The sequence below is a fragment of the Triticum urartu genome, chromosome 1A (genome assembly GCF_056163025.1).
Source record: "Triticum urartu cultivar PI428250 chromosome 1A, HENAU_Tu73, whole genome shotgun sequence".
NCBI lineage: Eukaryota > Viridiplantae > Streptophyta > Magnoliopsida > Poales > Poaceae > Triticum > Triticum urartu.
This window is the reverse complement of record NC_141873.1, coordinates 549678573-549741472: the sequence shown is the minus strand read 5'-3', so window position 1 is coordinate 549741472 and position 62900 is coordinate 549678573. Positions and strand designations below refer to the sequence as shown.

Sequence of the window (62900 nt, the reverse complement as noted above, 5' to 3'; positions counted from 1 at the left end):
TGCATAATGAATGCCTTACCCGCCGCTATCTTCTTGACCGCCTGAATCTCGTGGAGGGCATTTTGAGCTTCAGCCTTGGCATTTTGTGCGTTCTCGAGGGCCTTCGCAAGCTCGGGCCCCTGCTTCTTAGAGACACGCTCCAAGGACTCGTATTTTTTGACGAAATCCTGGAGCTCTTGATGAACCTCGCCAACTCAGGATTCTTGCTTCTCGCGCTCGATGCGCTCCTTTGCCACTCTGTCTTCGGCCTCGGACAACGCCTTCTTCAGGGCCGCCACTTCGGTCGTGGCCCCTAGCAAAACCATGATGATCATATGATCTAATAACCACTTTTTCCTTTATCAATATACAGACGGGGTATCACTTACCTTTGTTCTCTTCGAGCTTCCTCTTGGTAAAGTCGAGCTCTTCCTCGGACCGCTCAAGGTCCCGCTTCAGTCCGGAGACCTCCGCAGTACGAGCGGCAGCGGCCAGCAGTGAAGCCTGCTTATTCACATAGACATATTCTGATTAGACTCCTCTGATTGCTATTTGATCCTATGTTCGGCCTTTCTTTGCGAACACCAAACAGAGCATCATGGGCTACTTTCTATGCTGTGATATTTTCTCATAATTCGATTACTTACCTCAAAGCCTGTTAGGAGGCTGGCACAGGTTTCGGTCAATCCGCTATTGGCGGACCGAACCTTCTGGACCACCGCACTCATGATGGTGCGGTGCTCTTCGTCAATGGAAGCGCCGCGAAGCGCTTCCAGCAAGTTCTCTGATGCCTCTGGATGGACAAAGGCCACCGGCACAGACGGCTCGCCCCCTTGGCGAGGGGTTGCCTAACAGAATCCGGAACCACTGGAGGTTCCAGCGCAGTATCCGGCTGGGGGCCGAACTTGTTGCGGCCCCCTTCATTAGAACCCATGGGAGTCTTACCCCCCATGCGCCCGGCATCTGGGATGTCGCCTTGGGGCGCCTCCAGAATTATCTCCCCTTGGTCCAGTGCCCTTTGAGACAACATCTCGATGTCGTCCGTGGGCCGGGGGGGGGAGGTGGCTGTCGGGAGTGAATCGCTGTTCATCGCCAACTGGCCCAAAGACTCATCCGAAGAGGATACATCGATATGCGCTTTGGATGGACTGCATGATCATGTTTGACATGATAAGAAGCAATAAAATGAAACATACCAGAACTATTATAGTATCCGGATACTTACGACTTCACCAGGGGCTTGTCCCTGGGCAACCACTCATCGTCGTTGTAAGCGGCTGTTGTGGAGGGGTCCGGAAGGAGGGTCCTTCCCTTCTTGGACCCTTCGGCCTCCCCAGATGGGGCGGCCTTCCTTTTCTTGCCCCCCCGGTTGGGGGGGGGGAAGAACTTTCCTCTTCCGCCTCCTCGTTTTCTTGGGAGGAATGCGCCTCGGTGTTTTCGGACGATGAGTCCGATACAACCTTGCGCCAGAGACCTTTCCTGGTCCCCGCGGCCTTCTTCTTGGCCTTCTTCTCCGGCGCCTCATAGGGCGCCTGTCGTGGTTCTAAGTCTAACAGTAATGTAGGGGGGTAGGTATGGGGAGGCAAGATCTTAGCTATGGAGTAGTTGTAAGCACACGAGGTTTACGAGTTCAGGACCTTCTCGGAGGAAGTAATAGCCCTATGTCTCGGAGCCCGGAGGCGGTCGACAGGATTATGCGTGTATGAATTACAGGGGTGCGAACCCTTTACACTGAGGAGGGGGTGGCTTATATAGAGTTCGTCGGACCCCTCCGGCCCTCAGTTATGCAGGGTTTTAAATACATTAAGGTCGGGCGTTACTGGTAACGCCCCTAATAAAGTTCTATGATGACCATAAAAGCTACTTAATGGCCGACCGTTAGCGTGCGGAGTGACTTTAGGTCTCCTGGTCGTCGAGTGGTTGGATCTTGGTCGAGTGATTGCTTCTTGGTCGAGTGTCTTTGAGTCTGTCGAGTGGAACACCTCCAAGTAGATTGAAAGGTGATTTCTTCTAGAGATGTCCTTGGGTAGGGCAGTTCGGACAGGTCCATGACCCTACCCTAGGTACATAGCTTCATCATTAGTCCCCGAATGGATCGAGGTTTGAGTGGGGAAGGAGTTGAGAACTTCTCCGACTCATTTTTCATGCCATGAGCATATCTTGTTTCGGATCAATGAACCTGAGTGATGACAGCAACTTCCTTTTCAGTCGCCTTGATCCATTCTTAGTTTTTTTCGAGTGAGTTTCTTTGCTTGAAAATCTCCGAGTGACGGTGTGGAGGAGATCTTTCATCTGACAAGTTGTTCTGTTGCCCGCAGATTTCACGGGATTCGAATTTTGGGAAGCGCGCGGGACGGGGGAGGCCGCAGTAATCGGATGGGATAGGGCGGAGCCGCCTCGATCTCCGCGCCACCTTTTTTGCCACGTATCGCGCGCGCGATTGTTACGGGATTTGACAGGACCGTCCGGGCCTACCAGTCAGCCACTCGGAAGCGACCTCATATAAGGCGTCGGACCGGGGTTTCTTGAACAGTGTGTTCCCATTTCCTCTTCTCCTCTTCAGGCTTCTTCGTCGCGCTCGCTCTCGCCCCAGCGCCGCCGCTCCGTACGCGTCTCGCTGGCGACGATGGGGAAGGAGAAGACGGCGGCTCTGGAGCGGGCGAAGAAGGCGACGGCAAAGGCGAAGGGGAAGGCGACCAGTCGGGGTGGATCTTCCTCGTGAGCCGGCCTGCCAAAGGGCTAGATCCAGGGTGACTGGATCCGCTCGGCGATCGGCCAAGAAGACCTCGACGACCTAGCCGACGGAGGGCTGATCCCCTATGGATCGGCGCGGCTTCCGGGGAAGGAATCCGAGCCGCAACCTCGGGAGGGTGAGCGCGTTCTCCTTGCCACCCACGTCAACCGTGGATTTTCCTTGCCTCCTCACCCTTTCTTTCGGGGATTTCTGAATTTCTTTGGGGCACAACTCCACCACTTCACTCCCAACACAATCGTGTATCTCGCTACTTTCGTGTCTTTGTGCGAGAATTTCTTGGGTTGTCGGCCTCACTGGGGTCTTTTCAAGCACATTTTCACATGTCGTTCTCAGACGGTGAAAAAGGCCAATCCGAGTGACGAGAGAACACAAGTGATTCAGATGTGCGGGGGTCTTGGTGTTCAGATGAGAGGGAAAAGTTCCTTTCTAGCCATGATTCTTCCCGACTTGGTTCGCGGATGGCAGTCGACCTGGTTTTACTGCAAAGACCAGCCGACGCCAGGGTAGTCGACTGGCCTCCCTCCTTTTACCATGGACTGAGTGAGGAAACCCTCCTCTTTGAAGGTGCTCCTGGACCTCAAAGCGTCCTCGGACCTCTTCACCAACCCCAACTGAAAAAGCGTCAAAGCATTCCAAAGTTGCAGAGCAGAAGCCTCGGAAGGCGTTGCCGAAGATTAAGATTGACATCCCCGTCGCTTCTGCGTGAGTGTCTCCCTTTGTATTCACTCGACGCCCCGTGCTGTTTGTTTTTTCTTGATTTAACCAGACGAACTTTGGAACTGGCAGCGCTGCTACTTCCGGGACCTCAGTTTACAGGGATGAGGATGAGGTAATGGAGGATGCGGTCACTTCCAATCTGGGTATGATTTCTGACATTCTGTCTTTATTTGGTCGACTCAACTGCAATGTGTACCATTGGTTGATGTGATTTTGGTGATTGACTTTGAACAGCTCCTAACATTATTGACCTCCCCGATGATGATGATGAAGAGCCTGAGAGGCCTTTGACGAGGAAAAATAGGCAAGCTCCTGCAAGCAAGGTGCCACAGTCGACGCCGAGGGCGGAACCAGTCGTTCAGGACGCTGGTGATGCCAATTGGGGTTCTGTTACCTTTGTCGTACCATTGTCGAGTGCCTTGCCTTCTTCGTCGACTGCTCAGGCCCCTACCGACCCACCTTCAGTTTTTGCGACCCATCATGTCCTGGAGGACGAAGTGAATGCTGCCAAGGAAGCCATACGCCAAGCGGGCATTATGATGGAGAAGATGAAGACGGTGCGGGATGCCAGTCAGGCCGCCTATGTCACCGGCTCGGCTCTTCAAAGCAACGTTCAGGTTAGTTGGTCACCGCTTGTTCTGTTAGGATATGCTATCTGAAGATTCTCTTTCCGAAAATCTATGCATCTGTACACCCAGTGGGTGCGTCGATTGAATTTTTGAACTAGTGGGGGCACGCTGAGTGCACCCACTGGGTGTAGTCCCCGAGACTACGGTGGACTGCTGGCAGTCGACTGTAGTCTTTGTATTTTGATTCTTTCGCTCGATCTGGTCTGGCCGCGTCGAGTGTAAACCGAACCGGTAGTTTGTCTCTTCTACTTGGTCTAGGCGAGTGGGATCAGAACCGGTGGGGGCACGCCAAGTGCACCCACTGGGTGTAGTCCCCGAGACCACGGTCGACTGCTGGCAGTCGACTGTGGTCTGAGTTCTTCTTTTTCTCTTTTTTTACTCCCTGCACTCGACTCCGGCGGGCCGGTCGAGTGGGATCAGAACCGGTGGGGGCACGCAAAGTGCACCCACTGGGTGTAGTCCCCGAGACTATGGTGGACTGCGGGCAGTCGACCGTAGTCTTAGTATTTATTATCTTTGTTGTTTTTCACTGTAAAATAACTTCTCCTCCCTGATTGCAGAAATCTTGTGATCTTGGAGCTCGCTTTGCTGACTTGGAGAAATAGAAGATCCAACTAAACCTTGACTTGGAATTGGCCAAGACAGAGCTACAAAAGGCCAAGGACGACTCCAATGGTAAGACGAGCTTGTCGACTGGTTTGTCTTAGGCTTGAGTACCCTTCTGCTCTTTCTGAATCAAGCACCATTTCTTTGCAGAAAAACTGAGAGAAGCTCTAGCGAAGAAGGATCAGGATTTGGCTGCTGCTCAAAAGGAAGCTGACGACAGAACCGCTCTGGCTGAAGAGAAACTGGCTTCAGTCGGCCAATTGGAAGAAGAGAACACCAAGATGAAATATGCTCTGAACAAAGCCAACAAGGAGTGCACGCGCTTGAAGAAGGACAATCTCAACCTGTACGAGAAGATAGAAGGCATCGCTCGCAGGAGGGACGATCTGGAGAGCTATCTGAGGAGCCTTGCCAAGAAGTTGTTCATCAAGCTTGAAGGTATACATTTTTTTGTTCTGTCGACTCAGCATACGAAAACTGACTTAACCTTGGATCGTGAATGCAGAGTTTTGCCAGAACTTCGAGGAGGAGACTGGGCGGATTGAGCCTTTGTACCCCATCAACTCTCCCGTGAAAGACGATACTGCCATGAATCTGCTCCGACTGGAATCCCGCATCGACGGTGTTGTGGACTACTTGGCTCGACTGAAGGTCGCCACGTCACGGATTGACACGGCACTTTGGCCGGGGGCCACGCTCCAGAGTGATCTCGAGTCCCTGATCACTCGACTTAACGAGATCCCTGGTCGAGTGCAGGAGTGGAAGAAATCTTCTGCCCGGTGTGGTGCTGATGTGGCTCTGTCTTTGGTTCATGTCCACTGCAAGGAGGTGCGACAAGATAAGCTGGCAGCAATCAAGGTCACCAACACCCATAGGCATGACTTCCGATCTTTTATGGAGACTTTTATTGCTGCAGCCACCCGGATCGCCGACGGCGTCGACCTGGACGAGTTCGTCGAGCCTGCCAGTCCTCCTCCTGCGGAGTGAACAAACTTTTATGCCCCACCTTAAATTTGCCTCGGTATGCCGAGTGGTTTTTGTAACCGTTAAACTCTTTCGGGTTGAATGCCCGAGCCTGCCAGTCCTCCTCCTGCGGAGTGAACAAACTTTTATGCCCCACCTTAAATTTGCCTCGGAATGCCGAGTGGTTTTTGTAACCATTAAACTCTTTCGGGTTGAATGCCCGAGCACTTCGATCTGTGGTCTGGACCCTTTAGGATTTTATCTGAACTTGGTTTATCGTTGAATATCTTCATGAATTCTCCGTCGAGTGGAACTCGTTCTTCACTCGAGACAACTTTTTGTATTCGCGGCGCAGCTCCGAAGGAGAAGGTAGCAGTCGACCTGCACCTCGTCGTCCTTGCGGAGTAGGATTGAGCGCACGTTGTATTTGTGGCGAAGCTCCCAAGGAGAAGGTGGCAGTCGAGCTGCACCTCGTCGTCCTTGCGGAGTAGGATGGAGCGCATGTTGTATTTGTGGCGAAGCTCCCAAGGAGAAGGTGGCAGTCGACCTGCACCTCGTCGTCCTTGCGGAGTAGGATGTGTTTCGTACATAGGCGACTACTGGACTGCAACTAAGCCTCCGAGTGGGAGGGTCGCTCTCCACTCGGTAGGATTTTTCAAACTTAGGCGAGTACTGGACTGCAGCTAAGCCCCCGAGTGGGAGGGTCGCTCTCCACTCGGTAGGATTTTTCAAACTTAGGCGAGTACTGGACTGCAGCTAAGCCCCCGAGTGGGAGGGTCGCTCTCCACTCGGTAGGATGTTTCAAACTTAGGCGAGTACTGGACTACAGCTAAGCCCCCGAGTGGGAGGGTCGCTCTCCACTCGGTAGGATTTTTCAAACTTAGGAGAGTACTGGACTGCAGCTAAGCCCCCGAGTGGGAGGGTCGCTCTCCATTCGGTAGGATTTTTCAAACTTAGGCGAGTTCTGGACTGCAGCTAAGCCCCCAAGTGAGAGGCTGGCTCACCACTCGGTAGGATTTTCAAATACTTAGGCGGGTACTGGACTACAGCTAAGCCCCCGAGTGAGAGGCTGGCTCACCACTCGGTAGGATTTTTCAAACTTAGGCGAGTACTGGACTGCAGCTAAGCCCCCGAGTGGGAGGGTCGCTCTCCACTCGGTAGGATTTTTCAAACTTAGGCGAGTTCTGGACTGCAGCTAAGCCCCCCGAGTGAGAGGCTGGCTCACCACTCGGTAGGATTTTCAAATACTTAGGCGAGTACTAGACTGCAGCTAAGCCCCCGAGTGAGAGGCTGGCTCACCACTCGGTAGGATTTTCAAATACTTAGGCGAGTACTGGACTGCAGCTAAGCCCCCGAGTAAGAGGCTGGCTCGCCACTCGGTAGGATTTTCAAATACTTAGGCGAGTACTGGACTGTAGCTAAGCCCCCGAGTGAGAGGCTGGCTTGCCACTCGGTAGGATTTTCAAATACTTAGGCGAAACGGGTTCGCAGCTAAGCCCCCGAGTGGGAGGCTGGATCTCCACTCGGTAGGAAATTATTTTACAAACTTAGGCGAAACGGATTCGCAGCTAAGCCACCCACTGGGGGATTTCTCACGCAAACAAAAACGATAACAATCACTGGGAAAGTTACAATGCTCTTGTCTTTGATAAATAAACTACAGGAGTTTTTCTTATTACATCTCATCCGAGTGATAATTCAAGTATAAAAGGGGCGGAGCAGCTCCGCATTCCAGGCTCGTGGCTCATCAATCTGGCGATCGACATTATAAAGGTGATACGCTCCATCGTGGAGGACTCTGGTGACTATGAAGGGACCTTCCCAAGTAGGAGCGAGTTTGTGTGGTTTCTGCTGATCCACTCGGAGGACCAAGTCTCCTTCTTGGAAGGCTCGACTCTTCACATTTCTGGCATGGAATTGACGCAAGTCTTGCTGATAGATGGTCGATCGGATCATGGCCATTTCTCTTTCTTCTTCTAGGAGGTCGACTGCGTCCTGCCGGGCTTGTTCTGCTTCATCTTCAGAGTAGAGCTCGACTCGGGGTGCGTTGTGAAGCAGGTCACTCGGCAAAACTACTTCGGCTCCGTAGACCAGAAAGAATGGGGTTCTTCCAGTCGATCGGTTCGGGGTTGTCCTCAATCCCCAAAGAACTGATGGAAGCTCGTCGACCCATGCACCTGCTGCGTGCTTGAGATCGCGCATCAGTCGGGGTTTCAGTCCTTTGAGAATTAAGCCGTTTGATCTTTCCGCTTGTCCATTTGACTGGGGGTGAGCGACTAAAGCGTAGTCGACTCGTGTGCCTTGAGAGGCGCAAAAGGCTCTGAATTTGTCAGAATCGAAGTTTGACCCATTGTCAGTGATGATGCCGTGAGGAACTCCATATCTGAATATCAACTCTCTGAAGAAACTGATAGCAGTGCAAGCATCAAGATTCTTGATAGGCTTAGCTTCGATCCATTTGGTGAACTTGTCGACTGCCACTAGCACATGAGTGAAACCGCTTCTGCCCGTTCTCAGTGGTCCAACCATGTCCAGTCCCCAAACAGCGAAGGGCCAGACGAGTGGAATGGTTTTCAGGGTTGACGCGGGTTTGTGCGACATATTGGAGTAAAACTGACATCCTTCACATTTGTTGACTATCTCTTTCGCCATTTCATTCGCCCTTGGCCAGTAGAATCTCGCTCGGTATGCTTTAGCCACAATGGTCCGAGAGGACGCATGATGACCACAGGTCCCCGAGTGGATATCATCAAGGATTATCTGACCTTCTTCTGGTGTTATACACTTCTGACTGACTCCAGTCGCACTTTCTCTATACAATTGTCCCTTTATGACTGTAAAGGCCTTGGATCGACGGATGATCTTTCGAGCCTCTTCTTCGTCTTCTGGGAGTCCTTTCCTTAGGATGTATGCGATGTACGGTACCGTCCAGTCGGGAGTGATGACCAAAACTTCCATGATCAGGTCGACCACAGCTGGAACTTCAACTTCAATCGGATCCGTGGCACTTTTTGGCTGCGGGGCTTCTTCAGTGAAGGGATCCTCCTGAACTGATGGTGTGTGGATGTGTTCCAAAAACACATTGCTGGGGATGGCTTCTCTTTTGGAACCTATTTTCGCCAAATCATCAGCTGCTTGATTTTTCAGTCGGGGTATGTGATGAAGTTCTAACCCCTCAAATTTCTTCTCCAGCTTTCTCACTGCATTGCAATAACCAGTCATGGCCGGACTTCTTACGTCCCACTCCTTCATCACTTGATTAACCACCAAATCTGAGTCGCCATAGACCATGAGGCGACGGACGCCAAGTGAAATGGCCATGCGCAACCCATATAAAAGTGCTTCATATTCTGCTTCGTTATTGGAGGAATCAAAGTGGATTTGAAGAACATATCTGAGCTTATCTCCTCGGGGGGAGACCAATACTACCCCGGCACCGGAACCATTCAGCATTTTGGAACCGTCGAAGAACATGGTCCAATGCTCCGAGTAAACCTGAGTCGGCAATTGTTGTTCAATCCACTCGGCAATGAAATCTGCTATTGCTTGGGACTTGATAGCTTTCTTTGCCTCAAACTTGATATCTAGAGGAAGGAGTTCAATTGCCCATTTTGCCACTCGACCAGTTGCATCTCTGTTGTGCAGAATCTCTGACAATGGAGCGTCGCTGACGACTGTAATGGAATGGTCAGAGAAGTAATGTGCAACCTTCTTCATGGTCAGATAAATCCCATATACAAGCTTCTGATAATGAGGATATCTTTGCTTCGACGGGGTCAAGACTTCAGAAATATAATATACTGGGCGCTGAACTTTGAAGGCTTTTCCTTCTTCTTCCCGCTCGACTGTAAGTACTGTACTGACGACTTGTCAAGTGGCTGCGATGTAAAGTAGCAAAGGCTCTTTGCTGATCGGGGCAGCAAGCACCGGCTGGGTGGAGAGCAGAGCTTTGAGCTCTGCAAATGCTGCATCAGCTTCAGGAGTCCACTCGAACTTGTCTGACTTCTTCATCAATCGGTAAAGAGGCAATGCCTTTTCACCGAGACGAGAGATGAATCGACTTAAAGCGGCCAAGCAACCAATAAGCTTCTGGACATCGTGCACTCGCACAGGACTTTTCATTCAGAGTATAGTACCGACTTTTTCTGGATTGGCGTCGATTCCCCGTTCAGAAATGAGAAAACCGAGTAACTTTCCGCCAGGAACTCCGAATGTGCACTTTGATGGATTAAGCTTGATATCATACCTCCTGAGGTTGGCGAAGGTTTCAGCAAGGTCAGTCAGCAGGTCGGAACCTTTCCGTGACTTGACCACAGTATCATCCATGTATGCTTCCACATTCCGACTGATTTGAGTGAGCAAACACTTCTGAATCATCCTCATGAATGTGGCTCCGGCATTCTTGAGGCCGAACGGCATGGTAACATAACAGAAGCACCCGAATGGAGTGATGAAAGCTGTTTTGATCTCGTCAGGTCCATACAGACGGATCTGATGGTACCCGGAATAGGCGTCTAAAAAAGACAGTCGCTCACATCCCGCAGTCGAGTCGACTATCTAGTCGATGCGGGGGAGAGGAAAATGATCTTTTGGGCAGGCCCGATTGATATGTTTAAAGTCAATGCACATGTGAAGTGACTTGTCCTTCTTGGGGACCATGACAACGTTGGCGAGCCACTCGGAGTGGTAGATCTCTCGGATGAACTCCGCTGCTAAGAGCCGAGCCACCTCCTCACCAATAGCCTTTCTCTTCTGGATGGCGGACCGTCGGAGATGTTCTTTGATAGGTTTTACTTTTGAGTCGACTCATAGGCGGTGCTCAGCCAGCCCCTGGGAACACCCGGCATGTCAGAAGGCTTCCATGCGAAAATGTCCCAGTTCTCACGGAGGAACTGGATGAGCGCTTCTTCCTATTTGGAGTCGAGTGTTGTTGAGATATGAGTCGGAGCAGCACTGGGATCGGTCGGGTGAATGTGAGCCGGCTTCGTTTTGCCAGACGACTGAAAAGCTGATTCTGTAGCGGGCTTTTTGGCTCGCAACAAATCACTCGGGTCTGCAGTCTTCTGGTATTCCTGTAGCTCCACCACTGCCATCTGAGCATCAGCGATCTTTGAACCTTTCTGAAAACACTCTTCTGCTTTCTTCCGATTGCCCGTAACAGTGATCACACCTTTGGGACCAGGCATCTTCAATTTGAGATACACATAACATGGTCGAGCCATGAAGCGTGCATAAGCCGGCCTGCCCAAAATAGCGTGATAAGCACTCTGGAAATCCACAACCTCGAACGTCAACTTTTCTTTGCGGTAATTCTTGGAATCACCGAAAACCACATCAAGAGCAATTTGGCCGAGCGATTCAGCCTTCTTCCCAGGAATGACTCCATGGAAACTCATGTTGCTGGTACTGAGTCTGGACATTGGAATGCCCATCCTTTTCAGCGTCTCAGCATATAGTATGTTCAAACCACTGCCACCGTCCATCAAGACTTTGGTCAGTCGAGTGCCTTCAACAACTGGGTCGACCACCAAAGCTTGCCTCCCAGGGGTGGCAATGTGCGTTGGGTGATCGGACTGGTCGAATGTGATGGCAGTCTGAGACCACTTCAGATAACTGGGTGTCGCCGGAGCAACCATATTCACCTCACGGTTGATAACTTTCAATCGACTTTTGCTTTCAACATCAGCAAAGATCATCAAGGTGGAATTGGCCTGGGGGTATCCATCATCACTGTCTTCCTTGTCCTCAACTTTGTCCGACTCCTTTTCCTTATCTTTGGGCTGTTTGCCCTGGAACTGTTGGATCAAGAGCCGACACTGTCGAGTGGTATGTTTTGGGTAAATGAACTTACCATCTTCATCTTTCTTGGTGTGGATGTGACATGGCAAATCCAACACATCATTTCCGTCTTGGCCTTTAACTTTCTTGGGCTTCCAAGGCCCTTTGGGTTTCCCCTTAAAATTTCCTTGAGTCACAGCTAAGGCCTTCCCAGGAGCACCTGGCTCGGCTTTCCGCTTCTGTTTCCGATTAGAATTTCCTCCTCCTGTTTCTTGGGCGACTGACTTGTGTTTGCCACTCTGGAGTCGATCCTCATCTTCATCATTAGCGTACTTGGTGGCAATCTCCATCATCCGATTCAGAGACATGTCTCCGGTTCGACCGAATTTCAGATTCAGTTCTCTGTACTTGACGCCTTCTTTGAAGGCACAGATTGCTTGGTGATCAGGTACATTCTCTACCGTGTGATGTAACGTGATCCATCTCTGGATGTAATCCCTCAAAGTTTCATTCGGCTTCTGCACGCAAGACCGCAGTTCCGTCAGCCCTGCCGGTCGCTTGCATGTTCCTTCAAACGTGGTGACAAACACTCGGGCGAGATCTTCCCAAGTGTAAGTGCTGTTGGGTGCTAACTGATTCAACCACGCTCTGGCCGAACCCTCCAACATGAGAGGCAGGTGCTTCATGGCCACTTCATCATTGCCACCGCCAATCTGGACAGCCACTCGGTAGTCTTCAAGCCAAGTATCGGGCTTGGACTCACTAGTGAACTTACTGACTCCAGTCGCCAACCTGAAGTTGGGAGGAATCACAGCGGCCCTGATGGCTCTACTAAAGCACTCTGGCCCCGAAACATGTACTCTGCTGCTGGTAGGTGCATCTCTGTCGTGACCTTCTCGGTGAGCTCTGTTCCTGTCGACCAAACCTTGAACGAGAATGGATCTCGCATCAAAGCCTGGTTCCCTAGGGTCGTCTGGAAACCTTCGCCCAACACTATGAGGGCGCCTGTCATCCTGCTGTCGAGGCACATACGATCCACTCCTCGGGGGAGGGGTGGGCACTCGACATCGATCATCACGATCGAATCGGTGATCATACTGCTCGCGGTTCCCGTACTGATCACGCCGGTCCCCACGTCCCTCACGCCTCAGGGGCGATCTTGGGCTATGAGCCGACTGGACTGTGTCTGTAGCAATGGATCTGCTATGAATCCTGTTTCGCGACTGAGAAACAGCGGAATTCTGGTCTCCTGCTGCCCGGAGTAATGCTCTGATCTGCATCAAGCCTCTGCCAGCCTCTGACTGGGAAGGCTGAATCGACTCTGCTATACGGGCTGCAGCTGCTAAATTCTGAATCGGAGTTCGATATACCTGCGGGGGTGGAAAGAGCTGACGTCGACTGGATTCTGGAACCCGTTGTCGCGCACGCTCGTCGAGTGCTCGCTGGAGGTTCTCCAGTCGAGTGCGCTCGGCCAAGTTTGCCAGGTGCACGTCCTCCAAGGCACGAGCCTCGGGGGTTTCTCCAACGATAGGAGTGTGCAGTGCATCCATGTCCCAGCGACGAAGTTCTTCTCTCTGCAGCGACGTGAGAGGCTCGGGGAGATATTCCTCATGGGGACGCGACGGGTCGCCTCCACCTGCGCCTCCGTCGGTGCGGGGAAAACCGGGAGGACTGGGCGGTCCATCGACCATTAGAACCTCCGCTGCCGGATCACTGCTGTCGCACTCGGATGCGGTCTCTGCGGAGCCAGTCGAACAGGCCATAGAGGGATTCGTCGGGCTCGATCGCCGCAACTTGAGGGGTGGCCGACTGGCGTGCCACCGCGTGTCTCACCCACTGCTGAAGTCTCGACCGACCGGAGCGCTTGCGCCGGCGGGAAACAGGGAGGGAGGACAACACAGGGGCCGACCGATAATGGGTCGACGGTTGCTGCAAGAGGACGCCGCGGACGCACGCGCGAAAGTGCGTTACCCCGCGGACAGGGAGTGCGTCCACGTCGAGCGGAGCCTCCTGAAGCCAAGCGGAGTCGTTGGCGATGAACGTGAGCGCGCCGAGACGGATCTCGCGGCCCTCCACCAAAACTCCATCAGAAACCATGATGATTTGGATCGGAAAAGATCACAACTCCTCCAACAAATCGCTAAAACACCTGCCCCACGGTGGGCGCCAACTGTCGTGGTTCTAAGTCTGACAGTAATGTAGGGGGGTAGGTATGGGGAGGCAAGATCTTAGCTATGGAGTAGTTGTAAGCACACGAGGTTTACGAGTTCAGGCCCTTCTTGGAGGAAGTAATAGCCCTACGTCTCGGAGCCCGGAGGCGGTCGACTGGATTATGCGTGTATGAATTACAGGGGTGCGAACCCTTTACACTGAGGAGGGCGGTGCTTATATAGAGTTCGCCGGACCTCTCCGGCCCTCAGTTATGCAGGGTTTTAAATACATTAAGGTAGGGCGTTACTGGTAACGCCCCTAATAAAGTGCTATGATGACCATAAAAGCTACTTAATGACCGACCGTTAGCGTGCGGAGTGACTTTAGGTCTCCTGGCCGTCGAGTGGTTGGATCTTGGTCGAGTGATTGCTTCTTGGTCGAGTGTCTTCGAGTCTGTCGAGTGGAACACCTCCAAGTCGATTGAAAGGTGATTTCTTCTAGAGATGTCCTTGGGTAGGGCAGTTGGGACAGGTCCATGACCCTACCCTAGGTACATAGTTTCATCAGCGCCGAAACCAGCATCTCCGTTAAGAGAGCCTTCGCTGGTTCTTCGGGCAGTGAGGCCGGACAATCGATCCGCTCCGCCGTCGCTACCCAGTCCTGTTAAAATGGCATGGAGGCTCAGATCCCTCACATTATTATACTAGGGAAAGGAACATCTTGTGATATATAAAGAGCTTACCGGATTGGCAGGGCGCTTTGCGCTGAGTCCGCGATCCTCGGTAAGGGGAGGAGGAACCTCGGCGGCCTTGAATAGCACCTTCTAGACGTCTTTGTGCGTCGTGTCGAAAAGCTCTCGCAGCGTCTGGTGCTCGGCCAGGTCGAACTTCCACATATTGAATGCTCGTCTTTGACACGGAAGGATCCGGCGGAAGAGCATGACCTGGACCACGTTGACAAGCTTGATTTTCTTGCTTATCATATTTTAAACACAGCTCTGGAGTCCGGTCAGCTCCACCGATGAACCCCAGGATAGGCCCTTCTCTTTCCAGGAGGTGAGCCGCGTGGGGATGCCGGATCGAAATTCGGGGGCCGCCACCCAGTTGGTGTCACGCGGCTCGGTGATGTAGAACCACCCCGATTGCCACCCCTTCACGGTCTCCACATAGGAGCCTTCGAGCCAGGTGACGTTGGGCATTTTGCCCACCATGGCGCCTCCGCACTCCGCTTGCTGGCCTACCACCACCTTCGGTTTCACGTTGAAGGTCTTCAGCCACAGGCCAAAGTGGGGCTTGATGCGGAGGAAGGCCTCGCACACGACGATTAACGCTGAGATGTTGAGGATGAAATTGGGGGCCAGATCATAGAAGTCCAGCCCGTAGTAGAACATGAGCTCACGGACAAATGGGTGGAGGGGAAATCCCAGTCCGCGGACGAAGTGGGTGAGGAATACAACCCTCTCATGGGGTTCTGGAGTAGGGACGATCTGCCCCACGTCTGGGAGCCAGTGCGCGATGTCTACGGCCAGGTATCCGGCTTCCCGGAGCTTCATAATGTTATCCTCCGTAACGGAGGAGACCATCCACTTGCCTCCCGCTCCGGACATGTTCAGAATGGCTTTGTGGAGAAGAGGAGAACTTGGGCGCTGGAGCTCGAGTGCGCGAGAATGGATGGGCAGGGGAAGAAGAAGGCGTGGGTGAAAAAGATAAATCCTTGTCCCTTTATAAAGGCGGTAGAAACTATGCGCCTCCCTACTTGCCCCATAAAATCGCTTATTCCCCAAGCGCCGCGATTGATGGCACGGTTGGGTTACCCATATCCGTATTGATGAGAATCCCGTGATAAGGGGAACACGATCTCTGCTTCGACAAGACGTGCCAATAAAACCGCCTCGCAACACGTGTAGTGGCAGGCAGGGAAAAACGGTTCGTAATGACCGGGCCACGGCAGGACGTCACGTTATGAAAAGTTGTCAGCAGATTAGATTTGTGGAATAATATACTCTCTACGGTGGTATGTGGAATTTGTTTTGCAGAGCCGGACACGATCCCTGTGTTCAAAATCTTCTATGGAGTATTCGGAGAAGGAACCTGCCTTACAATGCCGAAGACAATCTACGCGCCGGACTCATCGTCATTGAAGCCTGGTTCAGGGGCTACTGAGGGAGTCCTGGATTAGGGGGTCCTCGGACAGCCGGACTATATACTTTGGCCGGACTGTTGGACTATGAAGATACAAGATTGAAGGCCTCGTCCCGTGTCCGGGTGGGACTCTCCTTTGCGTGGAAGGCAATCTTGGCGATTCGGATATGTAGATCTCCTTCTCTGTAACCGACTCTGTGTAACCCTAGCCCCCTCCGGTGTCTATATAAACCGGAGGGTTTAGTCCGTATGACAACAACAATCATAATCATAGGCTAGCTTCTAGGGTTTAGCCTCTACGGTCTCGTGGTAGATCAACTCTTGTAATACTCATATCATCAATATCAATCAAGCAGGAAGTATGGTATTACCTCCATCGAGAGGGCCTGAACCTGGGTAAACATTTTGTCCCCCGCCTCCTGTTACCATCAGCCTTAGACGCACAGTTCGGCACCCCCCTACCCAAGATCCGCCGATTTTGACACCGACAAACCTCACATCGCCTCCGTCGAGAAGCAGCCAACGGTGAAGGAGGAGAAGTAGCAGCCAGAGCCCAAAGGGGAGCCTAAGAAACAGCAGCAGCCGCAGCGTCAGGAGTCGATCAAGGCGACAGAGGAACAGAAAGGGAAGGCGCCCATGGTGGAGGTGACACCCTACGTCGAGGAGACGGAGGAGAAGGCGGCCATAGCGGCGAGGCCGGTGGTGCCGCGGGTCGTCACGCAGCTGACGCATGAGGAGAAAGAGGAGGACTGGCTGGCCATGACAGGCACCAAGCGGCTACGGTTCCCACACAGGCGCCCCGAGATAGTCCAGAAGCAAGTCAACATATGCATGCATGCCCAAAGCTTTTATTATTATTATTATTATTATTATTATTATTATTATTATTATTATTATTATTATTTCCTTTGTTTCATGCATTCATCACTGACACGATCTGTTCGTGCGTGCAGAACATCTGCCCAGGGGAGTGGCTCTGGCTAGCCAACGGGACCAGATACAAAGTCAAGGAGATGAAGTCTGAGAAGGTACTGACTGGCTTGCCCACTGCTATTTGCACTTCACTTTGTCACCATGGTTTTATTATTCTTGATCATTATATATTTGATTGTGATTCACCTCGTTAGGATTATAATTATATTTAAATGATTAGTTGTTTAGATCCAACTGTGTATGTTATTTCTAAATTTCGCATTTAGATTTCTAGAGATTTTTTAGCGGAATTAGTGCCCATGAAAGTTCCTGCTCGATGCTCGTGAGCGTAAAAAACAAGCAGCCTTCGCTAAAGGTTGCGCACAAATTTGGCCAGCCCAGTTCGCAGGCGGCGAGCCAATTGCAAAAAGAAATGCGACTCCCGAACTTGCGATGCTTACCAGCAGTGCTATCCAGCCGAGCTAGGGACTGAGTATGGCTGATATGGAGCACTATATATAAAAGTACTTTGTATTGAGGAAGTACTTTGTATTGGAGACAGTTAATTTTCCCAGTACCGTGTTGGGCCATAATCATAGCCAAACCCATTGAATGTTTTACTTTCAGTCTTTTTGGCTTTCAGTTTCTCTCTTTTCACGAGGCAGTGACTTGGCATGTAGCCAAAATGGATGATCACCTTTTTGAGCTTTGTGTTATTTTGTAGCGCGTGGGGGCCTAAAGGGCATGGCGATGGATGACTCCGACTGAGTTCGAAGAGGAGCTCGGGCGTGACTCAAACAACGGCACGACGGGAGAAAGGATATTCTGGCGTTGCCGGTGAGGAGAAGCGTTAGAAAAATAGGTAGCAAGAGAAAGAGAGGTTGAAGATAGTGATCATGGATGGGCAATCCATGAGTTTGAGTCAAATCAAACAATCGGAAACTAACTTATGAGGTTGATTTTGTGCTACTCGATAATGGTTTAGGAATGTTGCATCTCTGCTACCAACTGCCACCATGCATCTCAAGTTCCTATTTTGGAGGAACTATTTGTTGCTTTGCTTCTCGGGTTTCTCTTTACAATAACTATTTGTTGCTTCACGTTGGCAAAAACACCAAGGGATCAGCTATTGATGTTATGTCTACCCTACTCAATGTAAACTTTCTGTTGACTTAGCGACCGCTTTAACTAGGGCTAGTGCTAGTTAGTCGATATCAGTTTCGTTAAATTTCACGAGGCCCTAAACATGCGGATGCGGGAGCGGTGTAAGTTGGGGAGAAGGGCCTTTCTCTAAATATGCTCTAATCCGCTCGGCATTAACTTTAGTTTAGACCAGCCTCCCATTTAGGGGTATTCTTTGGGACTCTTCAGCCAACCGTTTGAAGCTGGGGCTACCGAGGGCCTATCATATTTTGGACCTACCAGATAAGTATGTTAGACACTCAAATATCAAATTTGGGACACAATCCCCATAACCTTTTTCTAAGGTATAGTTCACCCCCTAACCTAATTTAACCACAAGCTTTTTGTCTAGTTCTCCTAACCAGGGTTTTCGACCGGTTCTCCCGGCCTATTTCGCTGATTATTACTGACCATTTGCGATGTTGAGATTGGCTATGTTCAAGTCGAATCATGCGATCCGAAGATCTCGACATACCCTTCTCTCGAACTCCATCTCCTCAATAGCGATAGTGCTCCGTTATCATGGTGACTATGGTGTTGAGGCATTGGTCTCGGTGGAAAATCTGAACATGCAACTGGTGAAGTTTGATGGGGAACACATCACTTAAAGGTTTCTTTGTGGTAGAAGCGTTTACTTACTCATGGAGGGAATGATGGGTGATGGCTTTTCTACTGCTAATGCTAATGTAGACATGAGACATAGCGGTCTTAGTAGAAGAAAAAAGGCGTATCCTAAATTACTTAAATCTCGAGCCCCAATTCAAGTTAAATCATGAACCATGGCTACGAAGGAAATATGCCCTAGAGGCAATAATAAAGTTATTATTTATTTCCTTATTTCATGATAAATGTTTATTATTCATGCTAGAATTGTATTAACCGGAAACATAATACATGTGTGAATACATAGACAAACAAAGTGTCACTAGTATGCCTCTACTTGACTAGCTCGTTAATCAAAGATGGTTATGTTTCCTAACCATAGACAAAGAGTTGTTATTTGATTAACGGGATCACATCATTAGGAGAATGATGTGATTGACTTGACCCATTCCGTTAGCTTAGCACTCGATCGTTTAGTATGTTGCTATTGCTTTCTTCATGACTTATACATGTTCCTATGACTATGAGATTATGCAACTCCCGTTTACCGGAGGAACACTTTGTGTGCTACCAAACGTCACAACGTAACTGGGTGATTATAAAGGAGCTCTACAGGTGTCTCCAAAGGTACATGTTGGGTTGGCGTATTTCGAGATTAGGATTTGTCACTCCGATTGTCGGAGAGGTATCTCTGGGCCCTCTCGGTAATGCACATCACATAAGCCTTGCAAGCATTGCAACTAATGAGTTAGTTGCGAGATGATGTATTACGAAACGAGTAAAGAGACTTGCCGGTAACGAGATTGAACTAGGTATTGAGATACCGACGATCGAATCTCGGGCAAGTAACATACCGATGACAAAGGGAACAACGTATGTTGTTATGCGGTCTGACCGATAAAGATCTTCGTAGAATATGTGGGAGCCAATATGAGCATCCAGGTTCCGCTATTGGTTATTGACTGGAGACGTGTCTCGGTCATGTCTACATTGTTCTCGAACCCGTAGGGTCCGCACGCTTAAGGTTTCAATGACAGTTATATTATGAGTTTATGAGTTTTGATGTACCGAAGGAGTTCGGAGTCCCGGATGAGATCGGGGACATGACGAGGAGTCTCGAAATGGTCGAGACGTAAAGATCGATATATTGGACGACTATATTCGGACATCGGAAAGGTTCCGAGTGATTCGGGTATTTTTCGGAGTACCGGAGAGTTACGGGAATACGTATTGGGCCTTATTGGGCCATACGGGAAAGAAGAAAAAGGGCCTCAAGGGTGGCCGCACCCCTCCCCTTGGTCTGGTCCGAATTGGACTAGGGAAGGGGGGCGCCCCCTTCCTTCCTTCTCCTTTTCCCTTCCTCTTTTCCTATTCCATATGGGAGGTGGAATCCTACTAGGACTAGGGAGTCCTAGTAGGACTCCACACTTGGCGCGCCCCCTCCTAGGGCCGGCCTCCTCCTCCCTTGCTCCTTTATATACGGGGGCAGGGGGGCACCTCTAGACAAGTTGATCCACGTGATCATATTCTTAGCCGTGTGCGGTGCCCCCTTCCACCATAATTCTCGATAATATTGTAGCGGTGCTTAGGCGAAGCCCTGCGACGGTAGTACATCAAGATCGTCACCATGCCGTCGTGCTAATGGAACTCTTCCCCGACACTTTGCTGGATCGGAGTCCGGGGATCGTCATCGAGCTGAACGTGTGCTAGAACTCGGAGGTGCCGTAGTTTCAGTGCTTGATCGGTCGGACCGTGAAGACGTACGACTACATCAACCGCGTTGTGCTAACGCTTCCGCTGTCGGTCTACAAGGGTATGTAGATCACACTCTCCCCTCTCGTTGCTATACATCACCATGATCTTGCGTGTGCGTAGATTTTTTTTTGTAATTACTATGTTGCCCAACAGGCTATCACCCGGGAACATGAAGAGTTGCATTTGCATCAAATCCTAGACCATGTTGTACATCTATAGGGAGCCACCGCGGCCTCGCCTTCCCGAGATGGACACAAATGCAATACAAACTTAAAAAGTTCCTAAAAATGGAGCAGGAGTCATACTGCCGCCAAAGGCCGAGATCCAGCACGCCTCCATGGCCTTAAGGCCAAAAGAGACAAAGCAGATTGGTGCCGGCGGGAGGCAGTAAATCCGACACCCGAGGAGTCACTCATGGAGGAGGAGTTGGAAATTGTTTCGTTGAATCAGAGTCACATAATCTAATATATCAGTTCTTTTTAATTTGTACATCGAAACTTGGGCCATCCAAGTAAGAATTTAACAAGAAAAATTGGACATAATTTCCAGGCTAGCCTTTCCACTTTGCAAGAGATAAAATTGTTCTACCGTACCAGACCGTGTTAGAAAGTTATGTTTGTAGCCCAACAGAGCAATGACCCATTAAGTACTCACGGAAAAAGCGGTAATACATTGTAGGTTAAATTCTGGATTACTTAATTGTTTGATACTAGCTATTCCATGCGCTTGTTTATTCGGTATTTTCCAGAGCAACCAAATCCTGTTAGCAAAGTGGGAAACTATTTTCTGGAAAACTAGAGGTGCCATTGTTTGTATCTCCTAAAGCTGGCTAGTTTTCTTGTATTGTTTTGCCTTTGCTTACAAATGAACATTTTGGTAGGCATTTGGATGGATCTGTTCAGTTAAGAGGTTGTTGTGCTTTTGCCATATTCTCTACTAAGTCATTAAATTAATCCTTACTTGTAGTATCATACAATAATTGTATGACATATTCATAACAGAAAGGGTGATCCTTTGGTAGCTTAGAAAGCGAAGCTTTCATGCACTCCAGTAGAAATAAAAAGAAACTTTTTATTGGAGCATGTGAAATGCCCCAAATATATGCTAGTTTCCGAATATATGCACTTCAATAAGAGTATCATTTAGTGAAGTGGAAGGCATTTTTACTTCTATATGAAAAGATTGACAATAGTATATTACTCTCTTCGTCCCATAATATAAGAGCATTTACACTACGCTTACACTAGCGTAGTGTAAAAAAATGCTCTTATATTATGGGACGGAGGGAGTAAATCGTAACACCTGCCATTTTATGTCACAAAAAGAAAATCAATTTTCTAATTTATAGGCATACCGATACCTATATTCGAACCTATACAGAAGTGAAAGGCATATATATCCATTTTAGATGTAGTAAGAACGATGGTACTTTTAGCATAAAAATCAATCTTAATGGCTACCAACATTAGAGATGCTATTACATGTTTGCCTTTTTGGCTGGAAGCACATGTATAGATAGATGAGCATTTGTTTTTTGCTGGTATATAGATAGATAAGCATGCATTAATTAGTCTAAAACCAACGGCGCTTATCCACCCAGTGCGACGTCAAGTGTTGAACTGTTGATGGGTCACGTGAGCCCGGGGATCGTCACGCTCACGCCTCAGGAGAAGCATTGTGTTGGTGCGCATTAGCATTCCATTAATCACATATCTGCAGAGACTAGGGAGCACGAGGACAAGGCGGAGAGTGGGAGAGAAAGAGAGTGTGTGTGTGGTGATCGGAGTGAAATGGCAGCCAAGGAAACAAGGAGGAGGCTGAAACGCTGCTCCGATGCGAGGGTCCTCCTCAGTCGCGTCTTCGCCCAGCCCCGCCCAAACGGACGTGAATAGCATGACGAGGTAATCAAAATCCCCTTCTTGCCGCCGCAATTTTGCTCATGGAGTTCTTCCGGTGCGGTGTTCTGGGTTGTTCTTTCCTTCCTGCCGTGTTGTGGGTTTTGTTCTGTTCTAGGACTTCTGATCGTTGGTCTGTCTCTGCGGAGGCGAAGGATCTTGGCGGAAGATTCATTCTCTCGCCCGATTGTTTCTATGTTGTCGCTGCAGACAGTTCTGTGTGCTCTTTTGTGCGGATTTTCATCGAACAGATCTTCGGATGCTCGGGGTTCGCACTTCAGTTTTGCAGTTTGTAAACAAGTTTCTTTTCCTTGTATACTGATTTTGGTTTCCAAATCCTGGCCTCGCGTTTTCTTGCTCGGGGAACAAGTTCTTTTTGCTGTTCGTTTCGTGCTGCATCCAAATATTGGATAGTTCATTTGATTTTGTTTCGTGTGCAGGTCCCAGAGAATCAACCCGGATTCCCTCGCTGATGGCGGCAGCAGCGGCGCAAGCAAGAACCCAGCGGCGCCGGCGCCGGCCCCCAAACCGAGCAAGGAGGAGCGCGCCCCGGACGTCGTCGTCGACACCTCACGCCTCGCGCCCTACTTCCCCCGCACCTTGCTGGAGAATCGTCCGGCGTCCTCATCCGCTGCCCTCCTGAGCCACCTTCGCTACAACGTCGCCATGGACACGTCCCACTCCCAGGGACCCAACCTCGGCAGTGGCGGTGGCAGCGGCATCGCCTTGTCGGACTATCCCTTGCCGCTCCAGTGGTGGGGCCACGGGAAGCGCTCGCGCAGCCGTCGCCAGGCGCCGGTGCCCGAACCCAAGCTGACGCGCGCCGAGGTGCGCCGTTGGAAATCCCTCAAGTACAGGAGCCGCAAGGCGGCGAAGGCGCAGGCGCGAGCGGCGATGGCGCCGCCGCGCGCCCGCGGTCCCAACCTCAGAGCATCCCCATCGCCTCCTCCTCGCGCCGGCACCCTCTGGCTCCACGGGTACGACGCACTTCCCTCCCCTTGGCTATACTATCTGTTTTGTCGCCGTTCTATCTGGTTCGTGTTGCATGCAGTTCTATCTTTCTTTACAGCATCACTCTATTGCACTTTTCTAGACTCATCCAACACCATGTTTTGTTTCCATGCTAGCACTGGCATCCATCACATTAATCATCCATGCATCACATTAAACAATAACATTAATAGTTTTCGTTGTCCTTGTTTGTGTCTACTCAGGATAGCCAGATACATGTACACTAACCCGCAAAAAAAAGATAGATACATGTACACATACATATATGATCTTCACTGCTATCTACTGGGGGCATGCATGCTAGATACTTACAAATATATTGTTCGGTTGCTAGTAACCCACAAAGAGGGGAAGTAGGTTTTTTTTATGTTCATTTCATGCTGTATCCAAATGTTTCACTTGGTTCTGTTGTGATCCAATAGCTCGCTAACATCGTCTCTCGAACGTTTGTTTGATTTTGTTTTCTGTGCAGGTACCCGGGAATCAACTCGGATTCCCTCCCTCTCGCTGATGACGGCAGTGGCAGCGTGATCCTTAGGCCAGTGGCACCGATGGCGGGCCCCACACAGAGCAAGGTCGAGCGCACCCCGCTCGTACTCGCTGACACCTCATGCCTCGTGCCGTACTTTCCCCGCACCTCGCTGGAGCACCACATGATACGTGGGCGCATGACATCCTCATCCGCTGCCGTCGCGAGCCACCATCCCTACAATATCAACATGCACACATATCAGGGACCCAACGTTGGTTGTGGCGGCGCCAGCGACATTGCCCGCACCTCACTTGAGCAGCACATATTGTGGGGTCATGCTCCGCACCCGCCTCAACCGACGTACTCACCAATTGCGCCCATGAGCCACCATCTCTTGAACAACGCCATGCACACCTCCCCGGGATCCAACTTCAGTGGCGGTGGCGGCAACGACATCGCCTCACCGAATGCCCATGTGCCGCTTCGGTGGGGCCAAAGGAAGCGCCCGCGTAGCCGCCGCGCGGCGCCTGCACCCACTCCCGCGCCTAAACCGGAGTTGACCCCCGCCAAGGCGCAGACGCAGGCGGTGAAGCCGATGGTGTCGTCAGGCGCTCGCGAGCCCAACCTCATCACCAACCTATCGCTCCCTCCTCGCGCTCTCACCCTCTCTCTCCGCAGGTACGCAAATCCCTCCGCCTCGCTATATTGTCCATACCCATCATCACTACTGGCATGTTTGTGGCAGTTCCCTACTCGTTTGTGTCGCATGCAGTTGTATCTTTCTTTACAACTTCACTCTGTTATACTTTTTTGGACTCATCGAGCACATTAAAATGGAGCCCGCGTGTAAGAGAGAGATAGAGAGAGAGATAGAGAGAGAGAGAGAGAGAGTCACTCAGTTACAATTTTTTGGACTCATCCAGCACATTGAGCATATTTTGTTTTCATGCTAGTAGCACTTAATCCATCACATTAAAGCATCAACCCATCATAGAGGTATCTCGCAACGAAAAAAAAGCATTAGTGACCCATTCACACCAATGCCATTAATAGTTACCATTGTTTGTGTGTACGCGGTGCTGGACGGATGAACCGGTGACATCATTGCTAAATTACTACTCTACTCAGGAAAGATAGATACACACACACAAATATGATCCTCGTAACCATCTTATAGTATTTACTGGCTGGGCAGTCTACCCTTTCAACACAACCAACGCGTAGTAATTGATGGATTGAATGAAGAGAAACATTTTCTAGCTGGTCGTGTGGTACTTATTGCGTCATAATACTATTTGTTGCTAATATGATGACAATGATGAGCAGCTCCGCGGAGGAGCTTCACAACACCGTTGGCGAGGAACAGCCAACGTTGAAGGAGAAGAAGGTGATGCCGCCGCTGAGCGCCCTTGGTCCCATCCTCTCGACCATCTCTCCTCATGCTGCCACCCTCTCGCTCCACAGGTATGCACTCCCCGCCCAATAAGCGCATACTGTACTCGACATTCTCTGTAGACGCAGGCAGCACCCATGGGTCATCGACGACAGCTTCGCGTCTATTCTTCATTTGTTTGTGTTGTGTCATCTCGGTCGGGTTTGAGCCGCTGGTCCATGGGATCGGGTTAGGTCCGGCCTAGTTTTTTTTTCTATTATTATGGGTTCACGTCCGCTCTGGTCTATTTTTTTCGTTTTGTTTTGAGGGGTAAAGCATTTATTCAATCAAAGGAAATCAAACAAAGTCTGAAATCTCATCTGCTACAGCCTGCAGAATACAGTCTGGTGGCACCTCAAGCCATTCTTTATTCATACGAATGCTAACCCTTTCCTTTGCTAACCTATGCGCCACTTCATTAGCCGATCTACGCACCCAGCTCACCTTAAACTCTTGCCGAGTCTGTACGTAGTAGCTGCTTGATCTCCTCCACCAACGGACCTACAGCCGACAGGTTCTTGCCCTTATCATTGATCATCGCCACCACTCCCTTGCTGTCCAGCTCAAGATGGATCCTCTCTACGTTTTGCTGCATTGCCAGTTTGACTGCTTGCCTGCTTGCCAAAACCTCAAGCATCTCCGGGTCGGAAGTGCTTGGGAGGAACGAGCACGCTCCTCCTCTATATGCACCACTCCTCCTCCACCGTAAACCAGCAGTTTTGAGGTTGCCCCGTCCGCGTTCACCATGATCCAGCCAGCATCGGGTGGCTTCCATCTCTCCATGGTCCTGGCTGTTCTTTGGTGAACCTCAGTCGTCCACTGCCTCATATGATCATGAACCCGCTCCGCCACAGCTTTCGCGTCCGCAATTCTCTTCCCATCGCGATCGCGTGCCTCATTCCGAGCAAGCCACAGCCCGTAGAGGCCCTGCACCATTGTCTCACGTTCAGCGTCACTAGCACCGGCGGACCACTCCTGCAGCCACTGTGAAACGGCGGTGCGGGAACCATTTAACTCCGGCGGTGTGACTACAGGCGCAGCCTTCTCCTGTCGGAGCACTTTCCAGAACTGTTTCGAGTGTGGACTGCCCCAAAAGCGGTGAAAAATAGATTCCTCTCTCCCACAGGCAGCACAAAATACTCCGCCTTTGATGTGCCTCCGGTGAAGCTCTGGTCTCCTTTGTTTTGTTTGTGTTATTATGGGTTCATTCAAGCTCAGTCCGATCTAGTTAAGAGGGTGCTTGGATCCAAGGACTTATTTTAGTCTGACTAAAAATAGTCTCTTTAAGAGGCTAAAGTTCCAAGCACCCCTAACTAAAGAGGGGCTTAAACTAGTCTTGAGACTACCTCTACTAAGGCTAGTCATAGTGAAAGTAACTTAGGTAGTAACATATCGCACTTCAAGAATTTTTTGCTTATGTGACATATATTTAATGAGGAGAGAGATGTTTAGAGTAACATAATATGTTACTGTAACATAGCGCTTCCCGAGAAAGAATGAGTCTATAAGCTAATAAATGAAGTCATCTATGACACTACTATTATGTTACTTTGCACTATGGAGATAGTAACTTAGACTGGTGTCATATGCATGACACTAGTATAAGTTACTCCCCACTATGACCAGCCTAAAATGTGAATTTGTCCTCTCTCTCCTCATTTAACTTCTCTCCTTTAACACATGCGAGTTCTGGATTGGAGGGCTTGAAGGATAATAAATGCTCATTAACTTGATTTTAGTCTCTTTAGTATTTGGATCCAAGCATGGATGAGGCTAGCAAGTTTTAGTCCCACTACTTTAGTCATGAGACTAAAATGTATCCAGGCACCCTCTAAGGCCGTCGGCGTAGGGGGTCACTTCGTTGGTGCTCCATATTTAGGACCTGTGGTTCATTTATTTACTCATTTATGTCTCAGTTTTTTTCTCATTTATACACCTTCTGTAGCCTTCCCATTTACAACATGCTTCGTTTCCATATAATATGCTAGCAGTACCAATGTTACATTAAGGATCATAATAGTATGTCCGGCAACAAATGAAAACTCAAGAAATATATCCATCCATCACCCCGCTGGGCTCGTCCCGGATCCACTCCAGATTCCTGGGTAGAAAATCATCACCTCCTCCACGTCGGGATAAATCTCTCTCTCTCTCTCTCTCTCTCTCTCTCTCTCTCTCGCTCTCGCGCGCGCGCGTGGCGGCGCGGGGGGGGGGGGGGGGGGGGGGCAGGGGTGGATCTAGGATTCTGAAGCAGGGTGGTCCAGCCTAATAATTTTTTTACATTTTTACAACAGACATGACATGCCAATGTACTAATTAATTTACCAATAGCAGAATAGAAATTGACCTTTTTTTCTCAAACAAGTCTTCGTTTTGCATTAAAAAAGGCTACATACCTTGAAAAGTTCAAAGAAGACAATCTGCATGCGTTCATTCTTCCAAATTTGACACATTTACGTAATCCTGTGATCATGGTACACATTTTGTTCTTCAATGTGACAATGACATGTACTGACTCAAAAAAATGAGAACCATTTATTAATTGTTTGACCCAAACTGAAAAAATTCGGTAGTACTCCCTCCGTTCCTAAATACTTGACTTTCTAAAGATTTCAAAAAGTGACTAGATACGAAGCAAAATGAGTGAATCTACACTCTAAAATATGTCTATATACATCCGTATGTGGTAGTTCATTTGCAATTTTAAAAAAAACAAATATTTAGGAACGGAGGAAGTAATTAGTAACATTCCTGCAAATTACAGCTCAAGATGCCACATAGATTAAAAATCTGACCCAGACTGAAACTGTTCAGTAACAAGCAGTAACATTCCTGGACAGCAGTACTACATTACGATTTACACAGGAGCACAACAAACCTAAACTCGTAATGAGCAGTTCTATCAGGTAGCAGCACGACGAGCAATCAGTAAGAGTAGACAAAAATTGGTAAACGAGCAGAAATCTCATCAAAGGATGGCTCAAGCTTAGCCACCGCCCTCGTCCTTGGCATCTGTCTCGCAAGCTCAGCCACATCGTGACCACAACTGCCGCCGCTCTCTGTCGTGTGTCCGCATGGTAGAAGCTTGGCAAAACAAGTCTCCTTCTCAGTCCTCACCACCGGACACCTTTTCCATCTCTACTCCATGTGACTCACCATCCATGCAGAACTCCAGGAGCCCATTCTACTATGCCACACCGATGCTTGCATCCATGATCAGCCTCTCCTTCCAAATATTGATGTGTGCCTTGAGCCCCTGGTTAAGAAAAGCCAGACCGCCAGTTTCTTCCAGCGACGGCGGCCTCCACAATGGAAACAGCTCCCGAGAAGTCAAAGTCAGGATCATGATGGCGTTCAGATGCACTCATTCTTCCACACACGAGCGAGATCCTCATTTTTCCACTTCTTCTCCGCATCCCTCTCCAACCTTTCACCATGGATCTCGCCGGAGCAGCCGCAGTCGGCGTGCGGCAACCCAGCAGCCGTCGACCCGCTGCACCTGCGTCGTCTTGCAGCATCTGTGTCTTCCGTCATTGTGGTCTATGTTGCCGAGCATCATTGGCGCAGTAGGCCGCTGTTGTGGTCGATGTTGCCGAGCACGTTGGTACAGCGCTCCGGCGTTGCAGGTGAACGGATCTCGCCGGCCTATAGGGATGCTTCCGTGCAGCGCGCACGGTGTCGCGCCCTTGCAGATCTTGTCGGGGACGGCAGAGTTGATGTGCAACACGCGGCGCTGCGACCGGCGGGGAGGAGTTGCAATACAATGTTCATGGTGTTGTAGCCGTCTCATCGGCGGCACGATGGAGCTGGAATGCAACAAATGGTGCTATGACCGGTGGACCTCGCAGGTGAGGGGGTGTGGTTACTCCAGTGCAACGTTCATTGTGTTGGGACTGTCTTCCTTGGCAGTGCGGCGGAGCTGCAGTGCACTATGTGGTGCTGCGACTAGCGGACCTCACTGGTTGCGGGAAGCTGCAGTGTAGCGTCATGGCGCGGTGCTTGTCTAGCACATCCGCTCATCCCGTGATGGCCATGCGTTGGCTTCTAGGACAACCGTCGACAGCCCTCCCTCGTGTGCCTGCACGACTTAGTGGGCAAGACTGTCTCGGCCCTACCTCCCACGCCCTATGGTCAAAGGGTGCATCCTAGGCCATGGTGGGGGCTGGTTTCAGTCAGCTACTGCACAACACTCTCAATGCTTCATCAACGGTGGGCCTGCTTCTCTGATGCCACAAGCTCTTATGTGGCGCATGGTACGCCACCGTGTGGGAAGCTATTATGTGCTTACCACTCACACATATGCATGACCCTACTGCACCTACTCCGCTCCTGGGAACACCGCCGCCACTAGTGGCCTCTGCATCACCACTGATGGCTGAGTCCATGTCGGATCTCATGTACGAGCATGGGAACCCAGCCCCTAGACCCCACAATGTTGAGACCCCATCGGCCACGTTGTTCGTCATCCGACACTAGCCTCCGCTACTTCTCACTCTTCATTGCTATAGGCCGAGGCATCGACTTTGCAGCCCGACGTTGTGTCACTTCTTTGCAACAACGCTTGCCTCCAATCCAAGATAAGGTCCACCCTAGTGACGTGAATGCCAAGAAGATCCCGTACTGGCATATGGAGATTATCGTCGAGGGCGAGGATGTTACTCAGCTTCTATCTCCAAGTTTGATAGACTGTTTCAAGGGAAGCTTTCGTCGGTCGCCGTCAGCGCGCTCCATGCTTGGGCTCTTTAGGCAGGACTGCGACCTGGCTACCACGATGGAGGATGTTCTGATCCTGCATGGGGGAGAGGAGAGCCTCGACTAGTAAATACAGGAATCGATCAAAACCATGATTGTGGTCTAACTTTGTGTAAAAGTTGTTGCTTGAGTTCTTTTAGTCCCAGATGCTAGCAAGCCTTTTGTTGTCTGTATTTAGGGGAGGGCATTCTCCCGAACCTTGTTGTTCCTCTTTCTAGCATAATGTTGTGGTTAGAGATGGTCTGAACTTGTTTGTAGTCCATTGTTTCTTAAAGTGCAAGTGTTCCTTTGTGTGCTATGCTTGATTACCCTTTCTTACCAATGTTAGAACACACCCTTAGCATCATTAGTTGTAATGTCATGGGACTAAACTATCTTGATAGAATATCAATTTTCCTTGAGATGATTGTGACCTCCTCTCATAAACTCGTGCACATTCAAGAACCCAAGTCGGGAACGACTTACGCTGCTACTATCATTTATTTTGGCGACGTCAAGCTGAGGAACTTTCCAGTCACACCGGCCCTTGGTACTAGGGGTGGTATTTTGCTTTTCTTGAACAACGACATGCTCGATGCTTCTGGCATCACCAGCGAGGTGTTCCTTCTGTCAGCTATGATCGAGATCAAGCTGACTACGGCCTATGGACCCATGACCTATCTTCGGAAATATGGTTCTTTTGCGGAGCTCCACGTCCACAAACTTTGTCTTGGTGTCATGTGGTTAGTCACAAGTGAATTTAACCAAATTTACAGAGCATGATGCAGAAACAGGAGGCACACTAATATTCTGCTCGTCACTCGCTTATGTGGTACTCTTGATCCATGCGAGCTTAAAGAGATCCACCTGCAGAATAGGAAGTTCACTTGGTGTAATGAGCGGCGGGATCCGACCCTATGCAAGCCGGATAGCTATTTCCGCAACATCTATTGGGATCTTCATTTTGAAAATCATGTGCTCGCTGCCTCCTCGTCCGCCCTGTCTGATCATCGTCCCTTGTTTCTTGCTAGTGACCATGGTCTGAAGTAGCTACATGCATTCAAGTTCGGGAACTTTTGGGTCAAGCTTCTGGTTTTTGGAATTTTGTTGTGGAGGCTTGGGGGAAGCCCTCGCCACACAAGGAGCCGTCTAGGGTGCTCTTTGAAAAATTAAATTGCACTAACATCCATCTTCGGTGATGGAGCAATGCCGTTTTCTCTACCTCAATATTCGGTTGTACATGGCGCTTGAGGTCATCCTTAGATTCTATACAGACATAGATTCCCTACCGATTTCACTAGAGGAGAGTGATTTGAGATAAAGGATAAAGTGGAGGGTCGTCGATCTAACGAGTCTGGAAAGATCATTTAAAACCTTAAGGAGGGTGATGCAAATGCAAAAAATTTACCTCTGCATCAATGCTTGAAGGCACAATAACTTCATCGACAAGATTCGGCAGGGAGCCGGCTAGCTTACTTTCAACAATGATAAAGCAAGGGTGGTGCAAGACCATTTTTCCACCATGTCGCATAAAGCACAGGGGTGTCAAAGAGACTTTAATTGGGAAATTCTATATTTCTCTGCGACCTCTCTGGCATCGGAGACCCTTTCACAGAGAAGGAAATGATTGACGTCATTGCACAAATGCCTAAGGATAAGTCTCCATCTCCAGATATTGCTTTGTCAGGCCTTTTTCCAAGGCTTTTTGTGCTACAATTAAGCATGGCATCATGGCTATGATCAATAATTTTTCCAGACTCATTATTGAGCACATTAAGCGGCTTAATTCGGCCAACATTGCGATCCTCCCAAAGAAGAATGGTGATGAATGCATCGCTGACTTTACGTGGATTAACCTTATTCGCATGGAGTACTAATGCATGTTAATATCGCCTCATATATGATGAAGATGCTAATTGAGACACTCATTCATATCTATGGTGAATTATTTTGTACTGGCCTTTATTAATCATGCTTACCAGTGACAAACTTGTGTTGTTACCTTGTTGAAGGTGTTGTCTACTTCTTGTGGTGCTGGTCTCGGCAACCATGATACAAATCATGTCTCGTCCATCTTTGATAGGATGTGGCGACAACAAGCGAGGACGTCTATCCCTTCTTGAAGACGTTGTTCCGGAAGAAGTTGATTTAGTCCTAGGTGTTTTTTCACAACCTGTAATGTTTCGGCTCGAGATGCGTTTGTTCAGTACTCCGCTTGACAATTAATATAAATGGTTTTGTGCATCACAATGATGCAGAGGCCGAGGGTCTCAACCATACTTGTTGAACAAAGGTATCGCTTTTGTTGAAAAAAATCCTTTTGAGAAGTCATGTGCCACATGTTCCCTATATAGATGGTTTCATGTCACTTGTTGTTGGGAGATACATGGTACAAGGAGCACCGTGCTAAATATAATAGTCGCACCAACACATATCACATTAATGAGGGTCAGAAATATGGCTTAGTGCACGTGCAGGATGAGCCTTTTATTGCTTGGAGGAAAGAACACCTCGAGAAGATAAAAGATCACAAAGAAGCAGAAAAGAAGAAGGTCAAAGCTATTGAAATTCTATGGTCTCTCATCAATCTACAAGTTAAATATATCTGAAGGGACTTACTCAAAACCAAGGTCAGTTTCGTATCAAGGTCTAGAGGATGATACGACCATACATGTTCATGATATTCTTAGCGTTATTCCAGTCTATGATGATAAAAGCGCCAATGTACACATTGTACATAAGTCGTAGCCATGCATCTACTTTGCATGGGTTGGACATGAGAAATAATGTATTTGTCCCGGACTAGACAAAAATAACTTCAATTGGGAGCAAAGAAGAAGCCAGGTATTGATGCATGTGGGCGAGCTGAGGAGAAGAGAAGTACATGCTTCTATTTTGTCATTTCAGAGCCACCATATCAATCATATGAGTAAAAGGAAACAACAACTTAGTTATAATTTAAGAGTTGGAGATGACAAAATAGAGATTAGTTTCCTACTTTGAAGAAGACGTGGTCGAATTATTTATGGGACATGGTAGAAAGTGAAAGGTGTATGACAAAAACAAAGAGATTGGCTTCCTACTTTGAAGAAGATATGGACGGATTATTTAAGGGCCGCGGTATAAAGAGAAAGGTGCATGAACTTGCTATTTTTATTCGTTCCAATCAAGGAGAGATTTAGCTCAGAGGTTCACATGCATGGAATATATTGTGTTGGAAGAGTGCCGTTGGGGTCTACAATGCATAGTATACCATAGTGATGCACCAATTTAAAAGAAGTCGTATTTATTTACGATAGAAATCTAAGGTGTTTGATTTGGGTTGTAAGATTGTCTTGCTAACCTATAAACTAAGAAATCTAATAGTTGGTAGATTTTAGGTAATTTTTGAGCATGTAAAGGAGATTTCGTTGGGCAATCAACTTTCTTTCCAAGCTAAGTTAGTTGGTTCATGTATTAAAGCCTATGTTGTGTGCCATGTAACAACAAGTTATTTTGAGGAAATAGACATATATTGCAGAAAAATACCCATATCGAGTTTTGAGGGAAGCTGTCTGAAAATCCTATGTTTTGGAGGAATCTTTGAAGACCTGTATATTGTGATTTCTGCATAGAAATTGTCTTGTGCATGAGTTTCCATCTTCTAGATTGGTTATATTGTGTTCAACCGCAATGTTCAAACCCTCTACTTCGTGTACACCACGTGCGGGGCAAGAGGCTACTGCACTGAAGGTGGACGACCATGAAAGATAGGGTTGTGATGATAGATCAGATCTTGCCTTGAGGTTCGTTCCTCATCACACTCTCCACGACAATGCTTGGCTGAGGAGAATTTACATGTCCATGGGACTCATAAGTTATCACATCAATCAAGTTTGCGCTCTTTGGGCTATGCTTGATCATGTTCATCTTTTGGAAGCTTGCGGCAAATGGCATCTACTCCGCTGCTTCCGCTGAGGGGTCCATCACCATTTTGATTAAGCATGCAATATTTTATAAGTGGGTGCCCCAAGTGGAAGCTTTTTGCATGACTTGTCATCAAGAATATGATTTTCGACCACCGAGTCTAGAGAGGAGAGGATGTCCAAACCGTGGCTTCAGTCAACTTTTTAGGAGGAAGCTTGAGTCCGCTACACACATTTTGTTCAAGTGCAAACCCTTCATCTGTGTTTTCGAGGTTTTAAAGGCATGGCTTGCCTCCTTGGAGTGAACATCGCTCAATGGGGTGGACTACCACGATGCTCTTGGTCGTGGCCAAAGTAGGAAAGAGATAGATGCTCGTTGGGGGGAACTTTGGAACGAGAGGAATGTGAGGTTCTTTTTAGAATGAGGATAAAAAAAGTGTCCGGCTTAAACTTAATAAAGCCTACACACCGGCAATATACAAACAAGTCACACTACATAGAGGAAACTTGGTTTCCTGAGTATGAGATAAATCACTAGGGCATCAAACTAAGGCAGAGCCCGCAGGCTCGGGGAGGATCCAAAAGGATGCCATGACCCTAACACACCGGCGGAGATGAACGAGCCATCGAGTAGACCCGTCATAGCTTGTTGATCGCCAATACTATGCTATCAACGTTGCTTCGCTTCCCAAGCAGCATCCACTGCTGCAGGTAAACATTGCACTGGAAAAAGCGGTCAGCAGGATGAGGGAGGGCAACCTCAATCGTAATTTTGTTGTCATTTTGCCGAATGGCCCATAACAATGGCTCTACATATGGCCACATTACGCATTTGGACATGCCACGTAACGAGTTCAATAGAAAGATCAACTCCGCACCAGAGGCTAGATCCCAATGCATCCCTGAAGCTTCACGGACTGCACTCCACAGAAAGCGCGAAAAGGATATCTAAAGAAGACATTGTTGGTGTCCTTCCACACCACACACAAAGCACAATGGGCGTCCAAACGGTAATTGCTCTTAACTATATTGTTAGACGTCGGCAGGTGGTTTCTAAACATTTGCCACAAGAATATTTTAACTTTTAGCGGTAGTGGCCTTCCAAATATGGCACATGACAAAAAGTGAAGAAGTTTTAGATAGTTGTGCATAGAGCGATTTTACTGAGAACTGCTAGAGCTAGTAAGGTGCCTCATAACCACGTCGTCACCACTGGACATGAGCATGTATTGGAGCCTATCCCAAAGAGAGTTCCGACTAGCGTTCTCGATAGTGGTTAGCTCACGATGAAAGGATACAACTAGGGGGAGAAGAGAAATGCCTCGGCTACCGAGATATCCGACTCCACTATTATGGAGTACAGTGCACATAATTCCATCCAAAGCAGCTGCAAATCCAGTCAATAGTCAAACAAAAATGCAGATGGGCTTGCCATTCCTAGTCAAAAACTTTGCCCCCAAAGTGAAAGCCGGCTTAACCGCTTGGATCTCATTCCAAAATGGGTAGCCACAAACCTTAGATTCAAAACAAAAGAGCAGTCCGGGAAATACTTTGCTTTGAAAAGCTTCGCCCAAAGCGCACTAGCATTTTGGGAGAGCTTCCAAACCCACTTGGATAAATGGGAAATGTTCATAAGTTTCAAATTTATTAGGCCCAAGCCTCCTGACTTTTATGGATGGTAAAACTATCACTCACTTAACCTCATGGTATTTCCTCTTGGCTCCAGCTCCTTCCCAAAAGAACTTGGAGCGCAACATGTCCAGTTTGGTGTAAGCCCCATCATCTAGAAGGAACAAACCCATTGTGGATATGGTAATATAGGAGATGCTCAAATTTGTTAAGATCAGCCTGGAGCCCGAAGATATGACCTCGCATGCCACGGGAAAACCCTTTTAGCTACCGAACAACACAACGCCTCGCCATCAGAGATTTTAAGGTTCTTGTTATTAATTGGGAACCCTAAGTACGAGATTGGGAAGTCTCCTAACTTGGAACCTGATATTCCTCCCAGTGATCCATCCCCTTGGACTTATGGAAATTAACCTTCATCCCCGACATTGCCTCAAAACATAGAAGGATTGGTTTTACCGAGGCAATACTAAGCTGGTCTGGTTCGAACAACATCATTGTGTCATCTATGTATTGCAAGTGCACACCCCCTAGGGATAAGTTGGGCCACCCCCCTTCATATGCCCAGTAGCTCGATCCCTATCGAGCATTGCCGAGAGTGCCTCAACAACGAAGTTAAAGAGCAAGCAGTAGAGGATTGCCTTGTATCAACCCACGCTTGTTGAACCCACCTAGCCTTAAAACCATTGTGAAGCAAAACCTCATGGAGAAATACCTAGCTGACACAATGATAAGCTTTTTTGTAACTTAAGTAGGGTCGCCTATTGTCTACATCTCTTAACTCCGTGCATTATCTCATGCAACGCCACTAATCCTTCAAGGATGTAACCGTCTTTGATAAACGCGGATCGACATCTATTTATGATGTGATGGGCCAACGGAGAGGGACGTGAGGCATATGACTTCTACAACGGATTTTAAAAGGAACATTGATCAGCGCTATCAGTCGAAATTGGCAAATGTTTTGTCAGCCCCCTTGACTTCAGAATTAACGGAAGCACGCCAAATTTTAACCTAGATATGTCAAGCATACCGACCGTGAAACCAGTGCAGATGGCAAGCAAAGGGCCCTTCAGAAAATTCAAGAACATGTGAAAGAAGGCAACCGACCAACCGTCTAGACCGGACACCTTATCCAGTTCCATGGAGAGAATCTCCGCGTCGATCTCTTGAGCCACGAAGGAGCACATAAGATTAGCATTTTCCTCATGTGAAACACACTACGAGTGAACCTGCAGATTAGAGTGCAGCACAACCAATTCGGGCTCAGCCGAGCCCGCCCACCTAATGTTGAAAGTATAGATACGCCCTGCTCCAATTGCGGACGCTGGATGGAGCACTTACATCTACGGCCATTCGCTTATGCATGAAAGTAGCGTGTGTTTGCATCCCCTTTGGTAATCCACTTGACCCCACCTCTACGACGCAAGTACTCTTGCTCCGTGTGAAGGATAGCGAGCACCTTGTTCTCGGTGGCGTATCTATGTTCCCATTCGGCAAGAACACACAAAAAATAGACGTAGAAACATGCTTAATTTTGCCGCAAGCGCAATCCATGTCTCAAACGCGTCACGCAAATTACCAGCAGACGATAAGGCTATGGCCTAGCGCTCCTGAATCAACGATTCATTTTCGCCATCTAACATGCTGATGATCGTCTTGGCGCTCAATAAGGCCGAAGCCAAGATTTCGGTAACCACCCACTAGTGCAAGGCACCTAGGTTCCATTATGCCGTGAGAGTTTTTCTCCATTTGTGGAGGAGCAATGGCCTCCTCCTTTGAACCTCTAGTAACCTTCTTTATTGAGAAGATTAGGCAAATCTTTTGTGTTTGTTTCAAATTTTTTGAAACACTTTTTGTACTCTTCTATTTTCATCTTTAGAAACGGAAGTTTATTTTAATCATGTTTTTTCCACTACCAGTAGAATACTACCGTCGCATTAAGCATCACCAGATTATCCCCAGGATAGCTAATCTAACCAATCTCCAGCATTATATATAGGGTATCTTTCCAGTGAGCTTGCATATCCGTCCACAAACACTCTGGCACTAATGCCCCATTAATAGTTTCGTGTGGCTCAAAATAGATTGATACTACTACGTACAACATACATATATAGTCCTGCGTTAGTTCTGTTGCACAATTTCATGTGGTCGATCGTTTTGATCGTGTCCCCCAGACCCTCCCTTTCAACCCAACAACGCCGCAATGTTGCTGTAAGAGATAAACTTTTTTTAGTTCTTGTCATGCCGTCGATCGTTCTACTAATGCCAAAAATGATGTTGACCAGTTCTTGGGAGGAACCTCACACCGCCGCCGTCGAGAAGCAGCCAGCGGCAAGGGAGGAGAAGCGGCAGCCAGCCCCCAAAGGGAAGCCTAAGAAGCAGCAGCAGCAGCGTCAGGAGTCGATCAAGGCGACAAAGGAGCAGAAAGGGAAAACGCCCATGGTAGAGGTGCCTCCGCCCGTCGAGGAGGAGGGGGAGAAGGCGGCCATGGCGAGGCCGGTGGTGCCGCGGGTCGTCACCCAGCTGACGCACGAGGAGAAAGAGGAGGACTGGCTAGCCATGACGGGCACCAAGCTGCCGCGGTTCCCCCACAGGCGCCCCGAGATAGTCCAGAAGCAAGTCAACGTATGCATGCATGCCCAAAGCTTTTTTATTATTATTTTTTCCTTTGAATCATGGATTCGTTTTGGTATGACTGACACCATCTGTTCGTGCGTGCAGAACATCTGCCCAGGGGAGTGGCTCTGGCAGGCCAACAGGACCAGGTACAAAGTCAAGGAGATGAAGTCCGAGAAGGTACTCACTAGCTTTTCCACTGCTATTTGCACTTCACTTCATTGCCATGATTTTATTATTCTTGATGATTATATATTTGATTGTGATTCACCTCGTTAGGATTATAATTATATTTAAATGATTAGTTGTTTAGATCCAACTGCATTTGTTATTTCTGAATTTTGCATTGTAATAAGATTTTTAGAGATTTTTTTAGGGAATTAGATTTCCAGGTGTGTGGGGTTGGGAGGGGGGCTGAGGGTGGCCAACGTGCCCATCTCCTAGCCTAGGTGCTTTTACACGTGTGGCCAGGAAGTCGTGTTATATCTACATCCTTTGACGGTGAAAGCACGTACCAGTTGATATTCTAGAACTTTACATTGTGTATGGAGCATGGAAAGGTGTGACCCTAGGTGGGAGTGGTTGACATGCTCGAGTGCGGATATCATTAGAGTTTGAGTTAGATTTCTATCATAAATTCAAGTTACAAAATATGAGTTATATGTTTAACAAAAAATATATTATTAGAAACTTCTTTCAAATACAAATCTAACAATACAATTATTATAGTATAACACATATTTTGCAAGTGACATCTATATTGAATTTTTTTTAAGATACGAGCGGGGCTGACAAAATTTGGATGGAGGAAGTACTTTGTCTTGGAGACAGTTAATTTTCCCAGTACCGTCTTGCGTCTTGGGGCCAGAATCGCAGCCAAACCCATTGACTGTTTTTGCTTTAAGTGTTTTTGGTTTTCAGTTTCTCTCTGTTCGCACCACAGTGACTTGGCATGTAGCCAAGATGGATGATCACCTTGTTGAGCTTTGTGTTATTCTGCAGCGCGTGGACGGCTTGAAGGGCATGGCAACAGATGACGAGGACTCCGACTCCGACTGAGCTCGAAGACGAGCTCGGGCGCGACTCCAACAATGGAGCAACAATGGGAGAAAGGATATTTTGGAGTTATTGGTGCTGAGAAGCGTCATGAAAAGCGGTATCAAGAGAAAGAGAGGTTGAAGATAGTTAGTGATCATGGATGGGCATTCCATGAGTTTGAGTCAAATAAAAAACCCGGAAAATAATTTATGAGGTTGATGTTGTGCTACCCAACAATGGTTTAGGAATGTTGCATCTCTGCTACCAATTGCCACCATGCATCTCAAGTTTCTGTTTCGCAGGAACTATTTGTTGCTTTGCCTCTTGAGTTTCTATTTTCAGTAACTATTTGTTGCTTCGCGTTGGCAAAACCACCAAGGGATGAGCTCTTGATGTTATGTCTACCCTACTCAATGTAAATTTTGTGTTGACTTAGCGACTGCTTGCATATCGGTCCGCATGCACTCTAGCACTAATGACACATTAATACTCCCTCTGTCCCAAAATATAAAAGCGTTTTTTTTACATTAGTGTAGTTTCAAAAACGCTCCTATATTATGGGACGGAGGGAGTAGTTTTTATCTAATCTATTGTTTGCATGTACGCGGTGCAAGGAAGGGATGAACCAGTGACATCACCGGCGCAAAATAGATTGATACTACTACATAAAACATACATAGTCATGCGTTACTTCTGTTACTCTATTTCATGTGGTCGATCGTTTTGATCATGTCACCCAGGCCCTCCCACAATGCCGCAACGTTGCCGTAAGAGATAAACTGTTTTCAGTTCTGGTCATGTCGTCGATCGTTCTACTGATGCCAAAAATGATCTTGACCAGTTCTTGGGAGGAACCTCACATCGCCTTCGTCGAGAAGCAGCAAGCGGTGAACAAGGAGAAGCAGCAGCCAGAGCCTAAAGGGGAGCCTAAGAAGCAGCAGCCGCAGCGTCAGGAGTCGTTCAAGGCGACGGAGGAGCAGAAAGGGAAGGCGCCCATCGTGGAGGTGCCGCCCCACGTGAGGACAAGGAGGAGAAGGCGACCATGGCGGCGAGGCCGGTGGTGCCGCGGGTCGTCACGCAGCTGACGCACGAGGAGAAAGAGGAGGACTGGCTGGCCATGACAGGCACCAAGCTGTCGCGGTTCCCACACAGGCGCCCCGAGATAGTCCAGAAGCAAGTCAACGTATGCATGCATGCCCAAAGCTTTTTTTATTAATTTTTCCTTTGATTCATGCATTGGTTTTGGTATCACTGACACGATATGTTCATGTGTGCAGAACATCTGCCCAGGGGACTGGCTCTGGCATGCCAACAGGACCAGGTACAAAGTCAAGGAGATGAAGTCTGAGAAGGTACTGACTGGCTTGCCCACTGCTATTTGCACTTCACTTTGTCACCATGATTTTATTATTCTTGATCATTATATACTTGATTGTGATTCACCTCGTTAGGATTATAATTATATTTAAATGATTAGTTATTTAGATCCAACTGTGTATGTTATTTCTAAATTTTGCATTTAGATTTCTAGAGATTTTTTTAGCGGAATTAGTGCCCATGATAGTTCCTGCTCGATGCTCGTGAGCGTAAAAAACAAGCAGCCTTAGGTTGCGCTCAAATTTGGCCACCCCAGTTCACAGGTGGCGAGCGAATTGCAAAAAGAAATGTGACTCCCGAACTCGCGATGCTTACCAGCAGTGCTAGCCAGCCGAGCTAGGGACTGAGTATGGCTGATATGGAGCACTATATATAAAAGTACTTTGTATTGGAGACAGTTAATTTTCCTAGTACCGTCTTGGGCCATAATCGTAGCCAAACCCATTGAACGTTTTGCTTTCAGCGTTTATGGCTTTCAGTTTCCCTCTTTTCGCGAGGTAGTGACTTGGCATGTAGCCAAAATGGATGATCATCTTTTTGAGCTTTGTGTTATTTTGTAGCGCGTGGGAAGCCTGAAGGGCATGGCGATGGATGACTCCGACTACGACTGAGTTCGAAGAGGAGCTCGGGCGTGACTCCAACAACAGCACAACAGGAGAAAAGATATTCTGGTGTTGCCGGTGAGGAGAAGCGTTAGAAAAATAGGTAGCAAGAGAAAGAGAGGTTGAAGATAGTGATCATGGATGGGCAATCCATGAGTTTGAGTCAAATCAAACAATCGGAAAATAACTTATGAGGTTGATTTTGTGCTACCCGATAATGGTTTAGGAATGTTGCATCTCTGCTACCAATTGCCACCGTGCATCTCAAGTTTCTATTTTGGAGGAACTATTTGTTGCTTTGCTTCTCGAGTTTCTGTTTTCAATAACTATTTGTTGCTTCGCGTTGACAAAAGCACCAAGGGATCAGCTATTGATGTTATGTCTGCCCTACTCAATATAAATTTTCTGTTGACTTAGCGACTGCTTTAACTAGGGCTAGTGCTAGTTAGTCGATATCAGTTTCGTTAAATTTCACGAGGCCCTAACATGCGGATGCGGGAGTGGTGTAAGTTGGGGAAAAGGGCCCTTCTCTAAATATGCTCTAATCCGCTCGGTGTTAACTTTAGTTTAGATCAGCCTCCCATTTAGGGGTATTCTTTCGGACTCTTCAGCCAACCGTTTGAAGCTGGGGCTACCGAGGGCCTATCAGATTTTGGACCTACCAGATAAGTATGTTAGACACTCAAATATCAAATTTGGGACACAATCCCCCTAACCTTTTTCTAAGGTATAGTTCACCCCCTAACCTAATTTAACCATAAGCTTTTTGTCTAGTTCTCCTGACCAGGGTTTTCGACCGGTTCTGCCAGCCTATTTCGCTGATTATTACTGACCATTTGCGATGTTGAGATTGGCTAAGTTCAAGTCGAATCTTGCGATCCGATGATCTCGACATACCCTTCTCTGGAACTCCATCTCCTCAATAGCGAGAGAGCTCCGTTATCATGGCGACTATGGCGTTGAGGCATTGGTCTCTGTGGAAAATCTGAACATGCAACTGGTGAAGTTTGATGGGGAACACATCGCTTAAAGGTTTCTTTGTGGCAGAAGCGTTTACTTACTCATGGAGGGCATGATGGGTGATGGCTTTGCTACTGCTAATGCTAATGCAGACATGAGACATAGCGGTCTTAGTAGAAGAAAAAAGGCGTATCCTAAATTACTTAAATCTCGAGCCCCAATTCAAGTTAAATCGTGAACCATGGCTATCACCCGGGAACATGACGAGTTGCATTTGCATCAAATCCTAAACCATGTTGTTCATCTATAGGGAGCCACCACGGCCTCGCCTTCCCGAGATGGACACAAATGCAATACAAACTTAAAAGTACCTAAAAATGGAGCAGGAGTCATACTGCCGTCAAAGGCCGAGATCCAACACGCCTCCATGGCCTTAATGCCACAAGAGACAAAGCAGATTGGCGCCGGCGGGAGGCAGGAAATCCCTAGACACCCGAGGAGTCACTCATGGAGGAGTTGGAAATTGTTTCGTTGAATCAGAGTCGCATAATCTAATATATCAGTTCTTTTTAATTTGTACATCGAAACTTGGGCCATCCAAGTAAGAATTTAACAAGAAAAATTGGACATAATTTCTAGGCTAGCCTTTCCACTTTGCAAGAGATAAAATTGTTCTACCGTACCAGACCGTGTTAGGAAGTTATGTTTGTAGCCCTAAAGAATAATGACCCATTAAGTACTCATGGAAAAAGCGGTAATACATTGTAGGTTAAATTGTCTGGATTACTTAATTGTTTGATACTAGCTATTCCACACGCTTGTTTATTCGGTATTTTCCAGAGCAACCAAATCCTGTTAGCAAAGTGGGAAACTATTTTCTGGAAAAACTAGAGGTGCCATTGTTTGTATCTCCTAAAGCTGGCTAGTTTTCTTGTATTGTTTTGCCTTTGCTTACAAATGAACATTTTGGTAGGCATTTGGATGGATCTGTTCAGTTAAGAGGTTGTTGTGCTTTTGCCATATTCTCTACTAAGTCATTAAATTAATCCTTACTTGTAGTATCATACAATAATTGTATGACATATTCATAACAGAAAGGGTGATCCTTTGGTAGCTTAGAAAGCGAAGCTTTCATGCACTTCAGTAGAAAAAAAAGAAACTTTTTATTGGAGCACGCGAAATGCCCCAAATATATGCTAGTTTCCGAATATATGCACTTCAATAAGAGTATCATTTAGTGAAGTGGAAGGCATTTTTACTTCTATATGAAAAGAGTGACAAGAGTATATTACTCTCTTCGTCCCATAGTATAAGAGCATTTACACTAGCGTAGTGTAAAAAAATGCTCTTATATTATGGGACGGAGGAAGTAAATCGTAACACCTGCCATTTTATGTCACAAAAAGAAAATCAATTTTCTAATTTATAGGCATGATACCGATACCTATATTCGAACCTATACAGAAGTGGAAGGCATATATATCCATTTTAGATGTAGTAAGAACGATGGTACTTTTAGCATAAAAATCAATCTTAATGGCTACCAACATTAGAGATGCTATTACATGTTTGCCTTTTTGGCTGGAAGCACATGTATAGATAGATGAGCATTTGTTTTTTGCAGGTATATAGATAGATAAGCATGCATTAATTAGTCTAAAACCAACGGCGCTTATCCACCCAGTGCGACGTCAAGTGTTGAACTGTTGATGGGTCACGTGAGCCCGGGGATCGTCACGCTCACGCCTCAGGAGAAGCATTGTGTTGGTGCGCATTAGCCGAGGCCCTAGCTAGCAGCATTCCATTAATCACATATCTGCAGAGACTAGGGAGCACGAGGACAAGGCGGAGAGTGGGAGAGAAAGAGTGTGTGTGTGGTGATCGGAGTGAAACGGCAGCCAAGGAAACAAGGAGGAGGCTGAAACGCTGCTCCGATGCGAGGGTCCTCCTCAGTCGCGTCTTCGCCCAGCCCCGCCCAAACGGACGTGAATAGCATGACGAGGTAATCAAAATCCCCTTCTTGCCGCCGCAATTTTGCTCATGGAGTTCTTCCGGTGCGGTGTTCTGGGTTGTTCTTTCCTTCCTGCCGTGTTGTGGGTTTTGTTCTGTTCTAGGACTTCTGATCGTTGGTCTGTCTCTGCGGAGGCGAAGGATCTTGGCGGAAGATTCATTCTCTCGCCCGATTGTTTCTATGTTGTCGCTGCAGACAGTTCTGTGTGCTCTTTTGTGCGGATTTTCATCGAACAGATCTTCGAATGCTCGGGGTTCGCACTTCAGTTTTGCAGTTTGTAAACAAGTTTCTTTTCCTTGTATACTGATTTTGGTTTCCAAATCCTGGCCTCGCGTTTTCTTGCTCGGGGAACAAGTTCTTTTTGCTGTTCGTTTCGTGCTGCATCCAAATATTGGATAGTTCATTTGATTTTGTTTCGTGTGCAGGTCCCAGAGAATCAACCCGGATTCCCTCGCTGATGGCGGCAGCAGCGGCGCAAGCAAGAACCCAGCGGCGCCGGCGCCGGCCCCCAAACCGAGCAAGGAGGAGCGCGCCCCGGACGTCGTCGTCGACACCTCACGCCTCGCGCCCTACTTCCCCCGCACCTCGCTGGAGAATCGTCCGGCGTCCTCATCCGCTGCCCTCCTGAGCCACCTTCGCTACAACGTCGCCATGGACACGTCCCACTCCCAGGGACCCAACCTCGGTAGTGGCGGTGGCAGCGGCATCGCCTTGTCGGACTATCCCTTGCCGCTCCAGTGGTGGGGCCACGGGAAGCGCTCGCGCAGCCGTCGCCAGGCGCCGGTGCCCGAACCCGAGCTGACGCGCGCCGAGGTGCGCCGTTGGAAATCCCTCAAGTACAGGAGCCGCAAGGCGGCGAAGGCGCAGGCGCGAGCGGCGATGGCGCCGCCGCGCGCCCGCGGCCCCAACCTCAGAGCATCCCCATCGCCTCCTCCTCGCGCCGGCACCCTCTGGCTCCACGGGTACGACGCACGCCCCTCCCCTTGGCTATACTATCTGTTTTGTCGCCGTTCTATCTGGTTCGTGTTGCATGCAGTTCTATCTTTCTTTACAGCATCACTCTATTGCACTTTTCTAGACTCATCCAACACCATGTTTTGTTTCCATGCTAGCACTGGCATCCATCACATTAATCATCCATGCATCACATTAAACAATAACATTAATAGTTTTCGTTGTCCTTGTTTGTGTCTACTCAGGATAGCCAGATACATGTACACTAACCCGCAAAAAAAAGATAGATACATGTACACATACATATATGATCTTCACTGCTATCTACTGGGGGCATGCATGCTAGATACTTACAAATATATTGTTCGGTTGCTAGTAACCCACAAAGAGGGGAAGTAGGTTTTTTTTATGTTCATTTCATGCTGTATCCAAATGTTTCACTTGGTTCTGTTGTGATCCAATAGCTCGCTAACATCGTCTCTCGAACGTTTGTTTGATTTTGTTTTCTGTGCAGGTACCCGGGAATCAACTCGGATTCCCTCCCTCTCGCTGATGACGGCAGTGGCAGCGTGATCCTTAGGCCAGTGGCACCGATGGCCGGCCCCACACAGAGCAAGGTCGAGCGCACCCCGCTCGTACTCGCTGACACCTCATGCCTCGTGCCGTACTTTCCCCGCACCTCGCTGGAGCACCACATGATACGTGGGCGCATGACATCCTCATCCGCTGCCGTCGCGAGCCACCATCCCTACAATATCAACATGCACACATATCAGGGACCCAACGTTGGTTGTGGCGGCGCCAGCGACATTGCCCGCACCTCACTTGAGCAGCACATATTGTGGGGTCATGCTCCGCACCCGCCTCAACCGGCGTACTCACCAATTGCGCCCATGAGCCACCATCTCTTGAACAACGCCATGCACACCTCCCCGGGATCCAACTTCAGTGGCGGTGGCGGCAACAACATCGCCTCACCGAATGCCCATGTGCCGCTTCGGTGGGACCAAAGGAAGCGCCCGCGTAGCCGCCGCGCGGCGCCTGGACCCACTCCCGCGCCTAAACCGGAGTTGACCCCCGCCAAGGCGCAGACGCAGGCGGTGAAGCCGATGGTGTCGTCAGGCGCTCGCGAGCCCAACCTCATCACCAACATGTCGCTCCCTCCTCGCGCTCTCACCCTTTCTCTCCGCAGGTACGCAAATCCCTCCGCCTCGCTATGTTGTCCATACCCATCATCACTATTGGCATGTTTGTGGCAGTTCCCTACTCGTTTGTGTCGCATGCAGTTGTATCTTTCTTTACAACATCACTTTGTTATACTTTTTTGGACTCATCAAGCACATTAAAATGGAGCCCGCGTGAGAGAGAGAGAGAGAGAAAGAGAGAGAGAGTCACTCAGTTACAATTTTTTGGACTCATCCAGCACATTGAGCATGTTTTGTTTTCATGCTAGTAGCACTTAATCCATCACATTAAAGCATCAACCCATCATAGAGGTATCTCGCAACGAAAAAAAGCATTAGTGACCCATTCACACCAATGCCATTAATAGTTACCATTGTTTGTGTGTACGCGGTGCTGGACGGATGAACCGGTGACATCATTGCTAAATTACTACTCTACTAAGGAAAGATAGATACACACACACAAATATGATCCTTGTAACCATCTTATATATTTACTGGCTGGGCAGTCTACCCTTTCAACACAACCAACGCGTAGTAATTGATGGATTGAATGAAGAGAAACATTTTCTAGCTGGTCGTGTGGTACTTGTTGCGTCATAGTACTATTTGTTGCTAACATGATGACAATGATGAGCAGCTCCGCGGAGGAGCTTCACAACACCATTGGCGAGCAACAGCCAACGTTGAAGGAGAAGAAGGTGATGCCGCCGCCGAGCGCCCTTGGTCCCATCCTCTCGACCATCTCTCCTCATGCTGCCACCCTCTCGCTCCACAGGTACGCACTCCCCGCCCAATAAGCGCATACTGTACTCGACATTCTCTGTAGACGCAGGCAGCACCCATGGGTCATGGACGACAGCGTCGCGTCTATTCTTCATTTGTTTGTGTTGTGTCGTCTCGGTCGGGTTTGAGCCGCTGGTCCATGGATCGGGTTAGGTCCGGCCTAGTTTTTTTTTCTATTATTATGGGTTCACGTCCGCTCTGGTCTATTTTTTTTGTTTTGTTTTGAGGGGTAAAGCATTTATTCAATCAAAGGAAATCAAACAAAGTCTGAAATCTCATCTGCTACAGCCTGCAGAATACAGCCCGGTGGCACCTCAAGCCATTCTTTATTCATACGAATGCTAACCCTTTCCTTTGCTAACCTATGCGCCACTTCATTAGCCGATCTACGCACCCAGCTCACCTTAAACTCTTGCCGAGTCTGTACGTAGTAGCTGCTTGATCTCCTCCACCAACGGACCTACAGCCGACAGGTTCTTGCCCTTATCATTGATCATCGCCACCACTCCCTTGCTGTCCAGCTCAAGATGGATCCTCTCTACGTTTTGCTGCATTGCCAGTTTGACTGCTTACCTGCTTGCCAAAACCTCAAGCATCTCCGGGTCGGAAGTGCTTGGGAGGAACGAGCACGCTCCTCCTCTATATGCACCACTCCTCCTCCACCGTAAACCTGCAGTTTTGAGGTTGCCCCGTCCGCGTTCACCATGATCCAGCCAGCATCGGGTGGCTTCCATCTCTCCATGGTCCTGGCTGTTCTTTGGTGAACCTCAGTCGTCCACTGCCTCATATGATCATGAACCCGCTCCGCCACAGCTTTCGCGTCCGCAATTCTCTTCCCATCGCGATCGCGTGCCTCATTCCGAGCAAGCCACAGCCCGTAGAGGCCCTGCACCATTGTCTCACGTTCAGCGTCACTAGCACCGGCGGACCACTCCTGCAGCCACTGTGAAACGGCGGTGCGGGAACCATTTAACTCCGGCGGTGTGACTACAGGCGCAGCCTTCTCCTGTCGGAGCACTTTCCAGAACTGTTTCGAGTGTGGACTGCCCCAAAAGCGGTGAAAAATAGATTCCTCTCTCCCACGGGCAGCACAAAATACTCCGCCTTTGATCTGCCTCCGGTGAAGCTCTGGTCTCCTTTGTTTTCTTTGTGTTATTATGGGTTCATTCAAGCTCGGTCCGATCTAGTTAAGAGGGTGCTTGGATCCAAGGACTTATTTTAGTCTGACTAAAAATAGTCTTTTTAAGAGGCTAAAGTTCCAAGCACCTCTGACTAAAGAGGGGCTTAAACTAGTCTTGAGACTACCCCTACTAAAATGTGGATTAGTCCTCTCTCTCCTCATTTAACTTCTCTCCTTTAACACATGCGAGTTCTGGATTGGAGAGTTTGTAGGATAATAAATGCTCATTAACTTGATTTTAGTCTCTTTAGTATTTGGATCCAAGCATGGATGAGGCTAACAAGTTTTAGTCCCACTACTTTTAGTCATGAAACTAAAATGTATCCAAGCACCCTCTAAGGCTGTCGGCATAGGGGGTCACTTTGTTGGTGCTCCATATTTAGGACCTGTGGTTCATTTATTTACTCATTTATGTCTCAGTTTTTTTTTCTCATTTATACACCTTCTGTAGCCTTCCCATTTACAACATGCTAGCAGTACCAATGTCACATTAAGGATCATAATAGTATGTCCGGCAACAAATGAAAACTCAAGAAATATATCCATCCATCACCCCGCTGGGCTCGTCCCGGATCCACTCCAGATTCCTGGGTAGAAAATCATCACCTCCTCCATTTTTTTACAACAAACATGACATGCCAATGTACTAATTAATTTACCAATAGCAGAATACAATTTGATCCATATTTTTCTCAAACAAGTCTTAATTTTGCATTTAAAAAGGCTACATACCTTGAAAAGTTCAAAGAAGACAATCTGCATGTGTTCATTCTTCCAAATTTGACCCAAAAAAATGAGATGTACTGACTCAAAAAAATGAGAACCATTTATTAATTGTTTGACCCAAACTGAAAAAATTCGGTAGTACTCCCTCCGTTCCTAAATACTTGACTTTCTAAAGATTTCAAAAAGTGACTAGATACGAAGCAAAATGAGTGAATCTACACTCTAAAATATGTCTATATACATCCGTATGTGGTAGTTCATTTGCAATCTCTAAAAAGACAAATATTTAGGAACGGAGGAAGTAATTAGTAACATTCCTGCAAATTACAGCTCAAGATGCCACATAGATTAAAAATCTGACCCAGACTGAAACTGTTCAGTAACAAGCAGTAACATTCTTGGACAGCAGTACTACATTACGATTTACACAGGAGCACAACAAACCTAAACTCGTAATGAGCAGTTCTATCAGGTAGCAGCACGACGAGCAATCAGTAAGAGTAGACAAAAATTGGTAAACGAGCAGAAATCTCATCAAAGGATGGCTCAAGCTTAGCCACCGCCCTCGTCCTTGGCATCTGTCTCGCAAGCTCAGCCACATCGTGACCACAACTGCCGCCGCTCTCTGTCGTGTGTCCGCATGGTAGAAGCTTGGCAAAACAAGTCTCCTTCTCAGTCCTCACCACCGGACACCTTTTCCATCTCTACTCCATGTGACTCACCATCCATGCAGAACTCCAGGAGCCCATTCTACTATGCCACACCGATGCTTGCATCCATGATCAGCCTCTCCTTCCAAATATTGATGTGTGCCTTGAGCCCCTGGTTAAGAAAAGCCAGACCGCCAGTTTCTTCCAGCGACGGCGGCCTCCACAATGGAAACAGCTCCCGAGAAGTCAAAGTCAGGATCATGATGGCGTTCAGATGCACTCATTCTTCCACACACGAGCGAGATCCTCATTTTTCCACTTCTTCTCCGCATCCCTCTCCAACCTTTCACCATGGATCTCGCCGGAGCAGCCGCAGTCGGCGTGCGGCAACCCAGCAGCCGTCGACCCGCTGCACCTGCGTCGTCTTGCAGCATCTGTGTCTTCCGTCATTGTGGTCTATGTTGCCGAGCATCATTGGCGCAGTAGGCCGCTGTTGTGGTCGATGTTGCCGAGCACGTTGGTACAGCGCTCCGGCGTTGCAGGTGAACGGATCTCGCCGGCCTATAGGGATGCTTCCGTGCAGCGCGCACGGTGTCGCGCCCTTGCAGATCTTGTCGGGGACGGCAGAGTTGCTGTGCAACACGCGGCGCTGCGACCGGCGGGGAGGAGTTGCAATACAATGTTCATGGTGTTGTAGCCGTCTCATCGGCGGCACGATGGAGCTGGAATGCAACAAATGGTGCTATGACCGGTGGACCTCGCAGGTGAGGGGGTGTGGTTACTCCAGTGCAACGTTCATTGTGTTGGGACTGTCTTCCTTGGCAGTGCGGCGGAGCTGCAGTGCACTATGTGGTGCTGTGACTGGCGGACCTCACTGGTTGCGGGGAGCTGCAGTGTAGCGTCATGGCGCGGTGCTTGTCTAGCACATCCGCTCATCCCGTGATGGCCATGCGTTGGCTTCTAGGACAACCGTCGACAGCCCTCCCTCGTGTGCCTACACGACTTAGCGGGCAAGACTGTCTCGGCCCTGCCTCCCACGCCCTATGGGTCAAAGGGTGCATCCTAGGCCATGGTGGGGGCTGGTTTCAGTCAGCTACTGCACAACACTCTCAATGCTTCATCAACGGTGGGCCTGCTTCTCTGATGCCACAAGCTCTTATGTGGCGCATGGTACGCCACCGTGTGGGAAGCTATTATGTGCTTACCACTCACACATATGCATGACCCTACTGCACCTACTCCGCTCCTGGGAACACCGCCGCCACTAGTGGCCTCTGCATCACCACTGATGGCTGAGTCCATGTCGGATCTCATGTACGAGCATGGGAACCCAGCCCCTAGACCCCACAATGTTGAGACCCCATCGGCCACGTTGTTCGTCATCCGACACTAGCCTCCGCTACTCCTCACTCTTCATTGCTATAGGCCGAGGCATCGACTTTGCAGCCCGACGTTGTGTCACTTCTTTGCAACAACGCTTGCCTCCAATCCAAGATAAGGTCCACCCTAGTGACGTGAATGCCAAGAAGATCCCGTACTGGCATATGGAGATTATCGTCGAGGGCGAGGATGTTACTCAGCTTCTATCTCCAAGTTTGATAGACTGTTTCAAGGGAAGCTTTCGTCGGTCGCCGTCAGCGCGCTCCATGCTTGGGCTCTTTAGGCAGGACTGCGACCTGGCTACCACGATGGAGGATGTTCTGATCCTGCATGGGGGAGAGGAGAGCCTCGACTAGTAAATACAGGAATCGATCAAAACCATGATTGTGGTCTAACTTTGTGTAAAAGTTGTTGCTTGAGTTCTTTTAGTCCCAGATGCTAGCAAGCCTTTTGTTGTCTGTATTTAGGGGAGGGCATTCTCCTGAACCTTGTTGTTCCTCTTTCTAGCATAATGTTGTGGTTAGAGATGGTCTGAACTTGTTTGTAGTCCATTGTTTCTTAAAGTGCAAGTGTTCCTTTGTGTGCTATGCTTGATTACCCTTTCTTACCAATGTTAGAACACACCCTTAGCATCATTAGTTGTAATGTCATGGGGCTAAACTATCTTGATAGAATATCAATTTTCCTTGAGATGATTGTGACCTCCTCTCATAAACTCGTGCACATTCAAGAACCCAAGTCGGGAACGACTTACGCTGCTACTATCATTTATTTTGGCGACGTCAGGCTGAGGAACTTTCCAGTCACACCGGCCCTTGGTACTACGGGTGGTATTTTGCTTTTCTTGAACAACGACATGCTCGATGCTTCTGGCATCACCAGCGAGGTGTTCCTTCTGTCAGCTATGATCGAGATCAAGCTGACTACGGCCTATGGACCCATGACCTATCTTCGGAAATATGGTTCTTTTGCGGAGCTCCACGTCCACAAACTTTGTCTTGGTGTCATGTGGTTAGTCACAAGTGAATTTAACCAAATTTACAGAGCATGATGCAGAAACAGGAGGCACACTAATATTCTGCTCGTCACTCGCTTATGTGGTACTCTTGATCCATGCGAGCTTAAAGAGATCCACCTGCAGAATAGGAAGTTCACTTGGTGTAATGAGCGGCGGGATCCGACCCTATGCAAGCCGGATAGCTATTTCCGCAACATCTATTGGGATCTTCATTTTGAAAATCATGTGCTCGCTGCCTCCTCGTCCGCCCTGTCTGATCATCGTCCCTTGTTTCTTGCTAGTGACCATGGTCTGAAGTAGCTACATGCATTCAAGTTCGGGAACTTTTGGGTCAAGCTTCTGGTTTTTGGAATTTTGTTGTGGAGGCTTGGGGGAAGCCCTCGCCACACAAGGAGCCGTCTAGGGTGCTCTTTGAAAAATTAAATTGCACTAACATCCATATTCGGTGATGGAGCAATGCCGTTTTCTCTACCTCAATATTCGGTTGTACATGGCGCTTGAGGTCATCCTTAGATTCTATACAGACATAGATTCCCTACCGATTTCACTAGAGGAGAGTGATTTGAGATAAAGGATAAAGTGGAGGGTCGTCGATCTAACGAGTCTGGAAAGATCATTTAAAACCTTAAGGAGGGTGATGCAAATGCAAAAAATTTACCTCTGCATCAATGCTTGAAGGCACAATAACTTCATCGACAAGATTCGGCAGGGAGCCGGCTAGCTTACTTTCAACAATGATAAAGCAAGGGTGGTGCAAGACCATTTCTCCACCATGTCGCATAAAGCACAGGGGTGTCAAAGAGACTTTAATTGGGAAATTCTATATTTCTCTGCGACCTCTCTGGCATCGGAGACCCTTTCACAGAGAAGGAAATGATTGACGTCATTGCACAAATGCCTAAGGATAAGTCTCCATCTCCAGATATTGCTTTGTCGGGCCTTTTTCCAAGGCTTTTTGTGCTACAATTAAGCATGGCATCATGGCTATGATCAATAATTTTTCCAGACTCATTGTTGAGCACATTAAGCGGCTTAATTCGGCCAACATTGCGATCCTCCCAAAGAAGAATGGTGATGAATGCATCGCTGACTTTACGTGGATTAACCTTATTCGCATGGAGTACTAATGCATGTTAATATCGCCTCATATATGATGAAGATGCTAATTGAGACACTCATTCATATCTATGGTGAATTATTTTGTACTGGCCTTTATTAATCATGCTTACCAGTGACAAACTTGCGTTGTTACCTTGTTGAAGGTGTTGTCTACTTCTTGTGGTGCTGGTCTCGGCAACCATGATGCAAATCATGTCTCGTCCATCTTTGATAGGATGTGGCGACAACAAGCGAGGACGTCTATCCCTTCTTGAAGACGTTGTTGCGGAAGAAGTTGATTTAGTCCTAGGTGTTTTTTCACAACCTGTAATGTTTCGGCTCGAGATGCGTTTGTTCAGTACTCCGCTTGACAATTAATATAAATGGTTTTGTGCATCACAATGATGCAGAGGCCGAGGGTCTCAACCATACTTGTTGAACAAAGGTATCGCTTTTGTTGAAAAAAATCCTTTTGAGAAGTCATGTGCCACATGTTCCCTATATAGATGGTTTCATGTCACTTGTTGTTGGGAGATACATGGTACAAGGAGCACCGTGCTAAATATAATAGTCGCACCAACACATATCACATTAATGAGGGTCAGAAATATGGCTTAGTGCACGTGCAGGATGAGCCTTTTATTGCTTGGAGGAAAGAACACCTTGAGAAGATAAAAGATCACAAAGAAGCAGAAAAGAAGAAGGTCAAAGCTATTGAAATTCTATGGTCTCTCATCAATCTACAAGTTAAATATATCTGAAGGGACTTACTCAAAACCAAGGTCAGTTTCGTATCAAGGTCTAGAGGATGATACGACCATACATGTTCATGATATTCTTAGCGTTATTCCAGTCTATGATGATAAAAGCGCCAATGTACACATTGTACATAAGTCGTAGCCATGCATCTACTTTGCATGGGTTGGACATGAGAAATAATGTATTTGTCCCGGACAAGACAAAAATAACTTCAATTGGGAGCAAAGAAGAAGCCAGGTATTGATGCATGTGGGCGAGCTGAGGAGAAGAGAAGTACATGCTTCTATTTTGTCATTTCAGAGCCACCATATCAATCATATGAGTAAAAGGAAACAACAACTTAGTTATAATTTAAGAGTTGGAGATGACAAAATAGAGATTAGTTTCCTACTTTGAAGAAGACGTGGTCGAATTATTTATGGGACATGGTAGAAAGTGAAAGGTGTATGACAAAAACAAAGAGATTGGCTTCCTACTTTGAAGAAGATATGGACGGATTATTTAAGGGCCGCGGTATAAAGAGAAAGGTGCATGAACTTGCTATTTTTATTCGTTCCAATCAAGGAGAGATTTAGCTCAGAGGTTCACATGCATGGAATATATTGTGTTGGAAGAGTGCTGTTGGGGTCTACAATGCATAGTATACCATAGTGATGCACCAATTTAAAAGAAGTCGTATTTATTTACGATAGAAATCTAAGGTGTTTGATTTGGGTTGTAAGATTGTCTTGCTAACCTATAAACTAAGAAATCTAATAGTTGGTAGATTTTAGGTAATTTTTGAGCATGTAAAGGAGATTTCGTTGGGCAATCAACTTTCTTTCCAAGCTAAGTTAGTTGGTTCATGTATTAAAGCCTATGTTGTGTGCCATGTAACAACAAGTTATTTTGAGGAAATAGACATATATTGCAGAAAAATACCCATATCGAGTTTTGAGGGAAGCTGTCTGAAAATCCTATGTTTTGGAGGAATCTTTGAAGACCTGTATATTGTGATTTCTGCATAGAAATTGTCTTGTGCATGAGTTTCCATCTTCTAGATTGGTTATATTGTGTTCAACCGCAATGTTCAAACCCTCTACTTCGTGTACACCACGTGCGGGGCAAGAGGCTACTGCACTGAAGGTGGACGACCATGAAAGATAGGGTTGTGATGATAGATCAGATCTTGCCTTGAGGTTCGTTCCTCATCACACTCTCCACGACAATGCTTGGCTGAGGAGAATTTACATGTCCATGGGACTCATAAGTTATCACATCAATCAAGTTTGCGCTCTTTGGGCTATGCTTGATCATGTTCATCTTTTGGAAGCTTGCGGCAAATGGCATCTACTCCGCTGCTTCCGCTGAGGGGTCCATCACCATTTTGATTAAGCATGCAATATTTTATAAGTGGGTGCCCCAAGTGGAAGCTTTTTGCATGACTTGTCATCAAGAATATGATTTTCGACCACCGAGTCTAGAGAGGAGAGGATGTCCAAACCGTGGCTTCAGTCAACTTTTTAGGAGGAAGCTTGAGTCCGCTACACACATTTTGTTCAAGTGCAAACCCTTCATCTGTGTTTTCGAGGTTTTAAAGGCATGGCTTGCCTCCTTGGAGTGAACATCGCTCAATGGGGTGGACTACCACGATGCTCTTGGTCGTGGCCAAAGTAGGAAAGAGATAGATGCTCGTTGGGGGGAACTTTGGAACGAGAGGAATGTGAGGTTCTTTTTAGAATGAGGATAAAAAAAGTGTCCGGCTTAAACTTAATAAAGCCTACACACCGGCAATATACAAACAAGTCACACTACATAGAGGAAACTTGGTTTCCTGAGTATGAGATAAATCACTAGGGCATCAAACTAAGGCAGAGCCCGCAGGCTCGGGGAGGATCCAAAAGGATGCCATGACCCTAACACACCGGCGGAGATGAACGAGCCATCGAGTAGACCCGTCATAGCTTGTTGATCGCCAATACTATGCTATCAACGTTGCTTCGCTTCCCAAGCAGCATCCACTGCTGCAGGTAAACATTGCACTGGAAAAAGCGGTCAGCAGGATGAGGGAGGGCAACCTCAATCGTAATTTTGTTGTCATTTTGCCGAATGGCCCATAACAATGGCTCTACATATGGCCACATTACGCATTTGGACATGCCACGTAACGAGTTCAATAGAAAGATCAACTCCGCACCAGAGGCTAGATCCCAATGCATCCCTGAAGCTTCACGGACTGCACTCCACAGAAAGCGCGAAAAGGATATCTAAAGAAGACATTGTTGGTGTCCTTCCACACCACACACAAAGCACAATGGGCGTCCAAACGGTAATTGCTCTTAACTATATTGTTAGACGTCGGCAGGTGGTTTCTAAACATTTGCCACAAGAATATTTTAACTTTTAGCGGTAGTGGCCTTCCAAATATGGCACATGACAAAAAGTGAAGAAGTTTTAGATAGTTGTGCATAGAGCGATTTTACTGAGAACTGCTAGAGCTAGTAAGGTGCCTCATAACCACGTCGTCACCACTGGACATGAGCATGTATTGGAGCCTATCCCAAAGAGAGTTCCGACTAGCGTTCTCGATAGTGGTTAGCTCACGATGAAAGGATACAACTAGGGGGAGAAGAGAAATGCCTCGGCTACCGAGATATCCGACTCCACTATTATGGAGTACAGTGCACATAATTCCATCCAAAGCAGCTGCAAATCCAGTCAATAGTCAAACAAAAATGCAGATGGGCTTGCCATTCCTAGTCAAAAACTTTGCCCCCAAAGTGAAAGCCGGCTTAACCGCTTGGATCTCATTCCAAAATGGGTAGCCACAAACCTTAGATTCAAAACAAAAGAGCAGTCCGGGAAATACTTTGCTTTGAAAAGCTTCGCCCAAAGCGCACTAGCATTTTGGGAGAGCTTCCAAACCCACTTGGATAAATGGGAAATGTTCATAAGTTTAAAATTTATTAGGCCCAAGCCTCCTGACTTTTATGGATGGTAAAACTATCACTCACTTAACCTCATGGTATTTCCTCTTGGCTCCAGCTCCTTCCCAAAAGAACTTGGAGCGCAACATGTCCAGTTTGGTGTAAGCCCCATCATCTAGAAGGAACAAACCCATTGTGGATATGGTAATATAGGAGATGCTCAAATTTGTTAAGATCAGCCTAGAGCCCGAAGATATGACCTCGCATGCCACGGGAAAACCCTTTTAGCTACCGAACAACACAACGCCTCGCCATCAGAGATTTTAAGGTTCTTGTTATTAATTGGGAACCCTAAGTACGAGATTGGGAAGTCTCCTAACTTGGAACCTGATATTCCTCCCAGTGATCCATCCCCTTGGACTTATGGAAATTAACCTTCATCCCCGACATTGCCTCAAAACATAGAAGGATTGGTTTTACCGAGGCAATACTAAGCTGGTCTGGTTCGAACAACATCATTGTGTCATCTATGTATTGCAAGTGCACACCCCCTAGGGATAAGTTGGGCCACCCCCCTTCATATGCCCAGTAGCTCGATCCCTATCGAGCATTGCCGAGAGTGCCTCAACAACGAAGTTAAAGAGCAAGCAGTAGAGGATTGACTTGTATCAACCCACGCTTGTTGAACCCACCTAGCCTTAAAACCATTGTGAAGCAAAACCTCATGGAGAAATACCTAGCTGACACAATGATAAGCTTTTTTGTAACTTAAGTAGGGTCGCCTATTGTCTACATCTCTTAACTCCGTGCATTATCTCATGCAACGCCACTAATCCTTCAAGGATGTAACCGTCTTTGATAAACGCGGATCGACATCTATTTATGATGTGATGGGCCAACGGAGAGGGACGTGAGGCATATGACTTCTACAACGGATTTTAAAAGGAACATTGATCAGCGCTATCAGTCGAAATTGGCAAATGTTTTGTCAGCCCCCTTGACTTCAGAATTAACGGAAGCACGCCAAATTTTAACCTAGATATGTCAAGCATACCGACCGTGAAACCAGTGCAGATGGCAAGCAAAGGGCCCTTCAGAAAATTCAAGAACATGTGAAAGAAGGCAACCGACCAACCGTCTAGACCGGACACCTTATCCAGTTCCATGGAGAGAATCTCCGCGTCGATCTCTTGAGCCACGAAGGAGCACATAAGATTAGCATTTTCCTCATGTGAAACACACTACGAGTGAACCTGCAGATTAGAGTGCAGCACAACCAATTCGGGCTCAGCCGAGCCCGCCCACCTAATGTTGAAAGTATAGATACGCCCTGCTCCAATTGCGGACGCTGGATGGAGCACTTACATCTACGGCCATTCGCTTATGCATGAAAGTAGCGTGTGTTTGCATCCCCTTTGGTAATCCACTTGACCCCACCTCTACGACGCAAGTACTCTTGCTCCGTGTGAAGGATAGCGAGCACCTTGTTCTCGGTGGCGTATCTATGTTCCCATTCGGCAAGAACACACAAAAAATAGACGTAGAAACATGCTTAATTTTGCCGCAAGCGCAATCCATGTCTCAAACGCGTCACGCAAATTACCAGCAGACGATAAGGCTATGGCCTAGCGCTCCTGAATCAACGATTCATTTTCGCCATCTAACATGCTGATGATCGTCTTGGCGCTCAATAAGGCCGAAGCCAAGATTTCGGTAACCACCCACTAGTGCAAGGCACCTAGGTTCCATTATGCCGTGAGAGTTTTTCTCCATTTGTGGAGGAGCAATGGCCTCCTCCTTTGAACCTCTAGTAACCTTCTTTATTGAGAAGATTAGGCAAATCTTTTGTGTTTGTTTCAAATTTTTTGAAACACTTTTTGTACTCTTCTATTTTCATCTTTAGAAACGGAAGTTTATTTTAATCATGTTTTTTCCACTACCAGTAGAATACTACCGTCGCATTAAGCATCACCAGATTATCCCCAGGATAGCTAATCTAACCAATCTCCAGCATTATATATAGGGTATCTTTCCAGTGAGCTTGCATATCCGTCCACAAACACTCTGGCACTAATGCCCCATTAATAGTTTCGCGTGGCTCAAAATAGATTGATACTACTACGTACAACATACATATATAGTCCTGCGTTAGTTCTGTTGCACAATTTCATGTGGTCGATCGTTTTGATCGTGTCCCCCAGACCCTCCCTTTCAACCCAACAACGCCGCAATGTTGCTGTAAGAGATAAACTTTTTTTAGTTCTTGTCATGCCGTCGATCGTTCTACTAATGCCAAAAATGATGTTGACCAGTTCTTGGGAGGAACCTCACACCGCCGCCGTCGAGAAGCAGCCAGCGGCAAGGGAGGAGAAGCGGCAGCCAGCCCCCAAAGGGAAGCCTAAGAAGCAGCAGCAGCAGCGTCAGGAGTCGATCAAGGCGACAAAGGAGCAGAAAGGGAAAACGCCCATGGTAGAGGTGCCTCCGCCCGTCGAGGAGGAGGGGGAGAAGGCGGCCATGGCGAGGCCGGTGGTGCCGCGGGTCGTCACCCAGCTGACGCACGAGGAGAAAGAGGAGGACTGGCTGGCCATGACGGGCACCAAGCTGCCGCGGTTCCCCCACAGGCGCCCCGAGATAGTCCAGAAGCAAGTCAACGTATGCATGCATGCCCAAAGCTTTTTTATTATTATTTTTTCCTTTGAATCATGGATTCGTTTTGGTATGACTGACACCATCTGTTCGTGCGTGCAGAACATCTGCCCAGGGGAGTGGCTCTGGCAGGCCAACAGGACCAGGTACAAAGTCAAGGAGATGAAGTCCGAGAAGGTACTCACTAGCTTTTCCACTGCTATTTGCACTTCACTTCATTGCCATGATTTTATTATTCTTGATGATTATATATTTGATTGTGATTCACCTCGTTAGGATTATAATTATATTTAAATGATTAGTTGTTTAGATCCAACTGCATTTGTTATTTCTGAATTTTGCATTGTAATAAGATTTTTAGAGATTTTTTTAGGGAATTAGATTTCCAGGTGTGTGGGGTTGGGAGGGGGGCTGAGGGTGGCCAACGTGCCCATCTCCTAGCCTAGGTGCTCTTACACGTGTGGCCAGGAAGTCGTGTTATATCTACATCCTTTGACGGTGAAAGCACGTACCAGTTGATATTCTAGAACTTTACATTGTGTATGGAGCATGGAAAGGTGTGACCCTAGGTGGGAGTGGTTGACATGCTCGAGTGCGGATATCATTAGAGTTTGAGTTAGATTTCTATCATAAATTCAAGTTACAAAAAATGAGTTATATGTTTAACAAAAAATATATTATTAGAAACTTCTTTCAAATACAAATCTAACAATACAATTATTATAGTATAACACATATTTTGCAAGTGACATCTATATTGAATTTTTTTTAAGATACGAGCGGGGCTGAAAAAATTTGGATGGAGGAAGTACTTTGTCTTGGAGACAGTTAATTTTCCCAGTACCGTCTTGCGTCTTGGGGCCAGAATCGCAGCCAAACCCATTGACTGTTTTTGCTTTAAGTGTTTTTGGTTTTCAGTTTCTCTCTGTTCGCACCACAGTGACTTGGCATGTAGCCAAGATGGATGATCACCTTGTTGAGCTTTGTGTTATTCTGCAGCGCGTGGACGGCTTGAAGGGCATGGCAACAGATGACGAGGACTCCGACTCCGACTGAGCTCGAAGACGAGCTCGGGCGCGACTCCAACAATGGAGCAACAATGGGAGAAAGGATATTTTGGAGTTATTGGTGCTGAGAAGCGTCATGAAAAGCGGTATCAAGAGAAAGAGAGGTTGAAGATAGTTAGTGATCATGGATGGGCATTCCATGAGTTTGAGTCAAATAAAAAACCCGGAAAATAATTTATGAGGTTGATGTTGTGCTACCCAACAATGGTTTAGGAATGTTGCATCTCTGCTACCAATTGCCACCATGCATCTCAAGTTTCTGTTTCGCAGGAACTATTTGTTGCTTTGCCTCTTGAGTTTCTATTTTCAGTAACTATTTGTTGCTTCGCGTTGGCAAAACCACCAAGGGATGAGCTCTTGATGTTATGTCTACCCTACTCAATGTAAATTTTGTGTTGACTTAGCGACTGCTTGCATATCGGTCCGCATGCACTCTAGCACTAATGACACATTAATACTCCCTCTGTCCCAAAATATAAAAGCGTTTTTTTTTACATTAGTGTAGTTTCAAAAACGCTCCTATATTATGGGACGGAGGGAGTAGTTTTTATCTAATCTATTGTTTGCATGTACGCGGTGCAAGGAAGGGATGAACCAGTGACATCACCGGCGCAAAATAGATTGATACTACTACATAAAACATACATAGTCATGCGTTACTTCTGTTACTCTATTTCATGTGGTCGATCGTTTTGATCATGTCACCCAGGCCCTCCCACAATGCCGCAACGTTGCCGTAAGAGATAAACTGTTTTCAGTTCTGGTCATGTCGTCGATCGTTCTACTGATGCCAAAAATGATCTTGACCAGTTCTTGGGAGGAACCTCACATCGCCTTCGTCGAGAAGCAGCAAGCGGTGAACAAGGAGAAGCAGCAGCCAGAGCCTAAAGGGGAGCCTAAGAAGCAGCAGCCGCAGCGTCAGGAGTCGTTCAAGGCGACGGAGGAGCAGAAAGGGAAGGCGCCCATCGTGGAGGTGCCGCCCCACGTGAGGACAAGGAGGAGAAGGCGACCATGGCGGCGAGGCCGGTGGTGCCGCGGGTCGTCACGCAGCTGACGCACGAGGAGAAAGAGGAGGACTGGCTGGCCATGACAGGCACCAAGCTGTCGCGGTTCCCACACAGGCGCCCCGAGATAGTCCAGAAGCAAGTCAACGTATGCATGCATGCCCAAAGCTTTTTTTATTAATTTTTCCTTTGATTCATGCATTGGTTTTGGTATCACTGACACGATATGTTCATGTGCGCAGAACATCTGCCCAGGGGACTGGCTCTGGCATGCCAACAGGACCAGGTACAAAGTCAAGGAGATGAAGTCTGAGAAGGTACTGACTGGCTTGCCCACTGCTATTTGCACTTCACTTTGTCACCATGATTTTATTATTCTTGATCATTATATACTTGATTGTGATTCACCTCGTTAGGATTATAATTATATTTAAATGATTAGTTATTTAGATCCAACTGTGTATGTTATTTCTAAATTTTGCATTTAGATTTCTAGAGATTTTTTTAGCGGAATTAGTGCCCATGATAGTTCCTGCTCGATGCTCGTGAGCGTAAAAAACAAGCAGCCTTAGGTTGCGCTCAAATTTGGCCACCCCAGTTCGCAGGTGGCGAGCGAATTGCAAAAAGAAATGTGACTCCCGAACTCGCGATGCTTACCAGCAGTGCTAGCCAGCCGAGCTAGGGACTGAGTATGGCTGATATGGAGCACTATATATAAAAGTACTTTGTATTGGAGACAGTTAATTTTCCTAGTACCGTCTTGGGCCATAATCGTAGCCAAACCCATTGAACGTTTTGCTTTCAGCGTTTATGGCTTTCAGTTTCCCTCTTTTCGCGAGGTAGTGACTTGGCATGTAGCCAAAATGGATGATCATCTTTTTGAGCTTTGTGTTATTTTGTAGCGCGTGGGAAGCCTGAAGGGCATGGCGATGGATGACTCCGACTACGACTGAGTTCGAAGAGGAGCTCGGGCGTGACTCCAACAACAGCACAACAGGAGAAAAGATATTCTGGTGTTGCCGGTGAGGAGAAGCGTTAGAAAAATAGGTAGCAAGAGAAAGAGAGGTTGAAGATAGTGATCATGGATGGGCAATCCATGAGTTTGAGTCAAATCAAACAATCGGAAAATAACTTATGAGGTTGATTTTGTGCTACCCGATAATGGTTTAGAAATGTTGCATCTCTGCTACCAATTGCCACCGTGCATCTCAAGTTTCTATTTTGGAGGAACTATTTGTTGCTTTGCTTCTCGAGTTTCTGTTTTCAATAACTATTTGTTGCTTCGCGTTGACAAAAGCACCAAGGGATCAGCTATTGATGTTATGTCTGCCCTACTCAATATAAATTTTCTGTTGACTTAGCGACTGCTTTAACTAGGGCTAGTGCTAGTTAGTCGATATCAGTTTCGTTAAATTTCACGAGGCCCTAAACATGCGGATGCGGGAGTGGTGTAAGTTGGGGAAAAGGGCCCTTCTCTAAATATGCTCTAATCCGCTCGGTGTTAACTTTAGTTTAGATCAGCCTCCCATTTAGGGGTATTCTTTCGGACTCTTCAGCCAACCGTTTGAAGCTGGGGCTACCGAGGGCCTATCAGATTTTGGACCTACCAGATAAGTATGTTAGACACTCAAATATCAAATTTGGGACACAATCCCCCTAACCTTTTTCTAAGGTATAGTTCACCCC

At 47.6% G+C, this 62900-nt stretch overlaps 2 protein-coding genes and 1 long non-coding RNA gene across 5 annotated transcripts; all 3 read left to right on the top strand.

Annotated features, from left to right (window-relative positions):
* The first annotated feature begins 21847 nt into the window (after positions 1-21847).
* LOC125538646 (uncharacterized) lies at positions 21848-39354 on the top strand. Of its 2 annotated transcripts, XM_087530927.1 has the most exons (7): positions 21848-22072; positions 22507-23043; positions 23550-24227; positions 24876-25013; positions 37538-37877; positions 37974-38048; positions 38871-39354. In XM_087530927.1, exons 1-7 carry the CDS (start codon positions 22005-22007, stop codon positions 38925-38927), a joined length of 1893 nt encoding a protein of 630 aa, XP_087387053.1. In that variant the 5' UTR covers positions 21848-22004; the 3' UTR covers positions 38928-39354. The 2 variants fall into 2 exon arrangements, with proteins under 2 accessions (XP_087387053.1, XP_087387058.1); XM_087530932.1 differs by lacking the exons at positions 37538-37877; positions 37974-38048; positions 38871-39354 and adding an exon at positions 31725-32039.
* Positions 39355-39435: 81 nt separating this feature from the next.
* On the top strand, positions 39436-41195 carry LOC147992562 (uncharacterized). The gene is made up of 3 exons (XR_015609314.1): positions 39436-40089; positions 40184-40258; positions 40844-41195. It is a non-coding gene; the product is annotated as an uncharacterized LOC147992562 (long non-coding RNA).
* Positions 41196-43517: 2322 nt separating this feature from the next.
* Positions 43518-60626, top strand: LOC147992561 (uncharacterized). 2 transcript variants are annotated; one of them, XM_087530919.1, is made up of 7 exons: positions 43518-43847; positions 44282-44818; positions 45325-46002; positions 46635-46772; positions 58810-59149; positions 59246-59320; positions 60143-60626. In XM_087530919.1, the coding sequence occupies exons 1-7, from the start codon at positions 43780-43782 to the stop codon at positions 60197-60199; spliced, it is 1893 nt and encodes a 630-aa protein (XP_087387045.1). In that variant the 5' UTR covers positions 43518-43779; the 3' UTR covers positions 60200-60626. The 2 variants fall into 2 exon arrangements, with proteins under 2 accessions (XP_087387045.1, XP_087387046.1); XM_087530920.1 differs by lacking the exons at positions 58810-59149; positions 59246-59320; positions 60143-60626 and adding an exon at positions 52997-53311.
* Positions 60627-62900: the final 2274 nt, after the last annotated feature.

Excerpts from the sequence above, each read along its gene's own strand:
- LOC125538646 (XM_087530927.1), top strand. The coding sequence starts at position 22,005 with ATGCGAGGGTCCTCCTCAGTCGCGTCTTCGCCCAGCCCCGCCCAAACG. Across the intron at positions 25,014-37,537 it reads GCCACCCTCTCGCTCCACAG|TTCTTGGGAGGAACCTCACA; the intron begins GTATGCACTCCC and ends GATGTTGACCAG. Across the intron at positions 38,049-38,870 it reads AGGAGATGAAGTCCGAGAAG|CGCGTGGACGGCTTGAAGGG; the intron begins GTACTCACTAGC and ends GTTATTCTGCAG.
- LOC147992561 (XM_087530919.1), top strand. The coding sequence starts at position 43,780 with ATGCGAGGGTCCTCCTCAGTCGCGTCTTCGCCCAGCCCCGCCCAAACG. Across the intron at positions 43,848-44,281 it reads GACGTGAATAGCATGACGAG|GTCCCAGAGAATCAACCCGG; the intron begins GTAATCAAAATC and ends TTTCGTGTGCAG. Across the intron at positions 46,773-58,809 it reads GCCACCCTCTCGCTCCACAG|TTCTTGGGAGGAACCTCACA; the intron begins GTACGCACTCCC and ends GATGTTGACCAG.